The 69,682-nt window shown below is 48.2% G+C and overlaps 2 protein-coding genes and 1 pseudogene across 12 annotated transcripts; 2 read left to right on the top strand and 1 right to left on the bottom strand.

The window, feature by feature from the left end:
* LOC110301286 (small ribosomal subunit protein eS1 pseudogene) overlaps positions 1–535 on the bottom strand; it is a 743-nt pseudogene extending 208 nt beyond the window's left edge.
* Positions 536–12,629: 12,094 nt separating this feature from the next.
* Scamp5 (secretory carrier membrane protein 5) lies at positions 12,630–38,388 on the top strand. 8 transcript variants are annotated; one of them, XM_029482028.2, is made up of 8 exons: positions 12,635–12,766; positions 25,203–25,416; positions 27,698–27,752; positions 28,506–28,634; positions 32,494–32,650; positions 33,591–33,692; positions 34,246–34,363; positions 35,866–38,388. In XM_029482028.2, the coding sequence occupies exons 3-8, from the start codon at positions 27,746–27,748 to the stop codon at positions 36,058–36,060; spliced, it is 708 nt and encodes a 235-aa protein (XP_029337888.1). In that variant the 5' UTR covers positions 12,635–12,766; positions 25,203–25,416; positions 27,698–27,745; the 3' UTR covers positions 36,061–38,388. The 8 variants fall into 8 exon arrangements, with proteins under 8 accessions (XP_021027336.1, XP_021027340.1, XP_085700788.1 ...); XM_029482029.2 differs by lacking the exon at positions 25,203–25,416 and adding an exon at positions 15,446–15,531; XM_085844660.1 differs by lacking the exon at positions 12,635–12,766 and adding an exon at positions 12,779–12,939.
* A 1,185-nt stretch (positions 38,389–39,573) lies between these two features.
* Ppcdc (phosphopantothenoylcysteine decarboxylase) lies at positions 39,574–65,727 on the top strand. 4 transcript variants are annotated; one of them, XM_029481747.2, is made up of 8 exons: positions 39,609–39,643; positions 41,536–41,686; positions 42,201–42,266; positions 44,615–44,797; positions 58,411–58,506; positions 59,342–59,470; positions 64,449–64,617; positions 64,983–65,727. In XM_029481747.2, exons 4-8 carry the CDS (start codon positions 44,663–44,665, stop codon positions 65,066–65,068), a joined length of 615 nt encoding a protein of 204 aa, XP_029337607.1. In that variant the 5' UTR covers positions 39,609–39,643; positions 41,536–41,686; positions 42,201–42,266; positions 44,615–44,662; the 3' UTR covers positions 65,069–65,727. The 4 variants fall into 4 exon arrangements, with proteins under 4 accessions (XP_021027668.1, XP_021027667.1, XP_029337608.1 ...); XM_021172009.1 differs by lacking the exon at positions 41,536–41,686 and having other exon boundaries at positions 39,574–39,634; XM_021172008.2 differs by lacking the exon at positions 41,536–41,686 and having other exon boundaries at positions 39,576–39,643.
* Positions 65,728–69,682: the final 3,955 nt, after the last annotated feature.

Raw genomic sequence — 69,682 nt, 5'->3', positions numbered from 1 at the left:
TCCCAATGCTGTCTGGAATTGGTTTATTAAGTATTTCCTTTAAGTCATTAGTCTGCACTTCTCGGGTCACGGTTTCCATCTTCTTCCAGATCTGGCAGACTTGCTGATGCTGCACATAGGATGTCTTGCGTATCTGGTTGTTGGTGATTGTTAGTGAAGCCAACCTAGAAAAGTCGGAGCAAATACCCATCGGTTCTCCTGACAGCATCATGAACTTCAGTCATGGTCTGACACTTTTGGACCATGGAACACATTTTGTCCCGGGTGAGATCCATGTCAGGGAACTTCTCGGACAGTTTTTGCCCTGAACATCCTCAGTAATTAGCTTGAACTTTCAGAATGTAACTTCATCATTCTGTAGATCGGCAAGGTTCACTTCAAACACACGGTCCTTGAGGCCATCAGATGCCATTTTGGTTCCTTGAGTCCTTGTGACTAGTGTTTTCCCGATGTCTCTAATATTGAACATTGCTGGAACTTTCACATCATACCAGCCTCTCTTAGACAACGGATCAATCATGTTCTTTTTAGCTCCCTTCTTGCCCCCTTTCGTCAGGTGATTGTTCTTGGCGACCACTATGGAGAGCCAAAGGGGCAGAAGTACCTATTTTATTATGTTTTTGAAAGGGTTTTACTATATATCCCTGGATGTCCTGAAACTCACTGTGTAGACCAGAATGACCTTGAACTCAGAGATCCATCTGCCTGTGCCTCCCAAGTGCTAGGATTAAAGGCAGAAGCTACGTGGCTGTTCAACATTTTATTTTATTTATTTAGATTTTTAAATTTTATTTTATGTATATGAGTGTTTTGCCTTCACACATACATATGCACACATATATGTATATGTACTATGTGTGCCTGATGCCTGAGGAGATCAGAAGAAGGCATCCTATTCCCTGGAACTGGAGTTATGGATAACTGATTATGAGCCACCATATGGGTGCTGGAATCAAAGCTCGGTCCTTGGCAAGAGCAACAGCTTGTATTTTAAATAATATATTCTTTTGTTGGTACTTGTTTCCAGTTGTTAAATACTATTTTAAATTTCACAATGATTGTTAATGATCATTTTGTCTATGTTTTCATTTCTCTTGGGAATATACTTAGGGGAATACTTGCTGTGCCAAATTGTTCTCTTTCCTGTTTGTTTGTTTTTTTTAAAGATTTATTTATTGATTATATGAAAGTACACTGTAGCTGTCTTCAGACACTCCAGAAGAGGGAGTCAGATCTTGTTATGGATGGTTGTGAGCCACCATGTGGTTGCTGGGATTTGAACTCCGGACCTTCGGAAGAGCAGTCGGGTGCTCTTACCCACTGAGCCATCTCACCAGTCCTGTTTGTTTTGACAATATTTCTCTATAGAGCTTAGACAGGTTTCTGACTGATGATCCTCCCACCTTGGTCTCTGAGCACTGGACTCACAAGTGTGCACACCATATCTGACCCTATGTTTAGATATTTTAGGCAGGCTAGAGGGTAGCTCAGTGATGGAGCATGTACGTAGCATGCACCAGACCTTGGTTTTGATCCCCAACATTGCAAAAAATTAAATGTAAGGAATGGAGAAGCCATTTTCCAAAGTTTGCCCTCTTGTCAGCAATGTATTTGCATGGCTCCTCCAGTCCCCACCAATACGTACATGGCTTTCAGTTAGCACCACATCCCTCCAGAGAGTGTAAGTCAGTGGACACTTACTCAGTGGCTAATTATGAAGAGCGTGTATTCACATGGCCATTCTTGTATCTTCTGTGGGGCGATTTGTATTCCGATTACCTGGATTGTTTGCTCCTGCCATCCCCTTTCTGGGTTGAAGACTAGATAGCCATAGTCTTACTATAAGCTTAAGCTGTTTAGGATTTCAGAAGATGGTTCTAGAGTGGTAATACAAATTAGGATTAGATTATGGATCTGGATAGAAAATGATTTAGACTCAAAACTCTGAACTCCTCAAGATAGGATAGATAATTTATCTAAGTTGCCAAATATAAGCAGACTGATCTTTTCGAATGGAACTTTTACCTAATAATTTTCATAGTTGTTCCTAATACGTGTTATTTTATTGTTATAATTGAAAGAGCCTTTTTATTCAGACAAAAAGGGGGAATGGTTGAGGTTTGATTTTTTTTTTAGTTTTTCGAGACAGGGTTTCTCTGTGTAGCCCTGGCTGTCCTGGAACTCACTTTGTAGACCAGACTGGCCTCGAACTCAGAAATCCACCTGCCTCTGCCTCCCAAGTGCTGGGATTAAAGGCGTGCGCCACCACGCCCAGCTTTGAGGTTTGATCTTTTGCTACATATTGAAATGCTAGATTCTGTCCTCAAAGGTCCAGTTGCCAATGAGTGACTTCTCACATTTACCAGCTTCTGTGGTTCAAACATTTGGTTAAAAAAAAATGGCACAGCCAATTACTGAAGGGATTCGAGGTAGGTGGGTTTTGAGTTACCTGGTTTGGGGGTAGCAGAGAGAGGGAAGGAAGAAAGAGGAGAGAAGAAGAAAGGAAGCAGAGAGGGCAGGGAGCGTCACGAGAGGAGATGACCATGGCCTTTGGGGTGCACCGCTGGGGAATTAGCCAGACCATCAGTGAGAAGAGTATATTAGGGGTTACCATCCAGTAATTGTCAAAGCCAAATAAAATAACTATAGTCTGAGTCTCAGTCATCCATAAGCTAGTTGGGGTAAGTTTAAATTGGTTCAACTACATAGTAGGCTGCTTGGGATTGAACCTAGGGCCTTGTATGTACTAGATGGGTGCTCTACCATTGAGCTATATTCCTGGTCCTCTTCTCACTTTTAAAAGTTTTTAAGCCAGTCAATGGTGGTGTGCGCCTTTAATCCCAGCACTTGGGAGGCAGAGGCAGGCAGATTTCTGAGTTCAAGGCCATCCTGGTCTACAAAGTGAGTTTCAGGACAGCCAGGGCTACACAGAGAAACCCTGTCTCAAAAAACAAAACAACAACAACAAAAGCTTTTTTTTTTTTTTTTTTTAAGATTTATTTATTATATGTAAGTACACTGTAGCTGTCTTCAGACACTCCAGAAGAGGGCGCCAGATCTCGTTGCGGATGGTTGTGAGCCACCATGTGGTTGCTGGGATTTGAACTCTGGACCTTCGGAAGAGCAGTCGGGTGCTCTTACCCACTGAGCCATCTCACCAGCCCCAACAAAAGCTTTTTAGACTAATTTTTAAAAAAAATTTATGTGTATGAGATTTTTGCCTGCATGCATGTGTGTGAACCGTATACATGCCTGGTGCTCACAGAGGTGAGAATTGGAGGATGGCATAGGATCCCCTGGATCTCAAACAGTGTGGGCTGGAATTGTATAGCTTGAGCCACCATGTGAGTGTTGGGTATCAGAGCCAGGTCCTCTGTAAGAACAATGGGGTGTCTTAGCCTCACTCCAGCTCACCTCTTTTCTTTCCTTTTTGGAATTTTACTTAGTTTCTCAGATTGGCTTCAAATCACTATGTTGCCTAGGCCTTACACTTCTCACTTCCTACCGGAGGCTCCTTTGTATCTTGGATCATAAGCATTTGTTATCAGTCCTGGTTTGGAGTTATTGGTTTTTTTTTTTTTATATTTATTTATTTATTATATGTAAGTACACTGTAGCTGTCCTCAGATACTCCAGAAGAGGGCATCAGATTTTGTTACAGATGGTTGTAAGCCACTATGTGGTTGCTGGGATTTGAACTCGGGACCTTCAGAAGAGCAGTCGGCGCTCTTAATGACTGAGCCATCTCGCCAGCCCCTGGTGTTATTGTTATTATTATTATTTTGACAGGGTCTCACCGTGTGGCCTTGGCTCTCTTGGAGCTCACTACATAAATTAAACTGACCTTGAACTCTCAGAGATCCTCCTGCCTCTGCCTCCTGAGTGAGGGCTGGGATTAAAGGTGTGCCCCACCACAGCCAGCTCTTAGCTTACTCGTGTTAACTGGGTCGTTTGCCTTTCTTGTGGTCGGACTTCTTCATAAATCTGGATCAGAGTTTATTAGATACCTGATCTGTAACTACCTCTCCACATTCTCTGGGTTGTCTTTGGGTACTGTCAGTCTACTGTAGGAGGAGAGCAGACACAAACACACATCAATGTAGAGAGAAGTCCAGCATAGAGAAATCTAGGAAACTCTCTGAACCCCAGGGGTGCTGCCTACTTAGTGAAAGGCTCGCAGGCAGGGGTGTTTGATACTGCTTTCTTGGTGCTGAGCAATCAGGAATGTATGGTAAGTGACAGAGACTTGGCATTTCATAGGACCAGAGTATGGACTGGGGTCAGGAAAGCAAGAGGCTTTCTTAGAAACTTCATGGCTGGGCATGGTGGTATATGTCTCTAATCACAGCCTTGGGAGGCTGAAGCAGGAGGATCAATACTCCAAAGCCTTCTTGTGCTAAATAACACTATTCTTTCAACAAGTGAGAACTACAACTAGAAATGTGCTCAGTACTGCTTTTACAGAGGCCCTGAGCTGAATCCCTAGTACCTACACTGTTGGACACCCTTCTTTGGCCTCTATGAACACCATATTCACCTGCACAGATCCATCCACAGGCAGGCAGGCAGGCAGGCAGGCAGGCAGGCAGGCAGACAGACAGACAGACAGACATAAAAATAAAGGTAGGCATGGTGGCACACCCCCTTTAATCCCAGTACTTGGGAGGCAGAGCCAGATGTATCTCTGAGTTTGAGGCTAGTCTGGTCTACTTAGTGAGGTCCAGAATAGCCTGAGCTATATAGAGAGACCCTGACTCAAAACACTACTACCACCGCCACCAAAAAGAAAATAGCAACCAAAAAAACCTAAGCCAAACCAAATCAAACCAAACAACATCAAATAAATAAAATAATATAATTAATCTTAATCAAACAAACACTGGGGGGCAGCAGGCATGGAGGAATAAAGGGGGTGAGAGAGAACCTGCGTCCTGCCAGATTTCTGGTGCTCTGGGTGGACAGACGTGGAGGACTGATGTGTGCTCTCCACTTGTCCCCAGGTGAGTGTATGACTGTGTGAAGCCATGGACCCCAGTCCGAGGGAGGTGGACAGGGAGCAGTCTGAGGTTTCTGGGCCTCATGGAGGCCAGAGACAACAGGTTCTCAGTCCCAGACATCCCAGACGTCCCTGGACAACGCAGAAGAGCTGAGAACAAAGTGGTGTCCCAGGGGGCAGCTCAGTCAGTCCCGGGGCCCAAGGGAGGAGAGGGCAGGGGGAGAGGGGGCAATGGGTGGTTCCCACTCAGGAGAGAGTCTTTGGTCCGGTCCATGGCTGGAGTGCAGGAAGGCCTTCCGGCGGGAGGTTAGATGCAGCTTTTTAGAGGAAAGCCCATTCCATTGTTCAAGTACAGCAGGCCTTGATGAGCAGGGTCTTAGAGCTTTATTGTAGAAAGGTAGAAAGAGAGAAGGTAAAAAGAAAGAGGCCAGCATGGCCACATGGAGAGAAGGGGGGAAGGGAGGAGGAGAAGGAGAGCTAGAGATGAGAATGAGAGGTAAGAGAGAGAGGATGGGCCAAGCAGCCCCTTTTATAGTGGGCTGGGCTATCTTGCAGTTGCAGAGTAGCTGTGGGGCAGAGCATACCTGGCTATTGTCAGGTAACTGTGAGGATGGAGTCTAGTCAGAATGCCAGGAGCTTGGGACTTTGTCTGTGTGACTGATAATCACAGAATTATGGAGTTGGGGGCTCCATGATGTCAGGCACCTGTGTGTCTGGGAGCATGGCTCACTGTTCTATCCCTTGTAGAGTTTCTACTGGGTCTCTGGAGTAAGTCTCACTCAACCAGAAAACAAGTGCTGCCTCTCACGGCTCCACAAAACACCACTAAAACCCCAAACACACACACACACACACACACACACACACACACACACACACACACACACACACGAAGGAGACTCCAAAGACTGAAGATCTACCACTGAGCTTTATCTCCAACCCTTGGAGTTTTCTTCTTTTGAACACACAAGGTTCTGAGTTCTATTCCCATCCCATCCACATTCCCACTGCAGAAAAAGGAGCCTCCACAGTGCAAACACCCATAGGGATGGGTAATAACTTGTTTTCAGGGGTTATCACAGAGGCGAAGGAGTGCCCTCTCCAAACCCTTAGTCATTCCTCATTTTTTTTTAACTGCAACTTCCTGGTATTTTCTGCCTGAGAACATTCTAGGCTCAGAAGTGCCAGGAATGGGCAGTCCTTTAGGGGAATGTCCAAAATGTCTTTGGTACAGTAAGGAAGACCCCCAGGAGGGCCAAGTTCTGATTGCCTACATTAGTAACATATTCATTAAGAGCTTGCCCATATCAGTAACATATTCATTAAGAGCTTGCCCACATTAGTAACATATTCATCATTGTTTTCTACATTGTTTTCTTTGACTTCCTTGTTTTGTTTAAAGCAGATCATTTGTATTTACTCCCTTACTGCAGAGTCTCACTCTGGAAAAAAAAAACAAAAAACAAACAAACAAACAAAAAAACAGCCTCTTTGTTTTCCTGTTGCGGTGATAAAATACCCTGACAGAAGCAACTTAAGGAGACAGTTATTCACATTAAATTCACAACCAAGAGCAGGAAGCAATGAAGCAATGCCACTGCTTAAACCCTTTTCTCCGCTCTTAATAGTTCAGGGTCCCTTGCTAGGGAATGGTGCCACAGTGTATAGGTCTTCTCACTTCAATTAACAAAATCAAGATACTCCTCAGTGGTCGTGGCTATAGACCAACGTCATACTGACCATCCTTCATTGAGACCTCCTTCCTGGGTGATTTTTAGATCACACCAAATTGACAATTAGCAGTAACCACCACACCCAGCCTAAAGACAATGGCTGGAGAGATGGCTCAGAGGTTAAGAGAACTGGCTGATCTTTCAGAGGACCCTGGTTTGATTCTCAGCACACACATGGTGATGCACAACCATTGGAACTTTACTTCCAAGGGATCTGATATCCTCTTCTGGCCTCCAAGGGCACCAGGCACATGTGTGGTACAAAGATATATACATGCAGGAAAAATACATATACACATATAATAAATTAAAAAGATCTAAAACAAATAATAGATCATCCCTCTCTTAGCTCCATCTGTCCTATTTCCTTGGGTGGATTGACCACCTCTCTGGTGTTCACTTGCTTCATTTATAAATGGGGACAATAGTGGTTACTTCATAAGATAGGCACAAGGCTTAGCATCTCCTTTGATGGATCAAAGGTTCCAGGTGTCGTCCTGGAGATCCTTGGATGGGCATGCCACATTTGGCCATAGCTACTCAAGGAAGATAAACAGCTTGGAGCTGGCCCTGTGGGTGACTGGCTAGGATGATGCTTCTAATAATTTGTCCCTCCCTATAATGGGATTAAACACTACTATTTGTCATGTGACTCTCCTCATCATCCTGCATGGGGAGCATTCCTCTCTGGACCCATTTTAGGTCTCGCTTTATGACATACTTTGAGTAAAGGCATGGGAGCAGATGTGACATCCCTCAAGCTTGAAATGTTAATGTTATTACATGGTTTGGCTCAAAAGTGGCTTTCCCATTTCTTCCTAAGAAACACACATTCCCATTGCTGGTACACAGTAGGAACTAAATATTCATTGACTGTTTATTATGCACCAGATACTGTCTCATATGTAACGTATGTCTAAATGTGTGTATCATTAGTGTTAATTGTCAGCTTGATAGAAAAGAGAATTACCCAGGAAATGGTCCTCTTAGCATGCCTGTAGGGAATTACCTTCCTTTAAAAAAATGTTTATTTTTATTTACATATGTCATGACCTGCACAGCTTAGGGACTGACCTAACCAGGTCTTTGGGGAATGGAGAAATGACAGGTACACATACAGAAAAGCTGGGATTGGATAGGCTGTGCACTCTGATGGAGACGCACCAACCACAGCCTGGATAGTCAGCACATTTGTTATATGCAGCAAGTGAGGAGAAGGCTGGTTAGCTAATTTCCATGAGTTCCAGGAGATCTCTGTAGAGGAGCAGCCTCATCTGGAGGAGGAAGCTGTGGTCAATGTCTAGATGAGGATGCTGCAGTTGATACTTTGTGCAATCCTGGCTATAGCTAAAGGTTAAAAGTTCCTGAACCCCTTTAGTTGTATCAGGGAGAGGCTTTGCTATTTCTATATATCTGAGACATTGGGGTCTTTGATATGGCTGTGCTCATAACAATAATACATATTCATTCAGGATTTCATCTGCTCTTCATATGGTATTGAACCTTGGTCCTCTGGAAGAGCAGTTAATGCCTTTAGCCACTGAGCCACCTCTCTGTCTCTGTCTCTCTGTCTTCCTGCCTCTCTGTCTCTGTCTCTGTCTCTCTCTGTGTGTTTGTGCACATGCATGTGCAAGTGTCCATGTGGAACAAATCACACGTGGAGGTCAGAGGACAACTTTTGGAAAGCAGTTCTCTCCTTCCAACTGTGGTTTCTGGGGATTGAATCCAGGTCCTCAGGCTTGATGGCAAGTTTTTTTGTTTGTTTGTTTCTGTTTTTGTTTTTGTTTTTTTTTAATTTATTTTTTATTAAGTATTTTCCTCGTTTATATTTTCAATGCTATCCCAAAGTCCCCCATACCCACCCCCCCCAATCCCCTACCCACCCACTCCCCCTTTTTGGCCCTGGGGTTCCCCTGTACTGGGGCATATAAAATTTGCAAGTCCAATGGGCCTCTCTTTGCAGTGATGGCCGACTAGGCCATCTTTTGATACATATGCAGCTAGAGACAAGAGCTCCGGGGTACTGGTTAGTTCATATTGTTGTTCCACCTATAGGGTTGCAGTTCCCTTTAGCTCCTTGGGTAATTTCTCTAGCTCCTCCATTGGGGGCCGTGTGATCCATCCAATACCTGACTGTGATCATCCACTTCTGTGTTTGCTAGGCCCCGGCATAGTCTCACAAGAGACAGCTATATCTGGGTCCTTTCAGCAAAATCTTGCTAGTGTATGCAATGGTGTCAGCGTTTGGAAGCTGATTATGGGATGGATCCCTGCATATGGCAATCACTAGATGGTCCATCCTTTCGTCACAGCTCCAAATTTTGTCTCTGTAATGTTTTTGTTTTTTGCTTTTGTTTATTCTGTCTGTTTCATCTCTCTTGTTTGTGAATGAGTATTTTATCACAGCAACAAGCAAAGAAACTAAGACAGTGTGTTATTTCATTTTCTCTTCACAAACCACTGAAGCTTGGATCCTGTGATTTTTACTGCTATTTCCCATAACTGTAGGCCACAGGGGACAAACATCTGACTGACATTTACCCTCCAGGAGGGGGCAGTTTACCTCTTCTGCCCACCTTCTATGTTGCTTCTTCTTGTAAGTGGGTGATCCACAAATGCTGGTTAAACAAGCATTTGTTTAAATGATGGTCACTATGACACAATTATTCCCCTCCATTCACGAAAGTGCCACAAGGTCTCTTCAGACACACCAGAAGAGGTTACACACCAGATCCCATTACAGATGGTTGTAAGCTACCATGTGGGTGCTGGGAATTGAACTCAGGACCTCTGGGAGAGCAGTCAGTGCTCTTAATCACTGAGACATCTCTCCAGTCCCCTATCTCATTTTTTAAAAATCGATTAAGAACCTCAATTGAGTGATCAGGGGAAAATTATTTATGAATAGCACAATTATTATATGAGAACACCAACATCTTCTCTAAACGGCCCATATGAGCCACAAGTTATCTCTTAACAGTTCCATGTGGAATCCAGATATTCACCCTGAGGAAGCGTTATCATCCCAGGCCCCCTCCCCCCCCCCCCTTTTTTTTTTGAGACAGGGTTTCTCTGTATAGCCCTGGCTGTCCTGGAACTCACTCTGTAGACCAGGCTGGCCTCAAACTCAGAAATCCGCCTGTCTCCGCCTCCCGAGTGCTGGGATTAAAGGTGTGCACCACCACGCCCAGCTTTTTTTTTTTTCAAAGATTTATTTATTAGTATAAGTTCATTGTAGCTGTTTTCAAACGCACCAGAAGAGGGTATCAGATCTCATTATGGGTGGTTGTGAGCCACCATGTGGTTGCTGGGATTTGAACTCAGTACCTTTGGAAGAGCAGTCGGTGCTCTTACCCACTGAACCATCTCACCAGCCCCCAGGTCCCCTTTTGTCCAAGCTGTCTCTTTCAGGCCTCATAAATTCATCGGTTCTCCCCATAGTTTTGTAAACCAGCATAAACTTGGTTTATTTCAGGGATTGTCAGTAGTGATGTAATACAAAACATACTGATCGATTGTCGTGTGCTGTTAACCTTTATTGAGAAACTGGATGCAGGGGGATTCCCCCTTGCAATCTTGACCCAAGCATTCTTCTTCTTCTTCTTTTTTTTTTGTAGTTTTTTGAGACAGGGTTTCTCTGTGTACCCCAAGCTGTCCTGAAACTCACTTTGTAGACCAGGCTGGCCTTGAACTCAGAAATCCACCTGCCTCTGGCTGCCAAGTGCTGGGATTAAAGGCGTGTGCCACCACTGCCCGGTGACCCAAGCATTCTTATATAAAGTGTCCACCAAAGCCCTTTGTCTGGGGGGCAGGCTGACGCCTTGCTTCTGTGACTGGCAGAGAGTAGAGCAAAATAACCCGAGTAAAAACATTGTGCTCTTGAGCACATCTGGAAGATACACTTTCCCCAGATGTTACCCCCGTTTGTCCCGTGGTGTAAATCTGCCTCCAGTGTGAACAGGAAGCCAGGACCTCTTTGACGAAGATATTATCAGTGGGGGAAACTACAGCATGGCTGTCCCCTGACCCCACCCCAGGCCTCTGCTAGAGGTTGTCACCCTGATGTCCTGATGTTTACTCCGCATCTGCTACTTGCTGTTTGTTCTTTTACTTTTGCTCACTACCTGCCTAACATATTCAATCATTTGAAACTGGAAGTCCAGGGGCTGGAGAGATGGCTCCGTGGTTGAGAGCACTGGCTACTTTTCCAGAGGAACCAGGGTCTAATGCCCATCACCCTATTGATGGCAGAACACAACCGTCTCCAGTCCCTGGACGATTGTCCCATGTGCTCTTCCAACTTCCACAGGCACTGCAGGTTATATGGTGTACAGACACATATGCAGGCAAAACACCCCGCACAAAATATAACAATGAAAAATTATATATAATTTTTATACATAAATTAATCATGAAAAAATAAAAAGAAACTGAAAATAAAAGAGAATCCGGTCTCTGTGTGAAGGCTGGGACTCTTCCTTCTGGCTGGTCTGGTGGCTTCTGGTGCTTCCTGCTCAGCCAGCTCAGCCTCATTCTGGTCTCTTCTGCACTTGTTCTTGTCTGCTCTTCTCCTCTCCCTCCCTTCCCATGCCAGCTGTGGGAGTGAGGCCCCAGTGCCGGCAGGCTAGAGCCACACAATGGGCCCTTAGTCTGGGGAAAGAATCCCTGCAGTGTATCCCACCCACTGAAGCCCTCTTCCAGGCCCAGGGTGGTGTGGGTGAGGGATCGAAGCCATTGGTTGGCAGGGCAGGGGATGGCCTTGGCTGTGGAGGACCCACAGGGTTTTACTATGTAAACACCACTCACAATGGCAGCTTGTCTTCCTACCCCAGCCCCATGTCTCCAAGGAGTCTCGGAGCTACACTATTTCTGCACTTGTAAGCATTTACCTTAGTCCCTTCTCATTCTTGCTGTTAACATTTGTACATTATTATCTCTTTCCTTCTTTTTTTCTTGTCTTTTTTTCAGAGCTATTCCTTATTCTTCTATTCCTTATTTCCCTTCCTTTTTGAGACAGTAGCTCATGTGTATCCTGGTAGTCCGGTACTTGCCCACTTGCTGTGTAGATAAACTGGCTTTGAACTTGCACTGACCCCATTGCCTGTGTCTTGGAAGGGCTAGGAATATTGATGTGAATCAACCCACACACCTGCGCTCTCTCTGTCTCTCTCTCTCTCTCTCTCTGAGATCTCACTATGTAGCTCCAACTGTCCTGGAACTTATGAAGATTAGCTGCCTTTGAACTCACAGAGACAGGCCTGGTTCTGGCTCTCAAGTGCAGCGATTAAAGACGTGCACCACCATGCCTGGCTCTATGTCTATTTCTTATTTCATTTTATCAAGCTATCTATTTCTTTACAAAAAAAGGATTTACTTATTTTTATTTTATATGTATAAATGGTTTGCCTGCATCCACGTATGTGCACCATGTGCATGCCTGTTGGATCCCCTGGAACTGGGGTTATGGTACTACCATATGGGTGCTAGGAATCAAACCCCAACCCTTTGTAAGAGCACAACAAATACACTTAACCACTGAGCCATTTCTCCAGCCCCTCATCAAGCTGTCTCTTACTCTTTCCCGGTACATCCCACAGGTCCCTGCGATTGGTATGGGGGTTATTCTTCCCACTTTGCAGATTTGGAAGTTAAGGCACTAGTTGCTAGCACTACTGTATGTTTCTCCTTTCTATGCACTCACTGTACTCTTGTCCCCAAGGTGCCCACCTAGCACCTGAACGAGGCACGGCCGAATATCTAGCACCACGGACAGCTCCTGCAAGGTGCGGAGGAGGCGCTGGTGCCTTGCTTCTCGCGAGCGCTCGTGGAACAGCCTTGCGGAGTGGGAGTCTCGCGAGAATGGTTGCAGCAGGCAGGGCGGCACGGGAGCGCGCGGGCCCGCCTCGGACGCGCGCACACGCTCCCCGCCCCCAATCCGGGAGCCGCTCGCGGCCCGCTCCGCGCCTGATCGCCCAGTGCAGCGCAGCTCAGCGCGGCGTAGCGCGACTACCTTTCTGCAGCCGAGCGGTCGGGACTGGTGAGTCCTGGGCCTGGAGACCCGAGGAGGGCTCTGCGGGGAAGCTGCAAGCTGGGTTGGAGAGGTGTCAGCGGCTCCAATTTTCTGCCTTCAAAGCGTCCCTCTTCATTTGAGGGGGCAGGTCGAGCTTCTGGAGAGGTGGGGAGTCGAGGTGACCTTTCCTGCTTGGGGTGGTAAGCGCTCCTTGTACACCCCTAAATCCTCCTCCCCATCCCGGTTTCCTCTTTCCTCTGTCCCCGCAGAGGGAGCCCGGGATTTGGGTGACGTCAGGCCCTTGGATGGAGCCTGGGCTTTGGGCCCTCCACCCCACAAACCCCGAGTTCCACCTGGCATTCCCTGGAAGCCGGCCTTCTCCTTTTGGGATGGCGCATGCGGCCGGGGATGGGAACGTCTGGAATCTGGTGACCGTGGTATCACAAAAGGCACCTGCAGGTGGACCCAAGTTGTACTCATCCCTGAAAGGCCGACCTTTGTACCGCGGGTCTGAGCAGCCTGGATTTTGGAGGAGGGGGATGGGTGCACTGCCCTAGGGCCCGAATACCACCAGGGCTTTGGGGAGTGGGATGGGGGTGCTGGATGTAGCGCATCCAGCATTAGCACCAGTCAGTCACGAGGAAGGAGGGGAGATGTGTAAGAACCAATCCCCGTCCTTGCCTTGGGGTTCTCCTGATCTGGAGTCTGGGGGAGTCAAGTAAGACTAGGACTGATAATTGGTTGTTAAAGGCCGACTTGAGGAGCTCAGCAAAGGCCAGGGCTGGAGACAGAGACAAGAGGCAGCAGCTGTCAGGAGGAGACTTTCTGGAGGTGGGATTTGGAAGGAGGTAGAGGCGAGAGAGGGCATCTCAGGGTGGTAATGGACAAAGTTCAGAGGTGGGCATGAAGCGCTGTTGCTCCACCCCAGCCTGTCTGTGGTGTGTGTGGGAGGGATGGTCTAGAGAAATGTGCAACCCGTGCGTTACCCATTATGTCTTCTCCATCAGGACTGTGAAAGAGGGAGATGATTCTGGCAGGGCCACGGTTGGCAGAGAGATTTTGCTTGGGGTTGCTCGTTTAGCGTCTGTGGAAACTTGGAGAGATAGGACCAGTTCTCCATTGCTGAGAGAGAACCCTGGCAGGAATGGGCCATCGAAAATGGAGTGTTAGTAGAGGGGATTAGGAGTCCTGGGACTTGTGGCCATTTCTATTTTTCTTTCCTTTATGTTTTAAAATTGTAATCTACATATACATATATATGGGTGTTTTGCCTGCTTGTATGTGCAGTGTCCTTAGACCCAGCGTTGGAGCCCACAGAGTTACAAATGGTTGTAAGCTGCCATGTGGGTACTGGGGAAAGTTTGGTCCTCTGGACAGTCAGGGCTCTTAATCACTGAGCCATCTCTCCCCCAGTGTGGTTGTCTCTTTAGCCCCCTCTTTGGCTGGTCACTGCTGAACACGTTGATACCCCTCTCTGGGTATCTTTCTGCTAACACTTTCTCTAGGGACAAGATAAGTGGACTAAGTAGTAACCTCCCTTGAGGAAGTGTCTTGTTCTGTTTAAGAGAACCCTCTGAGTTCTCCCTTTTCCCTCTTCCTCTCTGCTTGTCAGGCCTCCTCTCCACCAGAGTTCCTCTCCACGATACACTTCCTGCCTGGCTGTCAGTTTGGGGTCTGAAGCGTTCCTGAAGGAAGTGATACAGCTGGCTCAACAGAAGTGCTGGCCTTTGCCTCTTTAGGGGAAGGCACTAGTCTTCCTGGGGAGGATATCCAAGCTTTAAGTCTTTTAAATATGCGGTGGGTGTGCTCAGTGTGGGGCTCAGTCTGCTCTGGCCTGATCTGAAATCTTCTCTCCACCATGGACCTGATTTTTCCTACTGCAGGGCCTGTCCCCTGACTTCATACTAAGAAATAGAACAAATTAACATCTGGGTTCAACCTCCAGATTGTGTGGCGTCCAGTAGGAAGGCACATGCCTGTAATCCTAGCAGTTAGAAGGCTGAGGCAGGAGGATTACTGGGCATTTAAGATCAGCCTGGGCTACTGAGCAAAGCTCTGTATTAAAACAAAACAGCCTCCACCTGTGAGGGATGGAAGATGAGACCGGATGGATGAGCTAAGCACCAGTGACTGCTTTAGAATTTATGTGGTAGGATGCAGAACAGCGATGTTTGGGAAGGGTCCCAGAGGAGGTATGGGACGTGATAGGGTTAAGTGATAGGCTGCTGGTTTGGGGTCACTGGGGGTGACTAGACATGGTATTCTCTAAAATGTTGTATGTATAGAAATTTCAGCCTGTGGTAAAGAAAGAGGGTAGCGGGGAGGAGGGATTTGTATATGATTGGCATAAAGCTTCAAAATGCCAGGTGCAGGATCTGTGCCTACAGGAGGGCACCACAGCATTAGCAGCAGCACGATGATAGCACACCCAGGAGAGTGCTGGGTTTTGAGGGTGATTCATAGCGTTGGGCTTCAGGACTGCAGATGGGATTGAGATCAGGAGACGAGGGTCAGAGGTCAAGCAGGAAGTAGAAACGTCTGTCTTAGCCAGTAGGCAAACAGAAGAATGACCACTTCTGTGCCAGAGACGAGGGGCTCTTGTTGGCAAGCTGAGAACACTTGGAACTAGTGTCAGGCCCCTGGCTGGACCTGGGCCAGGCTTGCCCTCCTTTCATTTACCACCGACTTTCATTTTTACGATTGCAGGACCAGTCACACTAAGGAATTGAATGAGTTGCAGTCTGGGTTTCGTAAACTACCTTCACTCAGGTTCTGTTGGATCAGGTGTGCTGGTGAGTGCCCGTACTCAGCAGCTGGGAGGCTAAGGTAGGATTGCTGAGATTTCAAGGCCAGTTTGGGCTAAATAGTGAGTTTCAGACCACCCAGAGATACCTAACAAGAGCCTGTGTCAAAACAAACTAAAACCTAACCTACCCAAAATTTCAGTTACGTATGGTATCTTATGTGATAATAAGATGCTTTATTAAGCCCACATTTTTCAGAAGTGGTGTAACCTGCTCCCCCACCCCCTAATTACAAAAGATTCTCATCTGAAGAGCAGATACTAATCCTCCATTAAGAGTTTTGGTTATAAAAGCCAGTGCTTTCTTTCATTTCCAATACCACTCCTTTCTCCAAGAAAAAGGTAGCCTTGTCCTAAGGACAAAGGACCCGCAGACTTCTGGTTCTGTGATCTCAGCCTCCTGCAGCCCCTCTGAGTCCTTCCTTTCAGAAACAGACTAGATTTCTGCCTTGGATCATTCACTGACAACTTTAGGACTTCTCTGTCACTGACTGCTCACCTTGGAGAAATGACTTGAGGCCTGTGATCAGGGTCAGGCTGCAGTGAGAGCTGGGGGAGCATCCTCCCTTGAGGCTCCTATGACTTAGTTTTTACCTCCACTTCCTTACTTGTCTACCTTGTTTTTCTGGAGGCCTTGATTTTGGAAACAGGTTCTCATTCCATATCCCATTCTATATTTGGGGAAGGCAGTGCCCCTCAGCCACCCCATCTTGTTCTCACTGGCATATGGTCGCTCACATCCTTGGGTTCCATGCCTTCAATCACTGGGCCATTTTGCCTGTGTGTCCTGCTGAGAAGCAGATCCTGTTCTGGATGCTCCACTCAGAATATAGAAAGGTTAGATCAGGGCAGTGTGAGCCTGCTTTCACCAGGGTGTCCTGTCTTAGTCATAACCTTATGTCAGCTAAAACACCTAGAAAGTCTTCCTCACTCTCATCTGCTCTCCAGTCTGTCCCATGGCAGGAATCTTTCAACCTGGACTGTAAGCCCAAAGTCCTTTACTCAGGATTCAGGTGATGAGGGTGATGGGGGAGACAGAGCCATGCCCCTGTTCCTGCTCTGATGGGGGAGACGGAGCCATGCCCCTGTTCCTGCCCTCTTCCTGTCCACTTGTTTTTTTTTTAAAAGTAAGACCGCTAAACTTCTAACATTTTATTTCCATTTTATGGTGTGGGTGTTTTGTCTGCCTGTGTGTCTGTGTATCACTTGCATGCCTGGTGCCTTTGGAGGCCAGAAGAGGGTGTTGGATCCCCTACCCTGGAGTTAGAAACGGTTGTGAGCTGCCATGTGGGTGCTGGCTGGGAGTTGAAACTGGTCCCCTGGAGGAGCTGGCAGTACCCTTAACATGTGGGTTATCTCTCCAGCCCTTTTCTTTTCCTTTCTCTTTTTCTATTGAGACAGGGTCCCATCATGTAGCCCAGACTGCTGTCTGACCCATATTGATCTTGCTGCCTCTGCTTCTCAAATGCTGGGATTATAGGCATGTGCTGCCACTCTGGGCATTTCTCATGCATCTCTTGAATTCTAGCAAGGAGGGTCCTTGTGGAAAGCCTTACACACTACAGTGGATACTGACCCTTTGTATGTCCCAAAGTACCACTGCCTGTCAATCATGTCCCTCACTGCTGCCTCCTGAGCCTCCACCCTGCTTTCTTTGATGTCTTCCTCCTGGTTTGTTAAGGTAGCTGTGTTTCATGACCTGGAAGAAAGCCTCCTACCCAGTGTCATAGCTGTTGTAGTTTTGTCTCCTTCTGTAGCCCAGGGTTGACTTAGCCTTTTTTTTTTTTTTTTTTTGGCAGGTTATGAGGTAGGCATGGGGAGGTCTTTTATAGCACAGGATGGTCTGTAACTCACTGTGTAGCTGATAATGACCTAGAACCCTCTTGCCTTTGTTGCTGGAACTTTGGGTGTGTCCCACCACACCCATTCTGTAGGGCGTTGGAGATTGAACCCTGAACCTTGTGGCGTAGACAAAGCTCCAGCCCCAGTTTGCTTTGCCTTGTTTGCTTTTGAGATGGGATCTGGCCACCTGCGTTCTCCTCCCAAGTGCAGTTACAATAGGCATGCACCATCAAGCCTGGATTTTTTTTTTTTTTTTAAAGATTTTATTTTTGATTGTGTGCAGGTGTGTGTGTCTGCCTGTGGGTATGTGCACGTGAGTGCAGGTGCCTTGGAGGTCAGAGGCGTCGGGTCCTCTGGGGCCAACATGTGGGAGCCACCTGCTATGGTTTTAGCCACTTCCATCCCTTCAGCTCCTTGACACATCTCTTTTTTCACTCAGGTTTTCCCAGTTTCTTGGTAGCATGGCTCTCACTCTGTTGCTTCGTGGACACTGTGACTTTCTGACTGTCGGGTCAGCCCAAGTCACACCTGACTGCTCTGTGGCCATGGCCACTGTTGACCCAGTTGGCCAGTCATTAAAAAGATTAAGATAGATCTGTACTCATTAATAGGAAAGTTTTTATTTCCTTATTTAAAAAGGTTTTTCTTGGGGCTGGAGAGGAGATTCAGTGGTTAAGAGCAATGACTGCTCTTTCAGAGGACTTGGGTTTGCTGGGGAGGAGATTTTCCGACTCTTTCCCAGCAACCAATATTGGTCTCTTGTGAGATCTTGGGGGTCTGCTATTATCCCCAGGCCTGAGCGAGGGGCTCCTCAGGGAGTCTTTCAGGTTCAGTTCCCAGGACCCACATGGTGGCTCACAACCATCTGTACCTCCAGTGACAGGGGCTCCAGTGCCCTCTGACGGCGGCGGTGGCAGGTACCAGGTATACATCTGTTGTACATACATATGTGCACGCTAATCATATACACACATGAACTAAAGTCTTTTAAAAATATTTGTATGGGCTGGAGAGATGGTTCTGTGGTTAAGAGCATTGGCGGCTCTTCCAGAGAGGACTGTGTTCAGTTCGTTTAGTTCCCAGAACTCGCATGGTAACCCTAGTTCCAGGGGATGTGACACAACCCTAGTTCCAGGGGATGTGACACTCCCTTCTGGCCTCCACAGGGCCTGCACACTTGTGGTGCACAGACATACACACAGGCAAAACACCCAACACATTAAATAAATCTTTTGTGTATTTTTTTCATTTATTTGTGTGTGTGTGTGTGTGTATGCTATAGCATACTTAAGGGCCAGAGGACATACATAGGCCAGCATACATAAGGCCAGAGAACAACTTTTTTTCAGGAATCTGTTTATTTCTTCTGGCGTGTGAGTTCTAGGGAACTCAGGTTGTCATGCTTGATGGCAGGGGCCTTCACCGCTGAACTGCCATGCCACATGCCCGTCCGTCCATCCGTCCTTCCTTCCCTCCTTTTTTTTTTTTGAAATAGAGTTAGGATTCATTTTTGTTTTACTTGTTTGTATTTATTTTACATTGAATTCATTCCTCATGCAGTAAAGTCTTGTTTCTTCCGAGAGACCTTTTTGCTTCCTTTACTGACTTAGGACCGTTTTGTTCCTCTTCGGTGAGAATCCTCTCAGTGTGGCAGGGGGGCTTATGCATGTGTTGAGCCAGTCATGAGGTCTCTGTAGACAGTGGTGCATCTTGGGTATTTTGCCCAGTTGGCTATGTTGGATGACTAAAGAATCTGGGTTGAGGCTGGGTGGTGGTGGCGTACACCTTTAATCCCAGCACTTGGGAGGAAGAGACAGGCAGATTTCTGAGTTCAAGGCCAGCCTGATCTACAGAATGAGTCCAGGACAGCCAGGGCTATACAGAGAAACCCTGTCTCAAAAAACCAAAAAAACCACAAAAAACCCTCCAAGAATCTGGGTTGAAATCCTTAGGTTGTGTATTACTCCTTTTGTTATTGCTGTTTGGTTGGTTTTTGAGACAGTGTCTCTCTATGTAGCCCTGTTTGTCCTGGAACTAGCTATGTAGACCAAGCTGGCCTTGAACTCACAGAGGTCTGCCTGCTTCTGCCTCCAGAAGAAGTGCTGAGATTAAAGGTGCCATACCAGTTTCTGCTTTATTCTTTGCAAGTGCTCGCTCCTTACCCCTTCTCTTTGAGGCTCTCCCACGTGCTAGGGCTACAGGAATGAGCTTCTTATAGTTTTGCTTTATGGAAAGATTTATTCAATTATGTATGTAGGTCTGTGCACAGGTATGTGCATGTGAGCATAGGTGCCCTAGGAGGCCAGAGGGGCCAGATTTCTGGATGTCTAGACTTTCTCAAGGGTCTAAGCTTTCTGATGTGGGTGCTGGGACGCACACTCAGGTCCCCTGCAAGACCAGTACCCCCACCATAGCCCAAGATGTCCTCAAACTCAAAACATAGCCCAACTATGACCTTAAACTTCCTGAAACTTTTGTCTCCACTTCCTAGGTGCTGGGATTAAAGTATGAGTCACCAAATCTGTTTTTAAAAAAAAAAAAAAAAATTCAGGCTGGAGAGATGGCTCAGCGGTTGGGAGCACTGACTGCCCTTCCAAAGGTCCTGAGTTCAAATCCCAGCAACCACATGGTGGCTCACAACCATCTGTAATGGGATCTGATGCCCTCTTCTGGTATGAGTGAAGACAGCTACAGTGTACTCACATACATCAAATAAATAAATATTTAAAAAAAAATTCAGTAGCCGGGTGTGGTGGTGCACGCCTTTAATCCCAGCACTCTGGAGGCAGAGGCAGGCAGATTTCTGAGTTGGAGGCCAGCCTGGTCTACAAAGTGAGTTTCAGGACAGCCAGGGATATACAGAGGAGCCCTGTCTTGAAAAACAAAAAACAAAACAAAACAAAATTCAGTATTCTCTTTGACCCCGCGCCCACTCGCGCTTCTTGGCCTGTGCACATCTACTGACTCTGCTACTGGGCCTTCAGAATGATGCTCACTGCTATTCTAAAGGGACAGCTTTGAGATACTTGTTGGCTTTCTGGATATGCATGCCCTGGAAACCATGCCTGGAAACCTTGAGCATTTTCATGGGTGAGTTCTTAAAGTGAGCACAAAAGTGTGAAGCTACTGATGCCATGATTCTGTGACTCAGGGTAGAGATGACCATTTTCACAGATCACCTTATACCACTTAAGGAAAGAGAAAGTGAGAGTTTATTAAGAAAGGATTTGAACATAGCCCTAAGCATGAACATTAAGAGAGAGGGGCACTTAGGGAAAGGCTAGGCCACACCCAAGTCTGGGTATAGGCTTCTCAAGAGAGTTGCATTGAAACATTTTTATAAGATGTTATTGAGTGGGGATGAAGAGATGATGGCTCAGTGGTTAAAAGCACTGGCTGCTTTCAGGAGGACATGGGTTCAATTCCCAGCACCCACATGGCAGCTCACAACTGGCTGTAACTCTTAGTCCTGGAGATCTGATGCCCTCTTCTGGCAACTACAGGCATTGCATGCATAAAGTACAAGATTTCTTGCAGATTTAAGGGGCCGGAGTGGTGGGGGGAAGATGAGAAGAAAACATTGGATTATGAGAAGCCCAAGCCAACCAGAGCTACACATTTAAACCCTGTCTCAAAAAAAAAAAAAAAAGAAAAAAAGAGAAAAGAAAAATCAGAATATGACACAGCATATTCGATCTTATGTTTGTGATATAGTTATAGCTATACATTAAATGAAGCAAAGGATCTGGGGCTAGGAGTTTGGCTCAGGAAGAGAGTCCTTGCTTAACATACATGAGATTCTACTACAAAACTAACAAAACTGAGATGTCTAAGGGTTAGGCAGTTTAAGGATGAGTGCAGAGAAAGTAGATTCTGGAATTTCCTTTTTTCCTCAGATCTGTGTGGCTAGCGCCTTCACCCACTGAGCTATCTCCCCACCCCTCAGAGTTTTATTTATTTCTGATAAAAATTTTAGCTTTTTGGCTGTATAAAAGCTGAGTTGGGCCTGTGGTGGGGATGTTTGTTATCTCATCAAATGCTGAGGCAAGATTGTCATGAGTTTGAAGGTAGCTTAGGATACATAGTGAGTCCTGGGCCAGCCTAGGGATACAGTGTGATAACCTGTTTAAAACCAACTGACCCTCCAACCAACCCCAAAGTAGACTGAGGGTTTTTGTGTTTTTTTTTTTTTTTTAATTGTTTTTGGAAGGACAAAATCCTTCACTGTGTCCCGTGGCTTTAAGGGCAAAGCCAGACCTTGCCCACAGCCTTCGAGAAAGGGATGACCCCACTTCCTTTTCATCCCTTCCCACCTCTTAATAATAATAATAATAATGCGTACACGTGTGTGTCTGTGTATGGGTGTGCGCATGTGCATACACGTGCCCAAGGAGACCGGAAGCTGTTGGATCTCCTGAAGCTGGAGTTCCAGGAGGTTCTGAGCTGCCTGGGAACTGAACTTGGGGTCAGCAGTAGTAAGTGTTCCTAACCACTGAGCCTTCCCTCCAGCCTCTTGCAGCCTTTTTACCTGTCCTTTCTTCCCTCCCCTGAAGCTTTCTGTCCCTCTGCCCCTGTATTCCTTGCATAACTGAGGCCACTGCTCTTTTGGCCTCTTCTGTTCTCCTCACTCCTTTCCCCAGCTAACTCCTATCTGACCTTCCTGTATTCAGATCTGGAGCTGCTTCCTTTGCAGGAGCAGGTACCATGGAGGTGTCCTGATTCCCACAGCTTTCCGAGTTACTGTCCAGAGCACGTAGACTGTGTTCTGACGGCCCATTTGCCGAGTGCCCTGCTCTCGCCTCCTGCCTCTCATTCCAGCGAGTACAGTGGCCATGGGAGCATGGGACAGACTCCCACTGCATCCCAAGGCCCTGCACTTGCCTGCATCAGTTTCTTACCACCTTTGAGTTCATGGCTTGTCCCACCTACTTGCATCAGAGACCCTCCCAAAGCTCTTCTTGTCCGTCCCCGTCCCCCCCCCCCCCCGTTGATTACCTTCTTTAATTATTTTTCTATTTTTGTAAATTTGACTCGGTATCTCATATAAATAGACCGATGTGGCAGTTGTCTTTCTGTGAACAGCTGCTTTTCTTTTTCTTTTAAAGAGTTGTTTATTTATTTATATGGGCACATGTCTTCGGCCACACCAGATGAGGACATTGGATCCCGTTACAGATGGTTGTGAGCCACCATGTGGTTTCTGGGATTTGAATCAGAACCTCTGGCAGAGCAGTCAGTGCTCTTAACCACTGAGCCATCTCTCCAGCCCTGCTTTTCTTTTTCTTTTCTTTTTCATTACTAACTAAGGACCCTTCTTTGTGAAATGGGACCTTTGGTAGTTCAGCTTAGTCTTGAACTCCTGATCCTGCTGCTGCTTCCATCTTGTTATTGCTCGCACTATGCGCAGCTCATACTTAACTTTCAGATTTCTTTTTGGCAACAATGTTACACAGATGATTGTGTGTCCTCCTGTGGATACATTGTCATTTCTATTCTGTCATCACAAATGCTAAGTTTAATCATTTGGTCTGCCAGAGTCTCTCATTTTAGGGATAGCTTTTCTCTCAGAATTAATAAGCAGTCTAAAATGTGACGCTCGCACAGTTGCTTCTCCATAGCAACCGCCTCACAGTGATTGAGGTAGCCAGGTAATCTCCGCCTGTGTCTGCTATGTCTGTTGTTAGGCAGGGATGGTAGGGTAGGGTGTGTATGTGTGGTATGTGTGTGTTACATTAGTGTGTGTGTCCTTACCGGTGTGTGTGTGAATGTGTGTGCCCATGTGAGTTCACCCAGAGGCCAGTGAAGGATCTCAGACACCCTGATCTAGCCTTCTCTACTGTATTCCCTTGAGACACAGTGTCCTACCTGGAACTTGCTGGGCTTTGGCTAGGTTGGTTGGCAAGTCCCACTGATTCTCATATCTTTTGATGCCAACAGCAATGGGTTACAGGCGCATATAACCATATCCAACTTTTTATTTAGGTACTGGGGATTCAAATTAGGTCTCTCATGTTTGTACAGAAAGCCACTGAGTGATATCTCTAGCTCCAGAATGGTGATTTTTAAAAATTCAGTCATTTCTTCTGCTTTATCAAAGAACTTTGTAATGACATAGTGGTAATAGCACTGGCTGTTCTTCCAGAGGACCCAGGTTCAATTCCCAGTATTCACATGGTGGTGTTGCCCTGTGCCTACTTCCCCCTTGGATAGCCAGGCCTATTGGGGTGCAGGATGCCATCGATAAGGGTAAAGAACACAGTTGGGATCAGCTTCGGGGACCTGGTTTGGTTTATTGGGTGGGAAAGGGGATATCCATGCCCCTGAGGAGTTGGCCAGGGACTCTGGGGCAGGATTTGTGTGGCTGTGCGCCGTTGGCCAGGGCAAGGGTGTTGGAAGATGTGTCATCTACATACTCAGGAGCTATAGGGTGGGGGAAGGGGAATCTTATAAGATCAAACAAGGAGTGTAGCCTGGTAGCTGTCAGGGTCATAACTTCCTGCTAGGGTTGATGGTGGGGTGCTGGCTTTATGCTCTGAGGTGGGATGGGCAAGGTAGTCAACTCCTGCCATCTCATGTCTTAGGTATCTGGGGTTGACGCTCCCTCCACTGTTCTTCCATAACCCTTGGCCATTACAGTCCCACATGGAGGCTTGTAACCATCCAACACTCCATTCCCAGGAGAGTCAATGCCCCTTTCTGATACTACACACATGGGGAACATAGACATATGTTCAGGCAAGACACTTAGACACATAAAATAATACACATTAAAAATAATGAAAAAGGGGCTGGTGAGATGGCTCAGTGGGTAAGAGCACCCGACTGCTCTTCTGAAGGTCCAGAGTTCAAATCCCAGCAACCACATGGTGGCTCACAACCATCCGTAACGAGATCTGGTGCCCTCTTCTGGAGTTTCTGAATACAGCTACAGTGTACTTACATATAATGAATAAATAAATCTTTAAAATAAATAAATAAATAAATAAATAAATAATGAAAAAGGACTTTGCTCCCACACACTTTTTTTTTTGGTGCTGATGGTTACACCCCGGGCCTTCCTTGTTCGTTCGTTCGTTCTTTCTATCTCTATCTATCTATCTCTCTCTATCATCTATCTCTATCTATCTTAAAGACAGATTTTTTTTAGTTTAGTTTATGTGTCTATTCATCTGCGTGTGTGTGTGTGTATGTGCACACGCACGCATGTGCACGCCTGCTGGGAACCATGTGTCTTTCTGGTTTCCACAGAGGTCGGAAGAGGACAGTGAGTCCTTCGGAACTGGAGTTATGGACAGTTTTGAGTTATAATGTCTGTGCTTGGAACTGAACCTGAGTTTTCTGCAAAAGAAGTCGGTGCTCTTAACTACAGAGCCATCTCTCCAGCCCCACCCCCTGTAATTTTTAAATTTAATGTGTGTGCATGCACATAGGCAGGCATACAAGCCTCCTGGAATACTTGTGGAAGTTAGAGAACAATCCGTGGGCGTCGTTTCTTTCCTTCTACTATGTGAGGCCTAGAGATTGAACTCAGGTCATCAGGCTTGGTCTCAGGCACTTTACCTGCTAAGCCATCCTGCCTGCTCAAGCCTGTACATTCTAATCACGTGACCTACCACTGAGCGATATCCAAGGTCCCTTCATTTCCTTCCATCAGGCCCTGTATCCCAGGCTGGCTTCCACCTTGTGCTTCTCCTGCCGCAGCATCCTGAGTGCTGAGGTCACTAAGGTGTATGCGCCGCTCTGCCAGGCGACACCTTTTCCAGAGTTTTGTGACCCATTATTGACATTACTCATATTTGCCTCTAACTTTTTATTTAGAAACATTCACACCACTGAGAAGTTAGAAGGATAGTGAGGATGCCGGGTGTCTTCTCTCCGATGGATTCACTGCTAACACTTCCTCCGTCATCAGGCTCGGAGGTGGCTTTTATTCGCTGAGCTCTCTTACAGACCGTGTCCTTGTTTTTGACATCATAGATTGGTTTTTCTTCAAAACAAAACAAAACTTTATATCAGCCAAGCTTAGAAAGTGGTGAGTTGCCATTGTACTTGACTGTGGACTGTTTTTTTGGTCTTGATTACATATGTGTCCCCTTTGAGTGCTATTCTAACAGGTGATTGCACAATGGCTTTCTTTAGCATTATGTAAGCCTGGGCTTTTCTATCCATACCCCATTTCCTTAATAACTATTTGGAGGCTTTTTTTTTTTTTTTTTTTTTTGAAACAGGGTTTCTCTGTATAGCCCGGGCTGTCCTGGAACTCACTTTGTAGACCAGGCTGGCCTCGAACTCAGAAATCTGCCTGTCTCTGCCTCCCGAGTGCTGGGTTTAAAGGCATGCGCCACCACGCCCGGCGCTATTTGGAGGCTTATTATTTCTGAATAAAAGCCTAGGCCACGCTGGGTCTCTTCCCTGATGAGCTTGTAGCTCACATCATCCCGTTTATACTGTTCTGTGTCTTCCACACAGCTAGTTACCTTTCCTTAGTTTCATGGTCCTACTTCCGCAGAGTCTGGGTGGGATTCTTTTCCCATGCTTGACTCTCTCCCAGAGTTCCTCTCTTTGCCAGATGTCCCACCTTCTAATCCTGCCTCAGCTCATTGGCCATCAGATTTTTATTGACAGGTGATGCTTCCACACAGTACAGAGGAGATGATCTCTACAGCCTTACTGATGACTTAATGAATGCACCAGGCAGGCTTCTGCTCAGTTTCTGACACGTTGTACTCATGCCGGCATGAAGCCCTGCCTGCCAGTCTTCCCACCATGGCCACAACACAGCTTGGCTCCCCTGGACCCTGGACCACTTCTCACCCATGCTTCTGGTTGTGGGCTATCATCATTTGCCTCGTGGGCTAAGTGACTGGGAATCTGGCTTTCTTCCTTTTATCCTGCAGACTCACCTCTGGGTCCCTTGTCCCTTGCCTCTCACCTCTCACTTACTGCACCTGTCTCCAGAGTGCTAGGGCCTCAAGTATGAACCAGCCCAGCAGGCTGGTTTCTCCCATGTGACTGACAGCAGGGGGCTATGGACTGCTTCGTGTGCAGGGCATGAGTCACATTTGTCTTGCTCAGTCTCTTTCCATGTTGTCTGGCAGAGAACGAAGTGGGTTGTTATTTGTTTTGTTTTGTTTTGTTTTTTTTGAGACAAGGTTTCTCTGCGTAGCACCTGGATGGCCTTGAACTCACAGAGATCTGCCTGCCTCTACCTCCCAAGCACTGGGATCAAAGGTGTGTGGACCACTGCCTGGATAATGAAGTTCTACTAAGTGAACAGAGGGCAGGAGGGAGGGCAGCTTAGTCTGCAGGGCAGAGGATAGGATGCCCTTGCCTACCTTCTGTGAGCTTTCTTTCTGTTTATTTGTTCACTTGTTTATTTCCTATTGTTTGTGTTACATGTGATGAGAGGACAAGTTTTGGGAGCCAGTTCTCCTCTTCCACTATGTGTTCCAAGGGTCTAAGTAAAGTCACCAGATGTATAACGCTTTTATCCAGCGGAGTTATCTCGATAGCCCTGGGTGGGGTTTTCTGAGGACAGACTTTGTGCCTCGAAGCAAACAGTGGTTCTAGTTTCATTTCTGTTGCGATTATAAAACACTCTGACCAAATGGGGTTGATCGTACATACCTTTAACCTTCCTATTCAGGAGATAGAGGCAAGTGATCTCTGTGAGTTCAAGACCAACCTAGTCTATATAGTGGGTACCAGGCCAGCCAGGATTGCATAGTAAGACCCTGTCTCAAAATAGAACAACAAAACAAAATATGCTGGCCAGAAGTGACTTAGGGGATGGAAGTGTTGGTTATGTTTATACTTCCAGGTTATTATTTATCACTGAGGGGAAAGTCAAGGCAGGAATGTTATCAGCTAGTTACATCCCGTCCATAGTCACGGGCAGAGACAAGGAAACGTAGAGACACTGCTTGCTTACCACCTATGTTCAGCAAGTTTTCTTCACTTACATAGTCCAGGGTCACCTGCCCAGCAAATGGTGGTCTGGATCTTCCCATACCGATCAACAGTCAGTCCCTGACAGACACACCCATGACCAGCCTGACCTAGGCAATGTCATTTGGGGCTCTCTTCCCAGGTGACTTCAGATTGTGGCTAGTTGACTTTTAAAACTAAGGAGCACGATAGAAACATGCAGACTCCCCGGGGTGAAGAGCTGCTGCACGTGGGTTCATTCCGCAGTAGGGATGGATGGGAGCATGCCATGCCTCAGAGATGGAGAAACGCAGCCGGAGCGGGGAGGGAGCTGAGGCAGACGGTGTGCTGATCCTCATGCTCATCGAGTCTTTCTTTCCTTTCAGGTCAGGACAAAGAGGTGTGAGCAGGCTGACTGAGCTGGCTGATCCATCATGGCGGGTAAGGAGAGGCGGGGCCATGCTGGGGTAGACATGGAAAAAAAGCATACAGTATCTGGCCCTGGTCCTAGCCTTCAGAAGTCTTGCTTTTTATGTGCACTCTTGTCCACTTGTCCCCCTAACTCCCAACTGTGGCTTGTCTGTCTGAGAATGTCATAGCTCCATCTAGCCGTAGGTTAGATTTTGAACCTGGGGACCTGAGTTGAGCATCTTGATAGCCCTGCCTTACCTGACCAAGTCGTAGCATGGTCGGCCTATCCCATTCTCCGGTGTTACTATTGTGCCTTGAGACCTTTCCCTCTGGTTTTTAAAGGTTCAGAGGTACACGGTGCCAAGGTTGGAGGGAACTTTAAGGACCACGTGGCCTAGATCCATTCCTCTGAACAGCTGAGGTCTGGAGAGGGGCAGTGGATTGAATGGCGAGCGATGAGCTAGAGGCCAGAACCCACGTCTCCAGACTCTCACCTGTGCCAGAGAACTTGCTCTCCGTTGTGGAGAACACTTTACCCCATGGCAGCTTTTATTATTTTTGTGTACTCTTGATAGATGCTGTTTTAGCATCTTTGATTTATTTGGGTGGCCGATTCAGGAAGTAGGGACATTTAGGTGGGGATAGCAGAGCAACCAGGGCACAAGGCCAGGAGTATATAGGATCTATAGGCAGTCGAGCCAGGAGAGGAGGGACATATAGGACCAAGAAGGGAGGCCAGGGGAGATATCCAAGGTGATGCCCTGTGCTGTGTCTCATCCACAGAGAAAGTGAACAACTTCCCACCATTGCCCAAATTCATCCCGCTGAAGCCATGTTTCTACCAAGACTTCGAGGCAGACATCCCTCCTCAGCATCTCAGCTTGACCAAGCGCCTCTACTACCTCTGGATGTGTGAGTGCTGTGGGGATGAGGGAGAAGTGCTGGCCATGGGGAGGGGGGCTTGCACACCCTGCTTTCCAACTGTAGCATCTGCATGGCCTGGGAACACCCCCTGCTGGTCCCGGCAAGCTCACTTTCACTGGCCACTTGCCCTCTGGGCCTCAGCTTCTTTCATGTAGGCCTCTTTTCTTCCTCTCCGTGTTCTCTCTTGTTCAGAGTGGGGTTTCTTTTTGCACTGTTATTTCTTTTTGCTTCTTGACCCCCTTCCCACTGGAATACTTTTCCAGGGAACCTGTGGTGACTGCCAAGATTCTGAATTTGGAGAAGAGCCTTTCTTTTAAAGCCTCATGTTTCTTGATGTGTTTCTCAAAGAGAAGAGCATTCAACTGGGAGTTAGGAGACATGACATGGAATCTGGCTTGGATGCCCTACTTCCCAAACAGCAGGTTCTCTATTGTAGAAAGAGAGTACAGCTATGGTTTCCGATAGCTGTATGGTGTAGGGTTCTAATGCTCTGAGGATTTGAGGATGAGAGTTTAGAGGTGCCTGTTTGTCATGGTCTGAGGCAGGCTAGTGGAATGATGCTGTCATGAGGTGTATAGACTTGACTTTGCTCAGGGCAATCAGAAGATACTGCTTAGGCATGTGAGGGAGGACAGGCTGTAGTGTGTCTGTGGTTGGCCTCTCTTACAGGTGGCACTGCTTGACTCAGACCTGTGCTCAGTTGTATCAAGAGAGTAGTAAAGAGTGCTGTCTTGGGCTAGAGGGTATCTCAGTTTGTGAAGGAGGAGTGAACACTCTTGGCCCACAAGCCCAATATACCTGGAACTCAGGTATAGAAAAGTTGGATGTGGTGTTAAACACCTGGGATCCCAGTCCAGAGCAAGCTGGGAGGCAGAGATGGGAGACAAGCACCTGGTCACTGGGAAGGCTGGCTGAGCTTGGAGTACAAAGTGAAGAAACAAGAGGGACCATGCCTTAACAAGGTAAATGTAAAGAAAGGCTCCCAAAAGTTGTCCTCTGACCTCCCTATGGCAAATATACATGGACATAGACACATATACATAACACACACCAGAGAGAGGGAGAGGAGAGAGAGACTGAGAATAAAAAGCAAGCAAACAAAAATCACCATCTTTACAAAATGCCAGTCATAGGAGAGTAGTCAGTAATAGCAAAGGGTCATAGATTGTTCCATGACCTGCCTTGGCCTATGAGCAGAGAAGGGTCTCCTGCCCTATAACGTGAGAAGAGGAGAAGTTGGACAGATATGGGTAGCCTGTAGCTATTGGAAGGAAAATGAAGTTACAGCTGATAGCTTTTTTTCCCCCCCATTAAATAAGGAGGAGGGGACTGGAGAGATGACTCTGCAGTTAAGAGTACTGTCTATTCTTCAGAGGACCAGAGTTCAATTCCTAGCTCCAAGATGGAGGTTTACAACTGTCCATAACTCTAGGTTCTAGGCCCTCTTCTGGCTTCCACGGGTACTGCATGCATATACAGATACACATGCAGGCAGAATACCCATACACATAAATAATAAAAAATAAAGGTTAACAGTTTTTAAAAATATATGGAGGAGGACTGAGGGTGGGGGTTTGGGGGAAGGTGGGTGGGGTCAGCATCCTTGCCTTTGTAGCAGAAGATGAGGATGCTAAACCCAGCCTCCAGGATCTCAGAGACATGCACAGGGTCATCTGAGGTTTTCTATGAATTTCTAGTCCTTTCAGGCTTCTCCACTGCAATATCTTTTTTTCTTAGGGGCATTCAGCTCAGGTAACGATGCGCATTAAGGTCATTCTGGGTAAATGCACACCTTTAATTCCTGCATGTAGGAGGCAGACACACATGGATCTCTGTGAGTTCAATGCCAGCCTTGTCTGCACAGTAAGTTCTAGGTCGACCGGAGTCATATAGTGAGAACCTATCTCAAAAGAAGAAAGAAAGGGAGTATGACAAAGAATTGCAGGCTCTAAGCTGGACAAGGAGAAGAGTAAAGACCGAATGCCTCGTGGCTGGAGAAGTACTTGCTGAGTCAGGGGGTGTCCATCCCAAAGACAGAGAGGAGAATTGCAAGATACATGCTAGAGTAAGTGAGCTAGAGACGGGTGAGCCTGGAAAGAGCGATGCTAGCCAATATGATAACGGATAGTGTCTTTTCTATGTGAACAGCCAGGCCAACAGGCCAACTCTGAGTTTGGTCCTTAGAACCCATGTAGTGGACGAAGAGAACCGACTCTGACTTTCACATGTGTGCACCATGGCAAACAGACACATACACATACACACACAGACACACACCTACAGACACACACACACAGACACCACACACAGAAATGGCTGTTTTAAAAAGTAAGAACAAAGCTCTAGGAAACTTTGAAGCAATCAACAGGAGTGGAGGAAACACCTGATATGCACAAGGAATATCTATATTTGTTATGGGGGCCCTGAGATGGGTGTGGCTGCAGAGGTGACATAGTCAGGCAGTTAGGGGCATTCTGCCTGGCCCTGGGCTCCTGGAACTCCACCTACATGAGAAGATCTTGTCCAGAAGCTGGATTTAAGAGCTATAAATATCTCCTTAAGTCCTTGCTAGGTGCCTGTCAGGTGCTTTTGTCCTGAAGAGAGATATATCTGAGCCTTGAGATTCAGAAGGTGGAGCAGAGGTGGTTGTCTGAGACCAAGGTTGAGCCCACCTTCCTTTGTTAACTTGCAGGTCTTTGGAGCCTCATCCAGTGTTCGAGGAAGGGCTCTCTTAGGTCTGAGACCTAGGTGTGTGTCAGTGCTAACATTTCCGTAAAAGGAAGCGTCTTTAGACCTCTGCTGGGTGTGACTGAGTGATCTGAGTTCTAGGATCTTCTAGGTGAGGTGAGAAAGGTAGGAGTCTGGATCTCACCACTGGGATTGCTCTTGGGGAACTGCAGGGCAGCCCAGATTTGTAGGTCAGAGGAAAGGGTCGTAGGTAAGGAGGACATCTTGGAGGAAGAAGATAGTAGTCTAAGAAATGTCTCAGACAAGGACTGAGTTCCCAGCCACTGCTGTCTGCCCCACTGAAGTGCTAGGCAGGTAGCCCCGTGGTTTGAAAAGATGTTTTAAAGTCTTTTTCTCCTTCTATTTCCTGTCCTTGCTTTGTAAGAAAAGATAAGATGATCTCTTGCTTTGGGGTTAGTGATTGCTGTGGATCTGAGAGGACCAAGGGCTGACCTGTGGTCTTATGTATAGAATCCCGGTCTCTTGCATGCTAAGCTAAATTCTTAACACTGCTCTCCCAACCCCTCCCCCCCACACCAGAGGCCTTGCATACTAGGATAGGACCCTGAGGCTTTGAGATCCTTTCCAGGAGCCTTGCTGGGCAGAAGCTCTGCGTTCTTCTTGCTCTAGAGACTCTTGGTTGTTGGGGTTTCTCAGATTCCTAAGGGTGAATTGGGGAAGTGTTGACCAAGCACCCAGCTTGCTTTCTTACAGTCTATACTCTTGTGTGTGTGTGTGTTTCTTGTGTATTCATTGGTATGGCTTGTGGGTCTTTTCTCTCTCTCTCTCTCTCTCTCCCTCCCTCCCTCCCTCCCTCCCTCCCTCCCTCCCTCTCTCCTCTCTCCCTCTCTCCTCTCTCCTCTCCTCTCTCTCTCTCTCTCTCTCTCTCTCTCTCGCTCTCTCTGTGTGTATGTGTGTGTGTTTGCATTTATGCATGTATGTCCACATATGTCCATATCTTGCTGCTTGTCTGTGTTTATGCCATGTATTTGTGAGTCTATATGGAATCCCTGGTGTGTGTCTTCATGTCTGGACACTTACGTATCTCTGTATGGACTTTGGTGTCTGTGTGTGTATCTGGTGTCTATCTCTGTGTGTGCATGTGCTCCTGGGTCTGCAGTGAACAGCGTCACGCTGGCCGTGAACCTGGTGGGCTGTCTCGCGTGGCTGATCGGAGGCGGGGGAGCCACCAACTTTGGCCTGGCCTTTCTCTGGCTCATCCTCTTCACACCTTGCTCCTACGTCTGCTGGTTTCGGCCCATTTACAAGGCCTTCAAGTAAGTGGTTGGTGCCGACCCCAGCTCCTACCCCTATTTCCCTCTGACTGCTGTTCCACACTCTTATCTGTTATTTCCCTTGTTCACCTTTGACTGGGGCTGTCAGGTGGAGCTTGGGATTCCTGGGAGTTCCTGGCTGGGTTGAGAGGGTTGGGAGTGGGACCTTCCTTAGTTCCTTCCTTCTTCAGTCTACCCTTCTTGTTAAGTTTTGCCTATGGGGCTGTCTTGGTGGAGCTGTCCATCCTTGTACCAGTGGTGAATGACTGGTTTGGTACCTAGAAAACCCTTTATTCACGTGTCAGTGGAAGCAGCCATCTAAGACCCAGTGATACTACTATTCATGGGCCAATGATGCCATCCAAGCCTGTGCCAAAGGGAATACCTATCTATGAATTGATGGGGTGCCAGGGAGTATCTATCCAGTGCCAACTGGGATTTCCATTTTTTGTGCCATTAGAGCTGCAAGACAGCAACAAGGCTGTCTTGGTGCCAGCAGAATATACATTTCAGTGCCATGGAGCCTTAAATCTCTTTATCGACAGGACTCACCATCTATGTGCCAATTAGCTACTGTTTGGTGTCAGTAAGGTCTCTTTTCTATGCCACCGAGACTTGCTGTTTCTGAGCCTATAGAGCCACCCACCCGCATTCCAGTTCCTTGATAATGGAGCTGCTTGTTTTTCCCACAACAGAGCCAAGTATCGCTATGCCAGTAGGGCCATTAATCTATGGGCCACGGATGGACGGTCCTTTTATGGGGACAGCCCTTTCTCGCACACAGGCCTAACTCATCTCTGAATGAAGGCCATCCATTTTAGATTCTCATTCAAAGCACACTTGTGTTGTTTGCTCGTCCTTTTGCCCAGAGGAGCTTTGGGTGCTCGAGTGCAGGGAAGCCCAGTGCCTCTGCCCAGGTGACAAACCATCTTCTCTGCCACAGGACAGACAGCTCCTTCAGCTTCATGGCATTCTTCTTCACCTTCATGGCTCAGCTGGTCATCAGCATCATCCAGGCTGTGGGAATTCCAGGCTGGGGTGTCTGGTAAGTGCCAAAGGTCTGACCCGGGCTGCTGGAGTAGCATTTGGGCTGTTTGCTTGCCTGGGTGCTAAGGTACTTTTGTGGGCACTGAGTGGCTTGTTTTCTGTTTTTTTGTTTTTGTTTTGTTTTGTTTTCTGAGACAGGGTTTCTCTGTGTAGCCCTGGCTTTCCTGGAACTCACTCTGTAGACCAGGCTGGTCTCGAACTCAGAAATCCTCCTGCCTCTGCTTCCCAAGTGCTGGGATTAAAGGTGTGTGCCACCACTGTCTGGCCACTGAGTGGCTTGTGTGAATAGAAAGAGAGGCTTTGTGGTAGTGGAGTAGTGTTCACCATAGATTGGAGGGGAAGGAGACCTGGGAAGGGGTGTCTTGGGTAGCCAAGGAGTGTCAGATTTTGTAGGAAAGCTGGGGAGGACGAGCCGCCTGGCTCAGGGGCTCTGGAGTATCAGAAGTATGGCCACTCTGTGGCTCCTCCCTGTGGCAATGAGATGACCCTTGGGATGGCTCCTGGGTTCCCTTTTCCTACATCACAGCCCCACAGCTGGCTTCTTCCTACAGCGGCTGGATTGCCACCATCTCCTTCTTTGGGACGAACATCGGCTCAGCGGTGGTGATGCTCATTCCCACGGTCATGTTCACAGTTGTGGCCGTCTTTTCCTTCATTGCCCTTAGCATGGTATGTGTAAACATCAAGGGTGAGGGGGTGGCAGAGGGAGGGGACTGTGACCTGAAGCCCTCCCTCGTCTGGGTTACAAGAGGATTCCGGAGGCTGAGGAGATGGTGGGTAGGGCTTGCTTCATAAGCAGAAGGACCTGAGGTTGGAGTCCACAGAATCCATAGCCTGACATGGTGGCAAATGATTGCAACACTGTAGCCGGGGAGCAGAGCAGAAACAGGCAGATTCCAGGTCTTAGGGCCAGTCAGCCTGGCTGAAAGGGAAGGCTTCAGATGAAAGAGGTGGTGGTGGTGGTGGGGAGGCGTTCTTAAACATGAGGTAGAGAGCAATGGAAGAAGGTAGCTGGAGTTGACCCCTGCCCTCTACAGACAGGCAAGTGAACCTCCTCTGTGTTTGCATACAGCACACACAAGTGGGCTGCTGGGTAGACATGCTTGCTGTGCAGATGTGGGGATCTGAGTGTGAATTCCTGGAACCTGTGTAAAGCCAGGCACCGTGAGCACCTGCAATCCTAGCGCTCCTGTGGCAAGATGGGAAATGGAGACAGGAGACCTGTGGGCCAGCTAGCCTGATGCACACAGTGGCAGAAAAACCAAGAAACCTTGTCTTAAACTAGGTGGAAGACAAGAATTGAGACTAGAGGTTCTCTCTAGTCTCTCTCTCTCTCTCTCTCTCTCTCTCTCTCACACACACACACACACACACACACACACACACACACACATGCACACACACACACGCAGAACACCGTGAGCTGATTTTTCTTTTCTTTCTTTCTTAAAGATTTGTTTATTTTATGTATGTGAGTACACTACTGTAGCTGTCTTCAGACATACCAGAAGAGGGCATTGGGTTCCATTACAGATGATTGTGAGCCACCATGTGGGCATTGAACACAGGATCTCTGGAAGAGCAGTCAGTGCTCTCAATCTCTGAGCCATCTCTCCAGCCCCCAAGGAGGACTAATTTTTCTCAAAAGGATCCTATCTGTTTCCTGAATAGCTGCCCATCCAATTTTTAAAAACATTATTATTGTTTTGTTGTTGTTGTTGTTGTTATTTTTTTATTTTTTAATTTTTTTTGGCTTTTTAGACAGGATTTTTCTGTAGCCCTGTCTGGCTATCCTGGAACTCACTCTGAAGACCAGGCTGGCCTCGAACTCAGATCTACCTGCCTCTGCCTCCCAAGTGCTGGGATTAAAGGTGGGCACCATAGTGCTCAGCTTCAGTTTTTTTTTTTTTTTTTGAGATAGGGACTTATGAAACCCAGGCTGACCTCAAACTCAACATGTATTGAAGAATTACACGCCATTGTCTCCCCAAGGGCTGGGGTTACAGGCGCGTGGCAGTTACCGCTCCTGGCCTTTTATTTATTTTTATTTTTGTTTTCTAGACAGCCTCTTAAATCACGATCCTCCTTGCCCCTTTAGGGCTTGCAGGGTGCAACACCGTGCCTTGCATGCTGTCCTCTTGCTTAACCATTCCCTGTGGTTGCTTCTGCAGGTTCATAAGTTCTACCGGGGTAGCGGAGGCAGTTTCAGCAAGGCTCAGGAGGAATGGACCACTGGAGCGTGGAAGAACCCACATGTGCAGCAGGCAGCCCAGAATGCAGCCATGGGGGCTGCTCAGGGTGCCATGAATCAACCGCAGACTCAGTATTCTGCCACTCCCAACTACACGTACTCCAATGAGATGTGAGCCAGCCAAGCCCACCAGGAGGCAGGGCTGGGGGCCAGTGGGACAGGGGGCTCAAGCCACATCCTCTGTGTGGTGACCAAGCAGGGTTCCCCCTTCCCTTTTCTCCTCCCCAACTTTGTACAAAGAATCAGAGTTATATATATATATATATGTATACGTATATGTATATGTCTATCCCTGCCCCCACTTTTGGGTCCTCTGGGAACTTTGCACTGCACAAGAAGTGTTTCTGTGCATTGGTAGCCAAGCCTATGTCCCCTTGTGAGATAATGTACAGTTGCGATCTCTTGTTGTGGTGCTAGATGTATGTTTAGAACTAAACCAGCCCCCTCCGTCCATCAGGTTGTCCCCTCTGACCCTGGCCCAGGGACTCCACAGGCCAGGGGGAGGCCTAGCAGGGAGCCTGATACCTTGTGCAGGGTTATGAGCCTAAGCTATTTCTGCCTTTAGTCCCATTGGGAAGCAACAGTATTAGTGTTCATGGTGATAGGTTCTAGGCGATGGGACAGAGAAGATGCCCCCTTGCTCCCTGTAGTCCTCCCTCAACCTCCTCTTCCCCTCGTTCCTCCCTCATTGTGAGATTCTTTGTGCTCATTTCCCTAGCTGGCTCCCCCGTGATCTTCTTCCTCCCCACGTCGCTTTTCGTTGTCTTCCTAAAGCGGGGTGTCTCAGTTATGTCTGCTTTTAAGACTACCCAGATACCCCCAATCCGCTCCCCAGTTCCAGGAAGCTGACATGGGAGCTGAGCCAACCCTGATGTGGAAGGGGTACCCAGCTTGGGGATTCTGAGCCCATTTGGTACTTGACACCCGGGGAATGGAAATGCAGAGCTGATCTCCTTGATTCTGCAAGCCTGGCCCGCAGAGGCAGGCATCTCCTTTTCCCTCTCCTGGCTTCCACCCCTTGCTGCCCAGATCCACCTTGAGCTGCTCTGCATTTCCTGCTGGCTTGTATGAGGCACTTGCCAGGTGTAAAGGTCGTGGTGGAACAGAGGGCATCATTGGTCGCTGGGGGAGGTGTGGCTGGCCCCAGCCCAGAAGGGCTTCTAGCTTCTCAGAGTGACCACTGGATTCCTGGAAGGAGTAGCTGTTCTAATTGAGTCTGGCAGAAAGGATAGAGGTTAGAGGGCCAGGTCTGAAGGGGGAAGATCCGAGGAGAAGTCAAATAGGACCCATTGAGATGGTAGCTCACCTCTCCAGTCTCCCTTGTCCTGGCTACAGGACACATTCTGCAGAGATGCTCCCAGGCCCAGTTCAAGCTGCAAGCACAATGTCCTGAGTCGGATTCCTGGTTGGCAGGGAGGAAGGGCAGGAAGGCTCTGCCTTTAGTTTTTAGTTTAGTGTTCTGCCCTTCCCTCCTCTTCCATTCAAGAGAACGACGGGACTTGATTCTAGGCCTTTCCTTAGTTCTCTTAGAACCCTCATCTCTCTCTAGACTGATCTTAGTTCCTGGGACTGTATCTTTCAAGCAGGGTGTGGACATTGTCTGGTAGCTTATCCCTCTCTGCATGAGGCCTGAGGTGGGTAGGCCTTACCAAGGAGCAGCTGGCTGTTTCTCATCTCCTTGCAACAGAAACCCACCTGGGCTAGGGAGACTGGAAAACCATACCACATTGGTTTGCCTAGGACCCTAAGACTTGGTTTCAGGCCACCTCAAGCTTTGATTTTTTTTTCAGCTTCTTCCTTGTAAGAGAATCCAAGAGTGTCTGGAAAGTTCCTTTCCTATTGACTCCCTAGGCTTAGTTGGTTCTCTCCCCTGTTTTCCCTATGGAGAGCAGTTGTCATAGCTCCTGCTACCCTGAGAGATTCTAGGGCTAGGCTCTTCCTCCTCTTCCCTTCTTCCGGCTCCCTTTCTCTTAGTCCTCTGGTACTTCCAGGAGGGCTGTGATCCAGCTGCCAGCCTAGCATCCACAGCTGTTGGGTGTTACCCCCAGTCAACTTCCTGTCCTATCGGCCTCTCCTCTTTCCTGGCTCACACCTATTGGCCATGCCTGGCACTGCCCTTGGGAAAGCCTGTCACCAGTGTCTGGCCCAGCTGCTCAGGCACTGGGATGCTGCATCTCCAGGCAACTATGCACTTTGATGAGGAGAGAGTGAGAGAGATGGGGCCGGGCACAGATGGTTTGCTTGAGGGGTGGGAGGGCCCGGTGGATGCTGGGAGTCCTCCTGTCTGTCGCCAGCCAGTGACCTGCTTTTGCATTCTCCTGGTGCCCACTGCCCCTTGTTTCTGAGAGACACAAACTATCCCCTCATTGGCAGTTGACCTGCCCGAGCCAGTGTCTATCTGTGTAACTGGATGAATATAATAAAGGGATCATTTGACCCTGTATGTCCCTCTGTGTTACTTGTCTCCATGTGGGTCTCAGTGAAGCCTTGATGTGGGATGTGAGGCAGGGTTGTGGAATTGAGTTGAGTGGATCTGTGATGCTAAAAACCATGTATTTTGTGATCCTTCCTCTGAAGCAGCCCTGTGTAGGCCATGAAGTAGTTGCCACAACTACCAGTTAGGAAATAGGAGTGGTCTGTAACACTGAGTGAGGCGCATGGCCTGACTGTGTCTGTGACTTAGGGTTTCCATTGCTGTGAAGAGACACCACGACCAAGGCAACTGTTTTGGACAACATTTAACTGGGGCTGGCTTACAAGTTCAGAGGCTCAGTCCAGTATCGTCAAGGCGGGAAGCATGGCAGCATCCAAGCAGTCATGGTGCTACAGAAGCTGAGAGTTCTATAACTTATTCCAAAGGCAGTCAAGAGAAGACTGGCCTCAGGTAGCTAGGAAGATCTCTTTGCCCACCCCCACAGTGACATACTTCCTCCAACAAGGCCACACCCACTCCAACAAGGCCATACTTCCTAATTGTTCCTAATCCCCTGGGCCAAGCATATTCAAACCACAATAGCCCTTAGTGTTAGGACTAGAAGACTGGCCTTCCTCAGCACCCATAGTGGGTCTCTTGAAGCTGATTGAGTGGGCTCAATGAACATGTAAATTCTTGAAACTTCTGATTGCTGCAGGGTAATGACTACAATGATTCGAATATGCCTAGGCTTTGCCAAAGGTGTGCTAAGAATGTTGTCTAGATCCTCTGTGATGGTCATCCCTCAAGATTCCCCTCAAGTAGCAATGGGTACGGTAGCACACCCCTTTAATCCCAGCACTTAAGAGGCAGAAGCTGGCAGATTTCTAAGTTTCAGATATGCCAGAGTTATTGAAAGAGAGAGAGAGAGAGAGAGAGAGAGAGAGAGAGAGAGAGAAGAAGAGAAGAGAAGAGAAGAGAAGAGAAGAGAAGAGAAGAGAAGAGAAGAGAAGAGAAGAGAAGAGAAGAGAAGAGAAGAGAAGAGAAGAGAAGAGAAGAAAGAAAAGATTGTTCAAAGTGACCCTTTCAATGTCGCGGCTCCCCTGCCTAATGTGGCTTAAGCCATGCACAGGGAGCCCCAATGACTACAACTCCCAGAAGCCACAGAAATAGACCACGACTCCCAGAAGGCCATGCGATCACTCGCTTTCTCAGGAGTCATTTAGAGCCGGAAAGGCGCCTAGATACCGCGATACTTGCGGGTATCCTGGAGCTGGTGAGCAGTGTAAGGGGCGGGAAAGCTATGTCGGTGGTGCCGCGGGGTGGGGCGGTGGGAGAAGCTCCTCTGGCCGCTGTGGGTCCGCGTGAAGGTCCATGTGTAATGTGTCTGATGTGGGGCTATAGGTGTGACTCCAGTCTCAGAATTGGGGGCAATGCAGCTGCACCGGTGCCCGCAGACATTATGCTCTATCCTTGACCAGAGTTAAATCTAGTTTAAAAGACGGCGCTGTTAGGACACCCACACTTGACGCTTACCTTTGAAAAATTGCAGCATAAGGTGCCCCCCTCCCAAAGATTTAGGACCGTCCCGAAATGCAAACCTTTTTTTTTTTTTTTAAATTACGTTTATTTTGTAAGAGGGGTGGCTGTCACAGCGTGCGTGTGGAGGTCATAGGACGACCTGCAGGACTCAGTTCTACCCTATAAGTCCCGCCCTCATTCAGGTCCTCAGGCTTGTCTGCAAGCTGCCTTGCTGAGCCAACGTGCCTCAAATTGTATTTTATAATCATAAACGAGAGAAAGGAGAACGCTGGCAGTATTTAGATGCTTAAACCCTAAACTTGCCGAGTGGCATTTCAAATTAGAGTTAGAGCAGTTTTTGTCAGAAAAAAAAAAAAAATGTCACCGTCACCGACGTTTGGAATATTGGAAGCCAGAACTAGATAGTGCGCAGGAGATTCCCAGCTTCAGGAAGTGATGCGTGCTTGGGAGCTGGGGTCTTTTGCTTCTCTCTAGCAGCTGGGAACCAGCAGGGCTGTGATGTATCTTCCTGGCACGTGTCCTCAAGAGGTGTACAGATGAAACTGCAGTGACTTTAGAGGCAAACATGCCTACTTCCGGTTTGAAACATCCATTAGAAAGCCAAGCCTTTTGACTGCACCCAGCATTCCTTAGGTGCAGTGTGGCCACACTTTTCTTGGCTACATTCTTGCCCATTCTGTTACTGGTAGCATACATGGAAATTTTATACTTTGCCCTTGATTAAAATGAGAGAATTATATTCTCACACAGAGGCCTCTCTCTGCTGTGTATGTGTTCTCTCAGTGTCTCTCTTAAATTTTTCCCTACACCCTACCACCCCCTCCCCATTCTTTTCTCTTTCCCTCCCTTTCCTCCCTCCCCCTCCCTCTCAGGGTCTCACTGTGTAGCCCTAACTAGTACAGGACTTATCTTCGAATCTCAACTCCTAGAAATCTGTTTGTTTCTGCATTCCAAGTGCTGGGATTAAAGGCATGTGCCACCAAACCCTACTTTTTCTTGAAATATACATAAGACTAAGTGTAAGTTCTGTGGTTATAATAAAGGTCAAGTAAAAATATGAAAAAAATTTGTTCCCTGCATATGCAGCTTAGAATATAAGACTGGTCTAGGTAGCCAGCACATCAAGTGTATTCCTTGTATCTGTACCTCAGTCTATGAGGGTGGGAAGAAAAATTAATCTGAAGTCCAAGGATGGCCAAGAGTGACTCAAGCTCGACTCTGGAGGTTGAAAGGGAACATTGAACCATGTGATAAAATAAGCTTGTTTTTTGTTTTTTTCTTGGAAGGGTCAGTAGTGGTGGGAGAGAATCAGATATTATAATGTTCAGATACTATAATGCTGGACGCTTCTGGACCAGCATGATAAGTCAGGGAATGCAAACATGTACAGCCTTATCTTGGTCTGAACCAGTGGGCTCTGTGGTTAAGATGGAGGGTGGTCCACCATCTTAACTGTCTCCCGGAGCGAAAGGAAGTGTGCTGCAAAATCTGTGCTCTGAAGCATCAGAAGGGGCGTTGTTGACCAGCGAGGAAGAGGCACAGATAGGGACTGTTTCTACGTGTGTAAAACTTTCTCTCTCGCTACTGTGTTTTGGAAGTTATACATAAGCAGAGGATCTTTGTGTCTCTCTGAAGGAGAGAGAACGCTAAGATTTCTGGCAGTGCTTTACCTGCACGGCTGGCTGCCCTCATCCCTGAGCTTAGGAACCACAACCTTTCAGCCACAACTCGCTGCCTGCTTGTCCACTCTTCTCTGCTGTTCCTGTGAGTGACAGGAACCCAGGAGGTAAGGTACTGCTTCTAGTCATCCTGATTGTGTTAATAAATAAAACATTTAAAAGTCAAAAGGCTTTAGTGGGAACTGGATGGAGAAGAAGACTAAACTGGCTGGAATTTGATCTTAGCAAACAACCTTTTGCTACCGGCCACCTTTCCTGGGACTCAGGGTGAACAGATCGACCTTGCTTGCAAATGTGGGCTAAATAATCTGGTTTCTATCCTCTCTCTGTGTCTCTCTGGGTATCTCTCTGTGTGTGTCTGTCTCTGTCTCTCTATCTCTTTCTATCTCCCCCCCAACCCCTTCGCCAAGAAGAATGGTTTTGGTCCTGAGCAAAGCTTGGGCCTCAGAACAAATGATGTTTCTTGGGTCACAGAACATTGTGCCTTCTGTGGAGAACAGCAGAGTGAGCAGTAGAGTCCCGCCTCCAGTTTAGCCGACAGCTTTCTGTAACATGACTCTTAGGAATGCTATCTTTTTGAGGTCCAGGGACTGCACATGAAATCGTGCGTCTTTTTTACAGGACTCTCCTGTTCTTGCAACATTTGACTGAAGAAGGACAACAGTGTCGAGGTTTGAGGACTGACAGGTAAGTTTTCCTGGAGATTCAAAACTGCTTTTCAACAAGCATTGGGGCTCAAAGTCTGAGGCAGGGAGATTTCTGTAAGTTTGAGGGCAGTCGAGTCTACAAAGTGAGTTCCAGGACAGCCAGTGGTCTGTTACACAGAGAAACCTGTCTTGGAAAACCAAACCAAAAAGAGAAAAATAAAGTGGATGTGCTTCTTATGGAGCTGGAGAGATGGCTTCTGTTCTGCTCTCACAGAGAACCCAAGTTCTGTTCCTGTCTCTGTGTGTACACCGAGTCACGTAGCTCACAACTACCCAGTACTCCAACTTCAAGGTGACTGGATGCCTCTGGCCTCAGAGCACCTACATTCAAGTGCACATACTCACATGTACACACATAATTTAAAATAATTAAACAATAACAAAATGCAGACCTGTCTCTCACCTACTAATGATGAAGTCTGGGAGAAGCTGGTAGTAGGTCCAGCTACTGGACAGCAACTGACTTTGTCAGTTGTTAACAGTGCTCCCCAAACTTTGGGTTGGCTCATGTCTCTTAACAAGCCTGGTCCTGATTACAGCTCTTTATTGTAGCAAGGATTCAGTATTGGTGGTGGGGCTTGGGTAGAGAGAAGGCGCGGTGGTTAAGAGAGCTTTCTCTTGTAGAGGATCTCCGTTCAATTTTTTTAGACCCATGTGGCAGGTCATAACCACCTATAACTCCAATTCCAGAGGACCCGACACCCTTTTCTGGCCTCTTTGGGCACTTTTCACAAGTGATGCACAGACATACATACAGTCAGAATACCCACACACGAGACATACATGCAGTCAACCGTCAGACAGACATAAACAGTGCACACACACATGAATAGTGAATATATAAAGTAGATCTTTAAAAAGTGCTGGCAAGGTGAACTTTACCGGTGGGAGTTGTGCCTAGGGAGCTAATCTGTGCTTAACCCTTTGAGATGGGTACCTGGAATCACTTCAGCTCTAATGGATATATGCCTAAAGGTTACAGGCAAATGCAGAGAGGCCCCCTGTGGTTACCCAGGCATGGAGGGAGCTGGAGCTACTGGGTTTTCCTCCCATGGCTGACCTTGACCTTTCATAGAAAGAGCCACTTACCACCATCTTTTGCATTGACTCAGGCTACACTGGATGAGGCTTCAGAAATCAACTATTCCGTGTCTTTCATATAAGTAAAGGGTTTGGGGGAGGGAATGGTCCTGACCCAAGATCACACACCAGGTCAGGAGTACAGCCTTGGACAGGACCCGGGACTCTTGCTTCCCAGGGCAGGTACAGTGTACTGTTTATTCATCTAGCAGATAATCAGGGCTGTGATGGTGAGGGAAGGGGTGGGTAGTGGTTAATCTGGTCATCCTTAGGGAGATTGTTGGTAGAGGAAGAAGCAAAGGCAAGGGAACCTGACGTCTAAACCATGAAAGATCATTGAAAAGGTTCCGTGGAGAAAAGGGCCATCTCAACCCATCCACAGAGTCCGTAAAAGCAGCAGTGCTGTCTTCCACACTTCTCTGCTCAGGATTTGGTCCTCAGTGACTGTGGCTGATGGAGTGAGGTGTGCTGGCCCAGCCTCCAGGGTAGAGGTTCTAATGTGAGCATCACCTGGAGGAGGAACCCAGTCAGCTGCTCCTGTGGAGTGGCCCACTGCATTGTATTTGACTCTTAGAAGTCAGTTTGTGTTTTGGAGCTCAGCCTGGTGCACAAAGATGGGACAGATGCATCCTCCTTGCCTGTGGTTACAATCCACTGGCATCCTAGTACCTCGTCCTCTCTGTCTGCTTCACCAGCCAGCCAGGCACCATCCCAGTAACTCCCCGGTCTCCACCACTAACCGTGGCCCTCTCACACATCACCAGCACCAACATTACTTTCTCACAACAAAGCACCAGGTTCTCACCTCCCTTGATATTCTGGCCCAGATCTGAGGGACCATGAAGCCCGGCTGGTCCCTCCTTCCTCTCTTCCGGACTCTTCAGCGTCTCTCATAACCGACACCGTGTTCTCTGCCATGCCATTCTCCTTCAGACCTCTGCACTTTGCAGGGTTATTCCATTTGAAGTCATTTCTTCTTGCCTGAAAAAGTGCTCATCCTTCAGACTCAGCCTGAATGGTACCTTTATGTGACATGGTCTCTGAGACAGTCCCTGGGCAGCCATGGCATAGGTATGGCTCTTAGAGCAGTGTATAGAGAGGAGGCCTGACTTGGTCATCACACTGCGTGCTCCCAGAAGCTGGGACTTTTAAAGCCCACAGCAACTCCGGCATCTAGATGGCCTAGGGCATGCCACATGCCCCTTGTTCTGTGACTGAATGAAGAGGATGCCCTTGCTTCTGTTTTAGATTCTAGACCCAGGCTTCCTCAGCCCCTAGAAAGCCACCAGACCCCACATGGAACCAAAGGCCCCATGCCCAGCTGCCGTCCCCTCAGAGGAGAGGAAGTTCCGTGTTCTTGTGGGCGTCACTGGAAGCGTGGCCGCTCTGAAGCTGCCTCTCCTGGTATCTAAGCTTTTGGACATTCCTGGGGTGAGTATAGTGAGTGCAGTGGTTTCTGGCACTAAGGAGTCCTGCGTCTGGGGCCAACTCATTTCTGCAGGGCATGGGATTTTTTACCCCCCTTAATCCTGGTATGTATAAAAGGAGATCCTCTGTGTGTGCTGGTGAGTGAGGCACACAGGAGATAGACTAAGATAAGATAAACAGAAGCTAGATTTAGTGAGATGGTATAGGCAGGGTGTGACCCCACACACTGATCCTGAGGGTCCTTGACAGCCTGTGATCTGAAGGGCAGAAGGGTCTCAACACTCCATGCTCCCCCCGCTCCCACTCTCGTTCCTCCGTGAACTCTGAGGCTCAGCTCTCTCTCCTTGTTAGGTACTTTGCTTGTTTCAAACACACCGAAAGCCCCAGGGGCTGCTCACTGCTTGTACCTCTTGTTTCAAACCTAATTCCTTCCAGTGTTCTTAGATACTCCAGAAGCCACTCCTGTGTGGTGGGATGGGAGATTTTTTTTTTTTTTTCACCCTCTGTTCTTGACCAGGCCACCTCAACTTTGACTAATTTTATATATGAGGATGCAGGAGCAGAAATTCCAAGACTGAAATATAACCAGCTCCAGCAGGTAGATGCTTCAGAATCCTCTGTGGGTCTCCTGCTGTTCCTGTGTTCCATCCAATGTCCATTGCTGTGGGTTGGCTCCTGCATCTAACTGCTCCTTCTCTTCACTTTTCAAATCTGTACAAACCTTCCACTCACACACACCTTCCCTGCCTATCCCAGCCTGGGTGGTTTTATTTCCGTTTAAACTCATTTGACATAGTCCAGAGGCTGCGTCGGTCACTCTTGTGTTAGTTAATCTAGCACAAGTTTTGTGGGAGCACACATTAAGACACAGCCTAAGTTGCTTTTCCTTCCTTGTGTCTGAATAGCCCCTGAGGTGGGGCCACCTAGGCGGCTGTATCCTGCATGCCCAACAGAGGGCGCTTCTCTCACACAGATGACTGCTGTGGGTCCTTCCAGTCTGGGACTGGAAAGGCTTGTTTCTTTTCTTTCTATAAACTTCTACTGAGAATGTACCTCCTCTCTCTAAGTCCCTCCCTGCCCGCAGGCTAAAATAAGTGATGAAGATGCCAACCGTGCCACAGTCAGGAGAAGGGAGACTCTCATGGCCGCCCTCTGCTTCATGTGCCCCAGAGCTGTTGGCAGAAGCTGATCAGATAGAGCCTGGAGGGCAGAAGGCCTGGAAAGGGGTTTTGACGTTGCCACTGCCCCCTGGGGAGAGAGTCTCTCAAACAGTTGGTTTTCCCATAGCCCCAGAGCAAGTGAGTTTCCGGGTAGGAGGATGGGGGTAGGGAGTCCTATCCCAGGACACAGATGGGCAGCCTCAGAGCACAAGGGAATGGCAACACCACCACTTCCTCCCAGCCCACGCATGTGTGGGGGTGTGAGGAAAGGACTGCCTGCAGGGTAGTGGCTCCTCCTACCCCAGGCTTTTTTAGCCTGGGCCCCTGGGAGGGAGGACAGGCTGTGTCTGGAACAGGCCTTGGCCCGTTCTTTCTCTGGCTAGGGTTGGAGTCCAAGTGAGGCAGCCAGAGGGCACTGACCTGTGGAGGCCTCTCCTTCCCTTGACTCTGGAGAGCTGGCCTTTCTTGTTTCCAAGTAGGGATGATTCCTCCTGCCCATCCCCCAGGTGTGGAGATGGAGGGCAGATGGCACAGTTAGACAGCAACTTGGCACAGGGCTTGGCACGTGGGAGCACTTAACAGGGCATGTTTCCTGCCTGGCACTTTTCTTCTGCTATATGTAAGGGCCTCTGGGCCAGCACGCAGCTTGAGGTATTGAGACTGCTGAAACACCAGCACAGGAGAAGCAACTGGAATGACAGCCTTTGTATTTGTGAGGGTCCCCAGGCCCTCATTCTGCAGGTCGGCAGCTAGCTGAACCAAGCTTTGTCCTGTAGGGCTCCGAGGTGTTGTAATGCCCTGTGGGCGTGGCCTGTAACTTCTCTGATGGACACTTCTCTCCCTTCTCCGAACTCCTCCCTTCAGTTCCTCCCCTGGGGGACTGGACTTCCCAATGCCCCTTTTATATCAGGGTCTTGGTCCCTTGGAGCAGTCACCCTCAGCTCTTTGCTGGGGCAATCATTCATGTGAACAAGGTTTTCCCCAGTTCACTTGAGGACAGTCAGCTTATGAATGGGCAGTAAGCACCTGGGCGTGGGTTGTGGGTAGCTGGCCATTCTACACACATACACCTGGTATGGCAGCATGTGTGGGTGTCCTGGGAGAGCCACAGACCTGGAGGCTGTGCCATCACACCACAGGTAGGCCAGAGAGATCAGAGTGAGGCGGGGATAAGTGCTGGCCTTAGCTGATGACCGTATACATAAATAGGTGAGGGAAGTCACCTGCAGAAGAGTCCAGGAGCCTTTTTGTGAGGCAGAGGAGTGTGCCTACAGGACGGGGAAGGACAGCTCTTACTGTAACCCACCTGTAAGCCAAGCATTAGAACCAGGGGGCAGGAGGGTGAGAATTTAAGGGTCAGCCTCAGCAGCAGGAGTAGAAATGTGGCTCTGGTGGTTGACTGTGTGCTGCTAGGGACAGAGTCCTGGAAATTGTGATCTCCAGCCCACATCAAACCAAGTGTGCTAGTGCAAGCCTGTAGTCCTAGCACAGGGGAGACAGAAGCAGGTGACTTGTCAGTTCAAGGCCATCCTCAGCTACATATCCAGTGTAAGGCCACCAGTCTTGAAAACAAACATAGAGGCATAGAGGTTTCCCAACCCTGGGACTCTGAGCAAGTTTACTTCTGTTTTTGTTTCCTTTCTCAGCCTTAGTTATGCATGCAGTGAAGAGGAGGCAGGTGGACAAGGGGTCTCTCCTGAGCATCTCTTTGACACTGGTGTTAGAAGATTCTAGATGTGACGGCAAAAGGGACCAGGACAGAGGTCACCCAGGAGGATGTTTTGCAAACCTTTAATTGTCATGTACTTGGACAGTAATGTCATCCAGGTTGTCAACTCAGATTTTACACCTTGGTGGGAAGTCTGGCTTGAACCTTTCAGACCAGTGTGGTGGAAACAAGACAGACACCATAGTTGCTTTTCAGGGCAAGTGGGAGCAGGACTGACCACCAAAGGAAAATTCCCCCCCAGCCCCCAGAAGGAGTTATGTTTGGTAGTCCTTGGGTTTATAAGAAAGATAAGTTTCTAGCATATCTATCAAGACACTTGGGGCTGAAAACGATAAAGGAGGACCTTGCTCATAGGTATATGAAATAAATTCTGCCTCTCCAGACAGCTTGTCAATATACAGAAAAAGTGTAAACGCTCAATAGCCTTCACTTCACTCACAGAGTTAAATCCCGTGGTTGCAAAAGCTCACCCGAGTATGAGGATGCCCATTGTAGTAAGTATTGTTGATGATTTCAAAACAAAACTGAAAACAAGCTGAAAGCTCTGTGCACAGCTCTGGCACGCCCATGGGGCAGCCTCCATGGGTTCTTGTAGTGGTTTGGAACTGCAAGATGGCTTGAAGTGATGGCTTCCTACTGCTGTGGAGCACTCCGCAGGATGTTACCAAAGGGCAGGTCACAGTCCGTGCCCCAGGAAGCCATCCTCAGCAAGATTACAACAACAAGACGTAACAGTGAAAAGTGGAAAAGATTTATTCAGTCTGGCCATACTGGGAAGGGGGTAAAGCGATCCCTTTCCCTCCAAATCTGCCTTCAGGGCCTCGAAGTGAGATTTCTATTTAAATAGAGGACCCTAGATTTGCATATCTAAGCAGTCCCAGCTGAAGTGCAGCCTGTGCACAATTGATTCTTCTGTGTGGTAGTCTAAGCAGGGTCCCTTTCCCCCTGACTAGCCCAGGCTTTAAGGTTTCTCTTCTCCCAGCATGAGGCTCCTGGGGGAGTTCAATCACTTGGGGGTCTACTGTTTGAGCAGTTTGATAGCCAAATAATATCTCTTCAAAATATCTTACTTCGTGCCAGGCCGGGTAGGGGGCTAGAAGTGAAGTAAACCATAGAGCAATGGGAGCGTCCACAGGTCGTCTGGGCCTTAGTGCAGATGGGAGCGTTCACAGGCCGTCTGGGCCTTAGCCTCTTTTTGTATAACCTGCAACTAAGAATGGTTTTTAAATGCTTTGCCTTTTTTTTTCCCCAGTGCTAAGAATCAACCCCGCAATGGTCTCATGTATGCTAGATGAACAACCCCCTACTAAACTGCATCTCAAGCCTCAGTTTTTACATTTTAAAATAGTTAATCAAAAGTAGCTTTTAAAAGTGGTATTTTATGGCTTATAAAACTGTCAGGGATGGTGGCACATGCCCTTAATCCCAGCATTTGGTAGGCAGAGGCAGTTAGATCTCTGTGAGTTCAAGGACAGCCTAGTCTATATAGTAAGATCCAGGCCAGCTAGGGTTACATAGTGAGATTCAGTCCACACACAAACAATCAAACATGCCAGGAATGGGCTGGGAATGTGGCTCAGTTGGTCAGGGACTAGCCTACCATGCTCAGGTCCAGCTTCAACCCCTAGCTTCAACCCACATAATCCCGGCAGGTTCCTGTAATCTCAGCACTCCGGAAGCAGAGGCAGGAGGATCTGAGGTGCAAGGTCGTTTTCAGCTACATAGCAAGTTTGAGGCCAGCCTGGGCTACATGAACCTTGCAGAAGGCTATGGAGAGGTGGTGAAGAACCAGCCTGTTCCATCTTACTCCTAAAAACCATTTTATAGTAAAGACAAACTAGGCTCAGTCCTGTTTATGATTAAATCTGTACCTCAAGCATTAGGCTAGGCCCCACCTGTAACCTTCACTACAAATGGTTCTATACTGCCTGTTCCAGGAATGGCAATCATGTCTTTGTTTCAAAAAGTTAATAACCATCTTGGACCCTACCTTTGTTTCTAAAGGTTGTTATGGTTGCCTTGTTATGATTACCTGTTGTTATGTTCCTCTTGCAACTGTGTCTTTCAGGAACCCGTGCAAGACCAACTTGTTATGGCTATGTCCTGTTCCTGAAACCTTGCCTATTTTGCCCTCCAAATCCCCCATTTGTAAACCCCCTACCCTAGAACTATAAAAACCTCATCTTCCTCACCTCCGATGCTGACCTCTCGAACCTGCCTTAAGGGAGGCAAGCAGGCAGCCTGTGTACACGAATCAAAAAACTTGCTTTAATTAATTGCTTGCTTTAATTAATTTGGCCATGAGGATTTGGGTCAGTTGTCTTTCTTTTCCTAGCTTTGGGATTAGCAATGGCTCAGAGACTTCGAGCACACACTGCTTTCCCAGAGGACCTGAGTTTGTTCCTAGCCCCCATGTTGGGTGACTCACAACTGCCTGTAACTCCATTTCCTGGAGATCAGCTCAGCCTTCTGTGACTTCCCACACTTACATGTATTGTGATTGTGTGCGCAGGGTCCTTTGGAGGTGGTTGTGGAGGGAGATGGACTTCATTTTGTGTCAGGGTTCTCTATTGCATGTCCCAGCCAAGAGGCCCCATGCTAAAGCTTTGATGTGTTGTCTCGCCACAGGATAAATGCATGGCAGATGGGGTTTGGGTACTGTTCCCCATACTCGCAGGCATTAGAATACTTGGTCCCAGTTGGTGGCGCTGTTTGGGCAATTTAGGGGGCGTGGTCTTGCTGGAGGAAATATGTCACTGGGGCAGGCTTTGAGAATTCAAAAGATCCCTGTCATTCTCCATTTGTTACCTCTGGTTCTTGCTTGTGATTTAAGATGTGAGCTCTCAGTTCCTCCTGCTGCTATGCCTGCTGGTGGCTCCTCTATAGTAATGGTGAGGGACTCTTACCAGCTGGAGGAACCAGCAGCCCCAATAAACCCTTCCTTCTCTAAGTTGATTTGGTCATAGTGGTTTATCACAGCCATAGATTAAGTAACTGATGCAGGGGGGTCTTTCCTCTTTAAAGTCTTTTGCTCCTGTGGGAACATTATCACATGCAGGCTAGAGACACCCCTCTCTGCCTGTGCTGAGACTTCCAAGCAGTGGACAGAGCTGGTTCCATGGTTACCATGAGTTCTTCCTGGTTAATGTTTTGAGTTCATGGTTCTCTACTAGAGCAGTCATGTCTCTAGGGACCCCAGAACAATGTGCAGAGACAAGTCTCAGTTACTAGGAGAGAGCAGGGATGGAGGCCATGGGATTGTCTCACACCGTGACTGTGAAGGATGTCTACATAGGTTTCTTTGTTCTCTGCCATAGCCTGGACCAGACTAGGGCCCTAAAGTAGAGGCATCACTGAGAATTCTGTTTCCATTGCCCTCTCCCCTCCCCCATCTTTCCAGAGCCCAGATTCCAGATTCAGCAGAGAAAAGGAAACCAGCCTCGTGAACTGGTTTCAGGAAGGAATCTCTATAAATGCTAGACACAATGCAGACAGCTTATGCAATCATGTCTGGCCAGGCTTCAGTCACATCGCACAAAGAAGTACCAGTTAAAAATACTTGATACAAAACCTAATCTTCAGAGGGGATCTCGGTAGGGGACCAAGCACAGAGCTGACTCTCAGGAGTTATGCAGTGTGGGGGAGATTTAATGCACAGCTTTATTCCACCAGGACCCACAAGGATTTCAGAGAAAGCATGGGGTGGGGGTGGGGGTGGGGGCGGCGGCTTCTGCCTTCAGGACGTTTTCTGCCCTGCCAGAACGCCTTAGCATTTATTGCCTGATGTGAATGAATGAATGAATGAATGAATGGTGTATAGTGTGGTGTGTGTGTGTGTGTGTGTGTGTGTGTGTGTGTGTACGTGTACGTGTACGTGTGTACATGCACAAGTGTGCACGTGTGTGTGCATGTGCTGATCCAGGACCCCCCAACCCTTGGCACTCAGGACCTTTTCGCTAAGTGAATGAAGATGAAAGAACAAACCCTACAGGGCTGATGAGTCAGATGAAGTGGCATCTCTTTAAAACCAGAAAAACTAGCCTGGGCTTGCCTGTTAGCACTGGGGGTGGGGGAGGGCATAGGGAAGTCCTGCCTATCAGTTATGCTCCACATTACTCCCTAGTGAATACATTCCCTCAGGAGGTTCCCTAGCAGCGAGGCTGTATACCTTGGGAGGGTAGCCAGAGTATGGACTGGCTAAGAAGTAATGCAAAAATCTTGAAGGAAAGATCTCAAGTAGAGTTGTTGCTTAGGGTAGGAGCCCTAAAGGATGATCCTCTGGATCCAGGCTGACTAGGAGATCCTCTAGAGGTGGCGTGTTTGTGGAAAGGCAACATGAAGGCACTGGGGTATTGAAGGATGTTTGGAGAGGAAAGCAAGTGAGGGGCCAGAGAAAGCCAGGACCCCCTGAGCAAGAACAGTACCAATTTGGGATGTTTCAGAGCTAGCCCTAGGTAGTCTTTCCTTACAGCTGGCAGGAGGCTTTTGAGATTAGAGTGGAGTCCTTTGAACTTCAGAGAGTAGCTTTCCAAGGAGACTTAGAGCGGAGAAAGTATAGACCCACTGTTCACGGATGACTGGGAACTTCTTAGAAACGGGGAGGGGGTGTTGGGGGGGGAAGTCCCTTACCGAAGTGTGTTAAGTCTGGACTGCATGAAACCTTGTCTTAACAACCGCAAAGCAGGTGGCGTGAGGCAGGTGAATCTCTGTGAGTTCCAGGTCAGCCAGGACTGCATAGTCAGAGTGCCTTATTAAAAAAGAAAAGAGAAGAAAAGAAACGTGAGTTCTGTAGGGCTCACTGGGATCAAACATGGTAGGACCAATTTTGTTGTTGTTGTTCTTTTTGGTTTTTTTTCGAGACAGGGTTTCAATGTGTAGCCCTGGCTAACCTGGAACTCACTCTGCAGACCGGGCTGGCCTCGAACTCAGAAATCCACCTGCCTCTGCCTCCCAAATGCTGGGATTAAAGGCATGCGCCACCACGCCCGGCTGGTAGGACCAATTTTATTCATATGTGTGCATATGACTTCAGAAGCTAGAAAAGAGCATCAGGTCCCATAGAGCTGGAGTTACAGACCAGTTGTGAACTGCCATGTGGATGCTTGGAAGCTGAACCTGGATGCTCTGGCACAGCAGCAAGCCATCTCTTCAGCCCTTAAGCTATAACTTAGACTTGAGGCTGTATTTTTGGCTTTAGGTGTTCGGTAAGCACTCGATCTCTTAGCTGAATCGCCTAGTCCTAGAGGAGATCTTCAATGGACATCTTCCTAGACCCCTGGAGATGTGTGTCAGGCTGTTTGTAACCAGTGAAAGATCCTGTTGGGATGCAGCTCAGTTGGTAGAGTACATGCTCAAAGCCCTTTGTCTATCCCCACAACCAGGTAAAATGTGAGAGATGGTATAACTCTATAATACCAGCACTCAGGAAGATTAGAAGTTCAGGGTCATCCTTGGAATTATAGGATGTTCAAGGCCAGCTCGGAATACCTCAGACCCTGTGTCACACGCAAACGAGAAGGGTACAATCCCGATTCTCTTTTATCCCTCTTTCTTTTCTCCTAACACGTGGGCCTTGTGGAAGGTCTCATGTCCTCAACTGACTCAGTATCTTTGGGGGCTTTGGGGGATACTGATGGTGGTACAGGTGGAGAGGAAGCCAGGCAGAATAGCAGAATTAAGATTCTAGGAGCTGCCATAGACCAGGCAGACAGCTGGCTCTGGTAAGTGGGCATTTATGAGAAAACTGAGAGGGATGACATGCCTGATTGCAAGGACGAGGACTTTGCGGAGCTCTTGCTGATTGCCAGCCCCGTATGTACTGGTGGGAGTCGTGGTCGGTGCTCTGTGCCGGTGTGCATCTTCTGAGACAGGGTCTCTGTACCTCAGGCTCCTCCTTTCCCTCTCCTTCCTCTTCTACCCTTCCCGCTTCTTCCCCTGACCCTCTTTTTTTTTCTTTTCTTTCTGTTTTTGAGACAGGGTCTTTCTGTGTGCCATGAGCTAGTCCCAAATTCATGCCCTCCTGCCTCAGCTTTCAGTGCCGAGACTCTAGGTATTGTCACCACACCTAGCTTAATTTAACAGGTTTGTGTTTTTTCTTTTTGTGGTTTTTTTTGCCACCTTTTCCTGTTTTTCCCTTGTGGAGTTTATTAGTCAGATTCCCCTCCCCCCATTAGTCTTCTGATATTTTTTTCATAGTTTTATATTTTTGTTCAAGTATACACCAACTTTGCATTGAGTTAACTCTATTAGGTTTTTTTTTTTTTTTTTTTTTTTTTTTTTTGTAAGATGTTTAAGATTGTTTTTTGGCTCTTGTCTCAAGAGTCTCGCTGTATAGACTTGGCTGGTCAGGAACTTACTGAGTACATCAGCCTGGCCTTGATCTCTCAGAGATCCTGTGGCCTCTGCTACCGAAGTACTGGGAGTAAGAACGTGAGCCATCATGCCCAGTGCACTGCATCTTTTTTTAAAATTTTTTGTTGATTCCCAGAGAATTTCACATCACGCACCCCAAACGTCTCCCAGTCCCTTCCTGTCTTCCTCCCACCCATACAGACCCCCACACCCTGCAGAGAAAACAAAACAAGATAGAATAAAAAGAAAATCTTGTCGTGGAAGCTGTGCTGTGTCACAGTGTGTCCCACATCTCCACTTGCAAATGTTCCCTGCAATGAGTCATGAGTCTGCCTTGGGGCCTCTGGCCTCTGCCACACCATCTCTACCAGATCCTCACAGGAACTTCTCCCGGATGTCCTGACATTGCCCGGTGTCATGGAGGTCCTGCAGCTTTGGATCTGCAGGACCAGCCCTTTCACAGGCTCCAGCAGATCATAGATGAACCCTGGGTCTGAGCCTGGGAGGCACCTGATCTGGTCAGCTCGCCAGCTCTCCTGTGCTCAAACCACCAGGGCCAGCCAGCTCTCCAGTATTGCCCTTGCTAGCTCAGCCCATGCCTCAGCCAGTAACGGGCAGGGTCAGCTCTCCTGCTCTCAAGTCCTGGGTGGTGGCTTACCTGTGCCTTTGCCCAGGTGAGGTGCAGGACCCACTCTCCCAAGTGCTGCAGCCAGTGAGCGGCAGGGCCAGCTCTTCCAGGCTCACCTGCACCCACCCCTCCACATAGGGTCTGCTCTACTTTGCTGTCCAGATGAGGTACATTGAATTTCATATTTCTTTATAATTTTAATTTCCAGGAGTTCTTTTTGGTCTCTGAATAGATCTTTAAAAAGTAGCACTATGGAGCTAGAGATGGCTCATCAGTGAAGGCCCTGGCTACTCTTACAAAAGACAGGGGTTCAATTCCTAGCACATGGATAGCTCATAACTGTCTGTAATTCCAGCCCTGGGGTGGGGGTCTGCTTTTCTAGCCTTTGAAGGCACTGCATGCTCATGGTGCTTGGATATACATGCAGGCAAAATACCCATACACATGAAAAGAAATACAGCACTAGGTCAGCATCTGCTGGGTGCATCCCTCAGCTCTGAGCTCTCGCCCTGCATCGTCTTGAGTTTTTGCGTTTAGTTGTTTGATTTTGTTTTCTAACGGAGAGGGTTCTCTTCAAATATCTGATATTCTTTAGCTGCGCCTATTTAGTCGTGAAAAGCTGGGTGCCAAGACTCAGTTGGGAATGAAAGATTCTGTTGGGGGCCTTCAATATTTAGTACCTCACAATTTCTTCCCTGAAAACCCCCTAGTAGTCCAAGGGTGGTTGGGTTTTCCAGAAGGCCCCCACAGGTCTCCTGCCTGTAGACACAGTGTTGCGAGCTTGGTTAGGAATGCCCGTGCCTGGGATTCCTGTAGGTGACCTCTAGCCTAGGGCCGCTTGGCTGCTGGTTGACAGCTCAGAGGGCTGCTGGGCTGGGCTGCTCCTCTGCTCCCTGGGCTGCCTCCCTCCTTTCCTCTGGCGGGCTTGTTCTCATTGACGTTCTGGGTCTTGATCTTTGGTCTTCTAATCTCATCTGCTCATGTTTCCTTCCACTTTAAGCGTGTTGATGGGTCGTAACTGCTGTTGTTCCCTCCTCTGTCCTTCAGAGTTTCACTTACTTTATTGGCCGAAATGTATTATATATTATTATTCTATTTATAGTATTGGATATCAAACAAAGGTTCATGCGAGCTAGGCAAACACTACCACTGAGCAACACTGCCAGCTCTTTTCCTTCTTATTTTGAAACAGAGCTTTACCAAGTCCCCGAGGGGACTTCCTAGCCTCCTGCCTTAGCCTCCTGAAAAGCTGGGTTGTGGGCATGGGCCACTGTACCCAGCTTGAGTGAAAATGTGATTGTTTTTTACATGTTTATTTATTTATCTTGTATGTGTACATGCACCGCATGTATGGAGAGATCAGAGGACGATTTGAGGGAGTCAGTTCACTTTTTCCAGCATTGGATTCCAGGAATTGAACTCATGTCTAGGTTTAGCGTCGAGTGGCTGTACCCACTGAGCAGTCCTGTCAGCCCCGACAATGTGTATTGATGTGCAGGTTATTATGTATTTACATTGATCACATTTGGACTTAATTCTGCCATCTATATTTTTTCCATGTTGGGAATTGAACCCAGGGCCTCTACAATGAGCCTATTCCCTAACTTCTTCTTTTCCCAGCCCCCCTTTTTTCCTTGGACAGTCTCACATATCCCTGGATGGCTTTGAACTAGACTTCACTATTTTGCCAAACGTACCTTGAATTTCTGATCTTGCGTCCACGCCTCCCTAAGTGGAGGGATCACGGGTGTGTGACACCCTGCCTGGTTTTACGCAGTGTGGGGATCAGACTTAGGGCTGAGTGCAAGAGAGACAAGCACTCTACCAACTGAGCTACATCCCCAGTCCCATCTGGTTTTGAGACAGTGTCATTATGTAGCCTGGGCTGGCTTTGAACTCATAGTCCTCCTGCCTCTGCCTTTTGAGTTCTGAGATTGCAGGTATGTGCCACCACGTGTGGCTACCCCTGGCGTTGTATTTAGTTCTTTCTACCGACTCTGTCTTCTCTCTGCTACTTTCCCTTTTCATTCCTTTGTTGTATAGACTGACTTTCCTTCTACTTGGAAAGTTACCTGTGATTGAGTTCATGCGTCATTCTCACAGTGTAACGTATTAAGCCCATACTTGAGCTTTTCATTGTCTTGACCCTTACATGGTCTCCCCTTTCGTCCGTTCTCTCTGCCTTGGTGGGCCCAGGCTGTACTCCATGGCTGGGCTCTGTGGAGGGGCAGGGTAGTCCTGTCCATCTGCCATTGCTCAGAACTGGCAAGGTTGTTCCTGGGTGCCTTAAGAGAGGCCACCTCCGTGAAGGTCTGGTTTAAAGCAGTGGTCCTCACCCTTCCTAACACTGTGCTCCTGAATACAGCTCCTTATGTTGTGGTGACCTCAACCATAAAGTTATTTCCTCTGCTACTTCATAACTGTCATTTTGCTACTGTTATGGATTGTAATGTAAATATCTGATATACAGATGGTCTTAGGTGACCCCTGTGATAGGGATGTTCTATCCTCAAAGGGGTTGGGACCCACAGGATGCACACCACTGGTTTGAAGGCTATCTAAAAACATCCCTAAGGTTTTGGGTACGATTAGGGATGGTAAGTAGGAGACGTGAGGCACAAGGGACAGGTGAAGAATTCTGAAAACTTTAGACCTACGGCTACTCCTCAGCCTTCATCTCTGAGATGTCTGCTTTTCGCCCCAGCTTGGCTCTAAAGAGTTGTGCAGAGCATGGTCCACCCCACCCCACCCCACCCCACTCTGTGTAAGGGAGAAACAGCCAAGGGAAGGGCTGGTGACCTGGCTCTGTGCAGAGAGGCTGCCTCGACCTGAATCACCAAGTTCTTATCAGGCAGCCAAGTGGATGCAGCAGAATTGGAGCTGTCAGGGTTTCTCTAGCGGCCAGGAAACTGAATTTCCTTTCTGAGATCTTCCAATTTATACATTCATTAAAACTTTTTACAGCTGTCCAGGCTACGTGACAGCCCATGGTCAGACACTGTGGCCTTTGCCCACAGCCATGGTTGTCAAATGATTCTTTCTGTCACCCTTGACTGGCCTTCCTCCTTGATGAATGTCCTTCCCTGAGTCAGTGCTTTAACACAGGTTAAACAGCCCCCTCATTTGCGTCAATACTTTTCCAGTGATTGACAGGGTGAAGACACTCATTCTTCCCCACGAGGGCACAGATTTTATTTTCCCAGAGCCTGTCTGCAGCCTGAGGCCCCTTCCCACACCCAGGCCTTGTTTCTGAAAGTAGGTGAGGGGACTCTGCTGTCTCAATGGATTCTGGCACCGTAGGTGTGCACCAGCCGCCAGTGCCTTGTCCCGTAGCAGAGCAAGCTGTTGGCCCAGGACTTGGCCCTGTGAGTCTTCTTGGCCACCCCCCTGCCCCCCCTCTGCTGCCTACAGTAGGCTTGAGTTCCCTTCCATTCTCTGCTGCCACTGCCTCCGGCCTCAACTGCAGAGAGGCAAGAGCCTCTGGTTATATACCCGAGGCCGGAGGTGACTCATCTCTCAGCAGCCCCTTGAACAGGGAAGTGAGATGTGTGCACCTGGCAGGGCCTGACCTTTGAGTGACAGCGGAAGTAGCTGTGTAAACACGAGGTTCATTGCTATGGGGAAGTCCTGGTCAGTGCCAGGCTGTGAGGAGAGCATCCGCCTGTACTGGCCCTCATGTGGCCTCTCCGCCTGTGGGTCTAGTAACGTTTCCCTTTCTTCTTCCTTCTCTCTACTTTCTTGGTGACAGCTGGAAGTCACAGTGGTAACAACAGAGAGAGCCAAACATTTCTACAGCCCTCAGGATGTCCCCGTCACCCTCTACAGTGACGCTGATGAATGGGAGGTCAGTGTGGGCCCATTGCTTTTCTTCCAGCAGGACAGAGCTGTCTTCCCTGCAGCCTATGGCCCTGGCTGCTGGAGCACAGGGCCTGGGCTCAAGTCGGTGGTCAGGGCCATCTGGGTAGAGGCGATGAGGAAAACATCTGTCTAGCTCCTGGCCTGCGGGAGGCCTGTGGTACCGCCTTCCTTAGGCAGAGCTCAGCTTTGGCCCAGTGCCCTGGGTTGTGTCCTTGTACTTATCTGGGCTGATGAAACCACAGAGGCGCTCTGTTCCCACCACCCCCATCCACGTGGCCCTCGGCATCCAGAGTGCCTCACTTCCCACGGCCGCTGGCCATGCCTCTGCCCTCCTGCGGTGGGGTGGGCACCAGTGGAGTTGCCAGGCACAGAGTGTGGGCCTCATAGGGCTGTCCTGCCAGGCCGTTTAAAACATTTCTGGCTGGGCTGCCCTTCTCTCCCTCCCCCTCCCTCTCCATTTCTCACCGCCCCAGAGTTCTTCTACTGGCTTGGACAACCCAAGCATCCGCCTCAAGCAGACAGGCCAGGAGTTCCCTGCCAGATGTCAGTTCTCCTGAAAACCAAACCATAAAGGGAATACGCTGAGAGAGACAAGGAGCGTTTGTTTCCTCAGGCCTGCTTTCTGTCAAGCTGCTGGCTCCGTGGCCGGTGCTCGCCAGCTTCGCTGTGAGAGGGGCTAGGTGGAAGTCCGAGGGAGATGGAGCTGGTTTCCTTGGCTTTTTCAGCTCACTGTACCCAGCCTGTGTATGTGACCACCATCCCCTCCTCATGCACATACTGAGAGGGACTGGATTGGTGACTCCGTTTCTTTTCTCTGGCAGATGTGGAAACGCCGTTCTGACCCAGTTCTCCACATTGACCTGCGGAGGTGGGCTGACCTCATGCTAGTGGCTCCCCTCGATGCCAACACTCTGGGGAAGGTGGCCAGTGGCATCTGTGACAATTTGCTTGTGAGTGATTCCTGGTGTCTGTTCTCTCCAGCCTTGTTCCCAGTCTGCTGAACTGCAGGTTTCACTGTACAAGGAAGTCTGTTACTATGGGAGCAGGTTGTCGAGCATCCCCCCTGTCACTATGGGTGCAGGTTGTTGAGCAGCCTCCCTGTCACTATGAGATACAGGTTTATCGAGCAGCCCTCCCGCCCTCGTCACTATGAGATGTGAGTCTATCGATTAGCGCCCCTGTTACTATAGGATGCAGGTCTATCGAGCAGCCCCCCTGTCACTGTGAGATGCAGGTCTATCGAGCAGCGCCCCTGTTACTATGGGATGCAGGTCTATCAAGCAGCCCCCCTGTTATGGGTGCGGGTCTGTTGAGACCCCTCTGCTCCTGTCTCTTTAGCAAGAAGGTTGAAGATCTGGGTCCAGTGGACCATCTGGCTTTGCTGCTGGTATCTGGGCATGTCTACCTTCTCCTGCCCACAGTGGTCAGCCAGGCGCCCCACCCTCAGCCCTCTGCTCTTCCATCATCCTTCCTCACGGGCCTCCCTCTGCATGCACCTCCATTGAATTCCCTGCCTTTACTGCTTCCCCGTCAGGTCCTCCTTCCCACCAGCATCTAGAAACACACGGGAATCCTCTGAGAAGGGTGTTACTTCCTCATGCGTCTTGCATACTTATTTCTCTGTAGTCATTTTGGCCCCAAAGCTAAGACCCAGTTTTCACATTATCAGGGAAAGCTTGGGGAGAACAAGGAGGGAAAACCGGGTGAGAGGTGATTGCCAGATTGGCTTAGGCCTCTGAGACCTCTTGGGAGCTGCTGCCTTCAAGAGCATCTGTCTTTGTTTCTGTGATAATCCTGGGAAGGTCTTTGGTCACCCTCCCTCTGTTTCTTGACCTTTCACCTCTCATGTTCTGACTGGGGACACAGGGAGTGCTGGCTTTGGAGAGAGGGTTGTAATCACCATGCAGACAGGGGAAAGTTCCATGATGAGCACTGTGGTCTCAGGTGAGCCCAGTAGTCTTTGGAGCCTGCTTGGTGCTAGGCACTAAGTAGGCCTTTAATAATACTGCTTGTATGTGGTAGGAAGTAATTCTCTCTCATAAATATTTTTTGTTTTTGAATTTATGTTTGTTTGTGTGTGCTTGTGTGTAGGCTTGTGTCAGACTTTTGGCAGTCCTCCTGCCTCTGCCTTCTGAATGCTGGCATTACTGGTGTGTGTTACTCAGCTCAGTTTTAGAGTTGAAAATGCTGAAGAAATAAATATTGAAGATGCATCAGCAACTTTAGAATATCACATATGATGGGGGCCCTTCATCTGGGCCCTGTGGCATAAGCCTGTAATCCTGGCAACTTGAGAGGCTGAGGCAGGAGGATCAAAATCTCAAGGCCTGGTGGGCTACAGAATGAATCTCTAAAGAAAGTAAAGAGGGCTGGAGCTATAGCTCAGGGGCAGAGTGCTTGTGTAGTGAGTGGGAAACCCCAGGCTCGCTCATTTCTCAGGATGGCATGTAAAAGAAAAGCGGACACTAGTATCCTTGTTTGCTTATGAGGAGCTCTTCTGGGAAGCTGCTGGTGACCCAAGCATTGTTAGACTAAGAATATAGGATGGAAGGAACACCCTCCCTGATGCTGTGGCCAGGAGCAGACTGGGAAGGACAGGGAAGCAGAGCTGGGTACAGCATGGTCCTCACTGCCCAGTAGAAACCGGAGACAGGGTACTCAGCCGTGCACCCTGCTGCGCTCCCATTGGGAGGTTAGCAGCAGCTGATGTGATAAAACACTCCAACCTCAGAGCTGAACCCCAGCCACTTTCTTAGGCTTCCTCCTTCCCTCTGAAGATGCAGGCCACCCCCCTTGTTGTTGATGTTATTGTTATAGTTATATGCCCTGCCCCTCCCCCATTAGAAACAGTCTCGAGCTGAGTTGGAGAAATGACTCAGAGGTTAAGAGCACTGGGTGCTCTTTCAGAGGACTGGGGTTTGATTCCTAGTACCCACGTGGAGGTTCACAACTGTCTGTAACGTCAGTCTCTAGATCTGGCATCTTCTTTTGGCCTTGGTGGGCACCAGGCACACTTGTGATACACAGACATATATGCAGTCAAGACATGTAAAACAAATATAATGTTATGTAGACCAACTGGCCTGGAAATCCTGATCCCCTCTCTCTTCCTTCCCCAGGGATGGGATTGCAGGCATGGCCTGAGGGCCTGGCTTTTTTTTCTTCCAGGCTGCTTGCTACCTCTATCTTTGAGGTTTTCTTCTTCAGAATTGGCTGGACAGTGGAACATGTTCCCCAAACTAAGCATTTGCCTCAGTTTCCCTTGAAGACAGATGATGCAATCCCTAGTGTTATGGTTTGAGCTGTCGGCACCCTAGGTGGTGTGGCCACCTCCTCCTCAGTAGGTATCTTCTTAGAGACCTGAAGGGAAGCTCAGCCTGCTCCCTCTTTGCAGACAGACAGTTGTCTCCAGCATTGGAAGGATGCTGGAGAGGAGCCTGCTAGACGTTCTTAGTCCTGCTCTCCAGGCCCTGTGCCTGGGGATGGCTGTCTCCGTCTGTTCTGGCCTGGCTTCTATGCTAAGTTGTCAGGTCCAGAAAGAGGGCTCGATGCCCCAGGTTGCCAGTCTGACGCAGCGTAGTCTGTGGACTGGGATCCAGCCGTCTGCCCTGCCTGAGCAGATTCCCAAGGGCCAAGGCTGAGGCACCCAGCATGCTGCCAGCCACTTGGCTGGAGCGGCAGTGCCCTCTTCCCTTCCTACTGCTAGTTGCTTCAGAGGAGCTGTGGTTTGTCCAGGAAACCCTGAGCAGCGAGTCAGACAGTTGGGAAGTAGCCCCGCCGAGGGCAGACAGGTTGGAGTTTGCTGTGGTCAGCACGGTCTGTTTTGAGGGTTCTTAGAGCCCAGCCCCACCCTGTTCCTACACCACTCATCAAGGGTCCTTTCTAGGTTTGCTTATGACTCTGTCAAAGCAGCAGGTAGCACAGAGGCAAGAAGAAATGTGACTGAAAGTGTCCACCCACAGCCAGCTTTTGTCTTCTTGAGAGGAGCTGGTGGGAGACCAATGTGGATGCCTGGGACGAGGCAAGCAACCAGATTCCAGACTGTTTGCTGTCCCAGGACGGGGCACTCGGGACTCAGGACTCTTTCTGAGAAGGGGTGTCATAGTTGCTGTATCCCCGGGAGCTCTCAGGAGGAGGTGGCTGCTATAGTCAGAGCACAGGAAACCTGTGTCTTCGGGAGCAGTCTGTGGCCTCCCAAGCCTGGGCCTGGGGTAATGCAGGAGCCATAGCTGTGGAGCCTGTATTTAGTACCAGGCTCTCAGCTGAGAATGTTGAAAGCATTTGCATTTTTTCTGGGATCTGGGGGTACCCACTGCTGACATCAGCTCTTCTGTCACATTGCCAGTTCAGAGGCCAACCTGGACTATGTGAGATTGTGCCTCAAGAAACTACTACTATACCACACCACCATTAAAAACATTCACATTCTTTTTAATTTAAAAAAATTATTTTATTTTGAAACGGTCTATGTAGCCCTTGGTGGCCTAGAAGTTGCTATGTAAACCAGGCTGGCTTCAAACTGGGAGAGCTGTGTATGCCTCTGCCTCCCTAGGGCTAGGATCAAAGGGGTATGCTACAGTGCCCAACTTTTTCTTTTCTTTTTAAAATGATTTTCATTTATTTGTTTGTTTGTTTGTTTTATTGTATGTGGGTACACTATAGCTGTACAGATGGTTGTGAGCCTTCATGTGATTGTTGGGATTGAATTTTTAGGACCTCTGCTCACTCTGGTCTACCCTGCTCTGGTTGGCCCTTCTTGGCTTGGGTAGTTCCACTTGCTCAGTCCCTGCTCGCTCCAGCCCAAAGATTTCTTTATTATTATGGATAAGTACACTGTAGCTGACTTCAGACGCACCAGAAGAGGGCGTCAGATCTCATTACAGGTGGTTGTGAGCCACCATGTGGTTGTTGGGATTTGAACTCAGGACTTTTGGAAGACCAGTCAGTGCTCTTACCGGCTGAGCCATCTCATCAGCCCCCAGCTTTTTCATAAAATAAAATAAAATAAAATGATAGGGTCCTGGTATGTATTCCAGTCTGACCCTGAACTTGAGATTCTCTTGCCTCAGGCTCCAGAGGGCTGATATTACAGGCGTATGTCACCATACCTAGCATTCAACCATGGTTTGATATCAAGCTTGCATGACTTCAGAGTTCACAATCTGAAGACTCAGAGTTGGAAAATAGTCAGGGAGGGAAGGTCTGAACTGGTCTGCTCTGGTGTGTGACCTGGTGGTATGGTCTGGCTTGGGAGATGGTGAGGCTGTCCAGTCAAAAGGATGGCTGTACAGGTCCCTGTTTGTATCTGTGTGACCTTGGACAACTGTTTATCTCTCAGGGAGCTGCGGCTTGCCCATCTCTGAACAAGGGACAATACCTTCCTTATAGGGCTACAGTAAGGGTTCTTGAGATAACGGATGACGAAGGGTATGACAGTGTGCTGGATGTTTTCATTCTCAGAGTTTAGTTGTAGAACTGTTGCTACCCAGAAGTAGATCTGTTGCTGAGTAGAGCGTGAACAGTCTGGTTCCTAGCTTTCCAGTGAATAGTGAAGCTGGCCTCCTGTCCCCCTGGGATTGCTTCTCTGTCCTTCAGTTGTGAGCCTGTGTGGAGGCTTAGGCTGTTGGGCAGGGAGATTGCATACAGGATGGAGGTCTGTTGGAGGTATCTGGGTCACTGTGGGTGCTGATTGGGTATCTCCTATGTCTAGGACCAAGCCAGAGCCTGAGTGGAAATGATGAGGGATGAAGAGACAGCCCTCCCTCCCAAGGATGCAAGAACAGATCTCTGTAGATGGGTGATACCCCGTCATCCCTAGGCAACAGCTGCTCTGCTGACCATGGCAAGGACAGTAGGGAGGATTTGGGGGGACTGAGAAGGGTTAGTAGGCAGAGCATCAGCATCTCCCCCCACTCCCCTTCTTTATAGACCTGTGTCATCCGGGCCTGGGATCTAAACAAGCCCCTACTCTTCTGCCCCGCCATGAACACTGCCATGTGGGAGCATCCTCTCACCGCACAGCAGGTGGCCCAGCTCAAGGCCTTTGGCTACGTGGAGATTCCCTGTGTGAGCAAGAAGCTGGTGTGTGGAGACCAAGGTAGGCTTCTGTGGTGCAGTGGGTCTCTGGCCCATTGTGACCTTAGACAGAGCTGTTTTCTGAGCTCAGCTCTCTCATCTAGAAATGGATCCTTGTCTCTTAGGATTGCTAGGCTGAATCGAGACAGTATGTGTGAAGTGTCTGGTGGAGCCCCTGGCAATAGAACACTGTTAATGGAGGGACTCCCGGGCCTGTCCTGGGCTGTCTTGGAAGGGATAGATATGGTAGCTCCAGCTCAGGCAGAGCTGGACTTGTGCTTCTCAGCCTTAGGATGTGGGCAGAGTGCACAGGGGAGATCAGCATGGTAGCCACAGGCCAGGTTAGCTCGTCTGGTGCCTCTTAGTCACGGTAAACTTTGCTTCCAGGTCTAGGAGCCATGGCTGAAGTGGAGACCATTGTGGCTAAGGTGCAGGCCGTGCTCTCCCAGCATGGTAGCATCCAGCAGAGTTGACCTGGGATTTCTGCCATGATGCCCCTGCACCAGTGAGTTCAGCCTGAGCTGTTGAAGAAGGATATCGGCACAGTATGAAGAGCTTGTGCTGGTTGACGAGGGGCTAGCCTGAACCTTCTTGGGATTTCCCTTCAGTCTAACCCTCTTCAAGCTACACGGAACCACAGACCCAGGTCCTACCTTCTTTCTACCAAGAGATGCCTGCTTCCTGGAGGCCCTCCCATTTCTTTCTGGGATAGCCCAAATAGACTAGGCAAGCACACTGCTACTGGAAGGGTAATTGAATGACTGAGGGACCTCCTGCCTGGGAATTGCTTTTAGACACACCATTGATGAAGCTGGGCATGGAGGCTCACATCTGTAATCCTAGCACTCAGAAGGCTGAGGCAGGATTGCTACAACTTTGAAGTTGGCTTGGGCTACATAGTGAGCCAGGCCTGTGAGTGTGATAGCAAGAAGAAACACCATAGCTCAAGACCCCTGACATAGCAGGACACAGCAGGCTCCTGGTCGGGCCTGGAAGCTCCCAGTCTTTGGTGCCCAGGTGTCGCACAAAGTCGTGAAGTCTGTGAGGTAGTCAAACTCTTCAGATTTCCCACAGTCTGTACTGAGAGTAGGGGCACGAACAGGTCTGGGAAATAAAGAAAAGTGACCTTTTAGGAGACTCTGGCCTTCTTTATATCCTGTCTGTGACCTCAGAGGTCAGGGTATGGCCATGTGAGACCAGAGAAGGTTCCAGGCTGACGACTGACTAGCACGCCCACATTCCTGTGCAGTCTCAAAGCAGACAGCTCAGATTCAGATCTCAACCCCACCTCTTACCTGCTCCAGACCCAGACCTACCCTCGCTTTCCCATTTGCTGGGTCATGCGTCCATAACAGAGCCGCTGAGAAGATTAAGTGAGGCAGATGTGAAAAGTGCATTTGTCTCTTACACCCACAGGGGATACACGCATGGTCCCAGCAGCTGCCTGAAGCCAGAACGCCATACATTATGATGTCTTCCTTTACATAAACTGTGACAAATTTTATTTTATAAATTAGGCCCAGTAAGAGATCAGCAACAAAAACAAAATAGAACAGTTATTCACTTTGTTCTGTAATAAACTATTTTCCATGCTGAAAGAAAAATAGAACAATTAAAAATATAATAGAGCCTGGCAGGATGGTTCAGTGTGTAAAGGTGTTTGCCACCTTGTGTCACCAAGCTTCACAGCGTGAGTTTAATCCCTGGGAGTCACATGGGAGTCCCTGGGAGAGAACCAGCCTCTGGAAGGTGACCTCCGACAGCCCGCCACCTCCACTCTCACACTGTCACAGTTACACACATGTATGTTACACACATACAAAACAGATACAGTAAATATTTAAAATACGATTTTAAAACTTGTGTGAACACGGTCTCTTAGCAACCTCAACATACAACTTTAAAATTGTATCAAGTCAAGAACTTAGACTTTCTGTTGTTGTTTTGTTTTGTTGTCTCGAGACAGTATCCCTGGCTGTCCTGAACTTCCTCTTTATACCAGAGTAGCTTGGAACTCGGAGAGCCTCCTGTCTCTGCTTCCCGAGCGCTGGGATTAATAGTGTGTACCATCACACTTGGCCCAGAACATAAAAGAAGGTTGATGCCTCTCTGGCTTCCCCGAGTTGTCTGCGTCCCGAGTCTTGGGCTGTTCCAGAGGTGAGGTTGCTTGAGCACAAGGGCTATGCTCCAGTGGTTCTTGATTTGTAACGCTGCTGCAGTAGCGGGCTCTCAGTCATATTCAGCACGGACATGCTAGACTAAGTGATGATTCCTGTCTGGGTTGAGATGGAACAGGAAGTGTGGTATTTCCTGCTCCTCAGCACAGTGTGTGACTTAAACTATGGATCGTTTTAATGAGCTTTGGTATTTCAGGCTACGGTTGGCCAGGTAACAGAGAGCAACATTGCAGGTAAGTGGAGACTTTTCTAACTGCTATGGAATACCCAGAATAATAAATGTCAAAAAAAAAAAAGAGTGTGAAACCTGTGAGTGCATACATCTCACAAGCACACATGAGTGTGAAGAACTTCCCTGACATGAACTGAACAGTCCATCTCATGTCTAGGGAAATTAGCCCCAGATCCTCCACTGACACTTTATGGAGTGACAGGTAAGCCATCGGCAGGTTGCAGCCTTTCCTGAGCTCCAGGACTCAGACTTGCCTTCTGCTCTCCATGCTGGACCTCTGGCTCCTTCCTCTCAGCATGTTGTGCTTGTCTGGAGATGCCTGCCTATTTACGTACACGCGGCCGGAGGACTAGTCTCTGGAGAGGCTTTGGCTGAGAAACCTCCTGCTGTCTCCCTTTGATCTAGTGACTCCGATATGGCCACAGTGAGGCCCTCTCTGTGCATTTGTAGCTGGAGTGGGGGCTGCTTCCTGTTCTGGCTCCTGGACTAGGCAGAGTAGGCAGCCCATGGATATCCTGGAAGTATCGCAGGTAGAGTGTTGATGTACCTGGGCATGGTCTCTAGCCGCCTCCAAGAGCCCTTCTATCTTGACCTTAATCTGCCATGGACCACCCCAGCCGGTTGTGGGGGTCCCTGGGATGTAGGTTCTAGAGGCAGGTGGATAAGGATTTGGCTGTGACAAACAGAAACAAAACACAGAGGCAGTTTGAATCTGAGTGTATTTTGCAGCTCTCAAGGGAGGGTTTTTATGCATAGAGAAACAGGTATTACAACACTGAAAAGCTGTGTTCAGTGAAGCAATCAGGTAGAACAGATATTATTATGATCATTTGATACATCAAAATACAAAAATCATCTAAGGGTAGTGGCAAATATCCAAAAACAAACTAAGAAATCTTTATAATCAGTTACTATTTAATACATAGCTCCTGTTCTTCTGTAACTCTTCAAAGCATAAATTTAAACTGTTTTAATTCTTTTTATTTAAGGCTTTTTTGTTTGTTTTGTTTGTTTTTGTTTTTCGAGACAGGGTTTCTCGCGGTATAGCCCTGGCTTTCCTGGAACTCACTTTGTAGACCAGGCTGGCCTCGAACTCAGAAATCTGTTTGCCTCTGCCTCCTGAGTGCTGGGATTAAAGGTGCGCGCCACCACGCCCAGCTTATTTAAGGCCTTTTTAAACAATATACCAAAACCTACTTCCGATGACACACGTGCATCCATACAAAATATTATTGTTGGGAAAGTTTGTATTTATCAATACTATCAAGTACATGATTTATAAAGGGAAGCGCTGGTTTTCCCGGAGATGAGGTTGTGTTTAGTGACTCCATTTCAAGGGACGGGTTTGTAGCCATAATACTGGCTTAAGAACTTGGCCTAGGCTATCATGAACATCTCATATATAGGAAAAAGAATAGAAAACATAAAACAGATAAGTTGCCAAGAGAACTACTGCTCAGTAATTTTTCTCCAGTGAAGAGTTCCACAGCCGGTTTCAGGAGGCCTCCCCCCGTTGATGTCGATTGCCTCAGTGTGTGGAACTTGTCACACAGATCCTACTGGAGTTGGTGTGGCATTAATCAAATGACCCTTGGAATAAAATCGCCTTAGGTCACTAAAGAAAATGGAACCTAAAAGTAGCATCAAGATGACTCAACAGGAAAAGTTGCCTGCCACAATGCCTGTTAGCCTGAGTTCAGTACCCGGGACCACAGCGGGGAAGGAGAGAGGCAGTTCCTGAAAGTCATCCTCTGACTTCCACATGGGCATAATGACATGCACACCCATGTGCATACAAAATAAATAAGGAAATACTAAAAACAGACAAACAAACAAAAAAACAAAAAACCCAGAAAAACCTCAGCTGGGATGAAGCAGCAGAGGAGGAGTGCTTTCTGCCTAGCATGTGCAAGGCCCTTGATGGTAGACTAAACCAGAAACCTTCCAACAGCGAATTTGAGGCCTGTCTACACTAAAAAGTGAGTTCCGTGGCAGTCTGAGCTGCACTGGGAGACCTCCTCTCCTTACTTTCCCCCCCACTGCCCTGCAACGCTGTGACGGGTTTCTCAGAGACAGTACGTGGGGAAGAGAGCCTGCAGCACTAAGTGTCAATAGATCTTTAGGCAGTTCCCAGGTGTGTCTTGTCACCTCACCCTTTACCTCAGAGCCCTGCTCCCGAATGGGAGGAGTGATTTTTAAAAGTCGCTCTTCCTTTCTGCTCAGTGTGTGTAGGTGAGGCTCTGTGCTGGAGCACTTTAAGGAAAGCAGGGCCAAAGGTGGCCTCTGGTTACCTCAGTGTAGCATGTGTAGGAGACAACCAAGTGTCAAGTCTTTACAATAGAAGTAGCCATAGACTACCTGTATCTTAGGGTTTCTATTGCTGTGATAAAACACCATGACCAAGCACAACTTGGTGAGAAAAGGGTTTATTCCAGTTTTTAGTCCATCACCGAGTAAAGGCAGAACAGAAACTCTAGAGGAACCTGGAGGCCAGAACTCCAGGAACGATGCTTACTGGCTTGCTCATAGCACCCAGGACTGTAGTACTCAGGTGCCCAGGGGTGGTACTGCCCTCAGTGAGCTAAGCCCTCCCACATCAGTCATCAGTCAAGAAAAGTGCACTACAGGTTTGTCACAGGACAGTTGGTAGGGTAATTTTCTCAGTTGAGGTTCTCTCT

Source organism: Mus caroli, unplaced genomic scaffold (assembly GCF_978045245.1).
Source record: "Mus caroli unplaced genomic scaffold, Mus_caroli_1 scaffold_11, whole genome shotgun sequence".
Classification (NCBI taxonomy): domain Eukaryota; kingdom Metazoa; phylum Chordata; class Mammalia; order Rodentia; family Muridae; genus Mus; species Mus caroli.
This window is presented reverse-complemented; position numbering and strand designations above follow the sequence as displayed.

What these genes read in the sequence shown, in the direction of transcription:
- Scamp5 (XM_021171677.3), top strand. An exon ending in CCTCTACTACCTCTGGATGT is followed by an intron (nt 28,635 to 32,493) that starts GTGAGTGCTGTG and finishes CTGGGTCTGCAG; the next exon opens with TGAACAGCGTCACGCTGGCC. An exon ending in CCCATTTACAAGGCCTTCAA is followed by an intron (nt 32,651 to 33,590) that starts GTAAGTGGTTGG and finishes TCTCTGCCACAG; the next exon opens with GACAGACAGCTCCTTCAGCT.
- Ppcdc (XM_021172009.1), top strand. Translation starts at nt 44,663, where the DNA reads ATGGAACCAAAGGCCCCATGCCCAGCTGCCGTCCCCTCAGAGGAGAGG. An exon ending in AGCTTTTGGACATTCCTGGG is followed by an intron (nt 44,798 to 58,410) that starts GTGAGTATAGTG and finishes TCTTGGTGACAG; the next exon opens with CTGGAAGTCACAGTGGTAAC. An exon ending in GTGACGCTGATGAATGGGAG is followed by an intron (nt 58,507 to 59,341) that starts GTCAGTGTGGGC and finishes TTTCTCTGGCAG; the next exon opens with ATGTGGAAACGCCGTTCTGA.